A 72,089-nucleotide genomic window follows, 5' to 3' on the forward strand; every position below is an offset into this window, starting at 1 on the left:
CATCATGACATTTATTCACCAAGGTACTGGAGGTACTAGACAATGGTGTTAGACAAGAAAAAGAAATGAAAGATACAAGAATCGGAAAAGCAAGAAAATGCTTTTGATTATTTTTCTGACAATGTACATATACAGGAGAAACTGTCAAATAATTCAAGTAATGCCATTGTTGGATAAAAGATTGTTGTAGGTTGTGTTCCCTGGGAAGCTGACTCTAAGATGGAGATTAGCATGCAGAGCTTATTAGGTAGTGCTCTTAATATCAACACCTGTGAAAAGAAAGGGAACGAAGCAGAATCAGGCAGAGGGAGAAGTTGAGCTATAATGCAATTCTAAAGTAGGCCCTAGAAAACCCCATAGGGAGATCTGAAGCTGGCAAGTCGCTTCAGAATTGTCACAAGTTGGGGTGAGGTGGTCAGACCTTTGTATGCCCATGTTGACCAGTCATTGTGTGAGAATGCCTGGGGAAGGAATGTGATTTTGCGCTTGGCAGCTCTCTTCTGCTAAGATACTTCTTTCAGAGGGCTGACAGATGAGGTCTGACTGCTGGCACTACTTCATGCATGTAGAGGGATAAGTTTTTCAGTCCTAAAGTGGGACCTTAGAGCACTGGGATCTACTTATTCTGGGAGCCATTCTTTCAGGATTCCAGAGGGAGTCATGGGGGAAAGTTCTAAGAGGAAGATTAGTAGGGTGGACTAAAGCTTTCGTTGTTGTAGTTGGTCTTGGGGTCACAATGGATAGACATTAATATCCTTTGATACTCACAGATCCCTGCTCTACTATGCATTCTAGATCCTTCTAACCCTTAGCTAGCACCTCTGCTAGTCTCAGTGGCCTACCTGGTGAATGACCCAGATTCTCATGACTGAGAGGCCTGAGATCCTGGTCACTTGTGCCTTTCTCAGGCCAGGATTGCTATAATTTACCATCAAAATGAACAAGAAATTACCAAGAGGTACCCAAGTACATTACTAGGATGCCAATTATGTTTTTCCCTGTCTAGATTGTGGAACAGCAACCCTGTCTTCTCCGGATAATTGTCATTAATACTTCTGCCACTCCCAACTTGCTACTTATTATGAGAATTGCATACCCTGGGTTTTTAACACTTAAGTGCCACCATCTATTATTTCAGGGTCCTGGTATTCCCATTCCTATCAATGAGCCCAGTTCTGTTATGGCCTTTACTACCGTCATCCCTGGCCTGCAGAGGGGAGCCACCACTGAAATTAGGGAGGCTGGTACCCCTCTCACCAGCACATTCTTTATTGCTTTGGGCCCTCTTGTGGAGGATAATCATTCTGAGGATTTTTCAGTCTTACATGGTATGTCCACTCTTGTATGCCCACTTCTCTGAGTCTTTAAATAATTTCTTCTACCTTTTACCTTGGCAATCCAGGCATTTCTGCCTTCGCTTAGTGTGGGCCAGGGTTGTGTAAATTTTTTCTATAAAGGCCCAGATAGTAAATATTGTAGGCTTTGTCGGCCACAAACAGCCTTGTTTGCCTACCTTCTTTATCTTTTACAACCCTTTAAAAATGTTAAGCCCATGCTTAGCTTGTGGGGTGTATGAAAATAAGCCACAGGCTAGATTTGGCCAGTGAACTACAGTTTGTGAACCCCCGCTGGGCCATCACTTTTTCATGCTCTGGGAGCCATCCTAGCAGGGTGTTTGCACAATCTCCCAGGGTCCTAAACAGAACGTATGTTAAATCCTGTGTCCTGCCAGAGTGCTCCCAAATCAATAAATTTCTGCTTCTTCAACTTTGTATTCTGCCTCCCTTGAGCCAGCATCCTCAGAATCCAGTCCAATGCATACACTCTCCTGGGTTCTTGCTGGGACATGTTTGCTAGGTCCTGCAGCTCATTTTTGGCATTTTCTCTTTCCTTCTTGATCAGGCTCAGCATTGTACCTCCATGGGCTGTTTTGTGACTTAATCTTAGTTATTATACTAGTTGCCAGGAGATTAAGTAGAGGCAGATCTCAAGAGGGATGCATGCTGTACTGTAGAAGGGAGATGTCTTCCATCTTTCAAGTAAGAGAGAAAGAAGTAAACTTTAACAGGGAGAGTGGGCTACTTCTGCAAGCTCAGAGGGTTCAGAGGCATGGGGTGTGGCTTAAGAGTTTCAGTTACATTAACTCATATGTCTGCATCCTTGTGATAAGGTTCTTTCTTTCCCAAGAAGGGTTCTGAACTTACATAGGTGACCTGTGCAAGTTGAAAACTTAATCTTTGGAGTTCTGCTACTCTTACGGTTAAGTCCTGGGTCTGGTCTTCAGCATTCCTTCTTCACCTTTTCCTCAGATTCTAAGATGTAAGAGCCACTTTATATGATACCATGAAGATCCTTTGGCTTTCAATTTAGTTGTTAATTACCAATTAATTTCTATTAGCCTTTTGCTATCTTTTTGAAAGGATTAATCTTAGCTATAGCCACCCATTCCACTGTTTCTCTAGTTATTATTTGTCCAGCGTTTCTCAAATGCCTGATAAATCACATCCTTTTGTGCATTCTCTTTCATTAGGATACCCTCTTGGTTTACCACTGACGGAAGTTTTAGCAACTTTACCAGTACCTTGTGCCAGTAATGGGCCCTGGTTGTTGGTCAGGCGTAGAATGACCTGACTTTAAAATCTCCTCTTTAGCACCTGTTTTCATGCACTAATTGTGTCAGTTCCAAGGAACAGACTTTGACATAGAGATTCATGTGCTGGAAGTTTATTAAAGCATGTTCTTGAGGTTGATATTTGTGGACAAGACTGAAAAGAGCAGGACTGAATGGAGGAGAAGATGGGTTGAGATGTAGTCTCAATGAAGACCTTAGTAGGGGAGCTCTAGAACTAGGATGACCCTTCAGAGTTGGCCCAAGTTGGTGGAATGGGGCTGAATCTTTATTCCCTGTCAATCAGTCTTTATATATGGGATTTCCCAGGAAAAGTATGTGACCTTAGGTAAGGCACAATGGAAAAAGATAAAAAAAGATAAAATTATATTTCTGTCACATTCCATGTATAAAAATTCAATTTCGATTAGACTGGATATGTTTAAATTATAAAACATTAAACTTTACAATAATATATACAGAAATATCTTTATGACTTTGAGGTAGGGAAGGGTTCCTTAAGCAAGTCCTGAAAACCACATATCATAAAGGAAAATAGTGGTAACTTTGAGTCCATGAAAAGTTTTGTATGACAAAGACAACTTAAATAAACAAAATACTAGGACAAGTCACAGTATGAGAGAAAATATTTGTAATATGTATAACTGACAGAGGAATAATATCTGGAATACTTAAAGAATACACATAAAACATAAGAAAAAGACAAAAATAGGCAAGAGATAAGAACAGGCAATTCACAGAAGTTGAAACATGAATGACTAATAAGCATTTGAAAAGTTGTAAAACTTCAGTGATTATGGAAAAGTTAATTAAAATTACAGTAAAATAATTTTTCACATCCATCAGGTTTGTACAAATGCAGAAGTCTACCAATTTTAAGTGATTGTGGGGATTTGGGGCAAGGAAATGTCCATATTCATACTTTGCTGGTGGGAGTGTAAATTGGAGCCACCACTTTGGAAAACAATTTGGTAATATAAAATAAAATTTAAAATAAGGTTAATTTTCACTCCACTACTTCTCTACTACTCTAGTGTAATGTGTTCACATGTGGATGTGTTCAGTGTAGCATCATTTGTAATGGAGAGAAATTGGAAACAGCTTTAATTTCCATTTACTGAAGATTAGATAAGGTGAGGTCTCTTTATGCCAGGACATATTCTACTGAAGTTAACATGATCTCTAGAGCAACCTTGTCCAACCTGTGGCCCAGCATGGCTTTGAGCACGGCATAGCTTTGAATTTGTAAACTTTCTTAAAACATGAGATTTTTTTGTGTTTTTTTGTTTGTTTGTTATTTGTGTGTGTGTGTGTGTGTGTGTGTGTGTGTTTAGCTTGTCAACTATCATTAGTGTTTAGTGTATTTTATGTGTGGCCCAAGACAATTCTTATTTCAGTGTGGCCCAGGGAAGCCAAAAGCCCAGGGACACCCTTCTAGAACTCTATGTCTCAACATAAATGGATCTTAAAAGCAAAATCTTAAACCAAAAAAAAAAAAAAAAAAAAAAAAAAACCCAAGTTACAGTATAATGTTGTATTTGTGTGTGTGTGTATATACATATTTATTTATATATATCTCCATATATATATAATACACACACACACATATAAACACACAGCATTTAGAATCATGAGCTCCCACTCAGACTCTACAAGGGCTTTGAAAGGGGTTAAGTGAACACACATAAATTAAATGTATGGAGAGTGATCAGATATGATCTCTTTAGCCTTTCTTCTCTGGGCACCTTGCGGGTGGAATGGAGAAAAGAAAATTGGTTCAGGAAAAGCTCAGCTCAGGAACCTCAAAGATTCAACCCCACGTGCAGCACCCAGTCTAAGCTTGTCACCTCTCTATTTCTGCTCTCAGGATCAGGTTCCTACTGTTCTCACAACCCCTCCTCATCCAGGGGCTCTGTGGGGTTCATTAATATCTGTTCTAGGTTTCCTGGTCAAGGAGAATGAAGTTGTGGTCTTCCAGGTCCTCCTGGTACAGAAAGAGCGTGCAGGCAGCGCAGCTGGTAACACCCCCTTGTCTGTTCGGTGGAAAGGAAATATTGGGCTGGGGTGGGAGTGCTGAGGGTCAGAGCCATGTGAGGGAACTCTTGGGGAGTCAGAGTTGGGAGGGACCTGGAAAACTATTGAGTTAAACTTTCTTGTGTGCTTGTTCAAACTTTTTATTGAAAAGCAGTAGATAAAACAGGTGACCATGAAACTGCTGTGGTTAGAGCCAATGAGGGGACCACAAAGATTAGCTCTGTAAGCCCCTGTGTCCCCCTCTGCACCCCTCCCATCTCACTCATACCCCCGACAGCCCCTGAAGAGGTGCTAGGAAGCACATGTTGAAAACACTGGCTCCTGTCCAAGCTCTTCATCTGAGAGAAAAGGCTTTTGAGGTCCTGGGTGATGCTATGACCTGCACAAGGTCACACTGAGCTGGAGACAGCAGTGCTGTTTCCACCACACCCTTAAGCAGTTTCTTAAATTTCTTAGAATTGAGCTAATATGAGCAGGTTCTATTGCTTTTTCCCTTTTCCTTTGTTTGTTAATTTAGTCATTCTTTATATTCCAGATTTTAAAAAAGACAACTTTGAGAGTTTCTATATCAAGCCATGATATCATCATCATGCTCTGTTATAATTTTTTTTTTACTACACTGAGCTGCATGTGAAGGAATCAGAGTTAACTCTTGAGTGTTGTGGAGGGTGAGGGCTGCAGGCTAAGTTCATGAGAGAAAGGGAGGAGGCAGTGTTAAGAAGGTACCTGGAGAAGACGAGCCCACACCGCCTGCTGTGCCCCAGACAGCACTCTCCTAAACCCCACTTACTGAGTTAATACTTTCGTTTGTCAACCTGCACTTAAAAAAAATTCCAGCATCTTCTCTTCAGGTAAAACTCATTGATTGCTTGTACCACAAAGTGAGTATTAATAACATTTCTTGAGCAGTTTCTATATGGCAGGCCCTATGCTAAGTGCTTCACACACGTTATCCTATATAATGCACATAATAATGGTAATGGTAATAATGAGATAAATACAATTACTATTTTTAAATGCAAAACACTACAAAAGGATAAATGGAGGTTCGTAGAGGTTAAGTATTTCACCCAGAGGCACACAGCTAATGAATGACAGAGTGAAAATTTGAGTGCACGGTCTTATGAGCTATCCTGTCTTGCAATGTACAATCTCATATCCAACTTCTACCCAATTAGAGAATGGGTGTTATATTAGATGTGTGGAAGAAGGAGTAATTGATTACAGAGCAGGGGGATATGCCTGGGTGGGGCTTTCCATTTTACAACCTGGCTTAAGTTGCTTTTGTATAGGCTTTGATTATAAAATACATATATAAAAAGACTCATCTAAATATAACCAAATGACATGACCTAAAAACTGCACTTAAATTGTAAGATTTGCTTTCAGACACTCACATAAATGAGAGTATAACTTCTGAAGAAGCTCTATACTGTCAGCCCCGATTTCCTATGACTTGTAAACTTTTTCGTTCTTAAAAATCAGCTTTATAGCAAGAATGGACTGTTAAAGACATTCTAGAAATATAATTATTGATTATCCATTTCAAAGAAAGGTACGCTGGATATTTGAAATAGCTACTTTACAAAATCTGCTTGTGAAAATGGGGCAGTCTTCACATCATTTAAATTCATCTGCAAGAAACAAAATGTTAAATTCAAACTGGCTTAAACAACAAGGATATGTATTAGGTCTTATAACAGGCAATTCAGAGGTAGAGGAAGCTTTGTGTTTGATTCGATGAGTTAAAAAAACATCATCAAAGGGCCAGGTTCTCTCAGTTTCTACATTCTGTTGTCTTAATCTTTGGCTTCATTCTCAGGCTAGTTTCCTCGTGTTCATAAAATGGCTTCCAGCAGCTTTTGTGGGGTGCAGGCCTCCTAATTCCCATACAGCAAGGAAGAGAAAACCAGCTTCCTATTGCTCTCTCTCTCTCTCTCTCTCTGAAGAACCAAGATGAACATTCCCAGAAGCTTCTCTTTCTGTATCCCTGGACAGAATCAAGGATCACATGCCCAGTTTTTAAATCAGTCTCTGGAAAAGAGGTTGAGGTTCCCCATAACGGTCCAGGCCCATCTCTTTAACTGAGGGTCTTTCCTGTGATACCACTGCTTTTTCTCAGTAAGAGAGAAGTGGAATGTGTGTTACAGAGGCAACCACAATGCCCAGTGTAGAATTTACCCGCACCAGATGGATACAATGATTCATTGACACAGCCAAGAGACATGTATTAAATATCTGCCATCTGCTCAGAACCAGGAGATTCTAAAGAAAAGTTCCACACGAATCTGTTTTCCTAATAGGTGACAGAAATAACAAATTGTGGCTCAGGCCCCTTCTGCAGTCCCCTCCCCATCCTTTGGTATAAGCACTTGACAGAAACCCCAACACAGCCAGGGAGAGGACTAATGATGGAAACTGAGCCCAAATTGATGGCTCCAAAACAAGGAAACTGGCCAAATTCAGTCAACCATGTAGTTACTAACCAACTATTTTATTAAATCGAATCCTTCAAAAAGTCAATCTTTCTTTTTATATATACCGATCTCCCTTTATCAAGTGATATATTACACTGACTTAACCTTTAACTCTTGAGAGCACTGGGTATGTATCTCTGTCACCCACAAATCATCAGTTTGACAGTTGGCAACTTTACTCTTGGGCTTATTCTATTATACACCTACATCTTCTATAGGGTAGGAGAAGGGCCCAAAAAATCTTTCATGCAGACCTCAGAGTGCCAAAATATTTTCATTTGTAAGTGTGAAATACCTTCAGAAGCATTTTCCTTGAAAGTGATTGAGGTGTGGGAGCCGGGAACAAGTTAGGAATTGTTTTATTCTGTAGTTTTGCATGATTTGAAGCGGGTCAAATAAACAATTTTAACCCTCTCCTTTTACTTTTCGAACAGGCCAGCTGACTGAACCTACCTCTTTATTAATTGCAGAACTGTGAAAACCTAGCAACGTGAAATTAAATCTTTTTCTCCTTTGCCACCGGTCTGCTCGTGGAGAGTATTAAAGACGTGGAAGATTTAATGCTCAGGGAGAGGAAAAGGTGATTTGCTTCTGCCCCAGCAACAGAGCTATTCGAAGAGCTCTGATTGCTTCAGAGAGGCAGGGCCCAGGCATGGCCTCTCCTTCTGTCTTTTGCTGAGACTTTTAAATTCTTGTTGGTTTATTTGTTGAAGAGATTATAGCATAGTCTAGAGTTGTGATTTTTCCAAGTAAAGAGTGACTCCCAGGCTGATCACTTATAGCATTTATATTTATAAAGAGACAGTAATCTACATTTTGGTTTTTGACATCTTTTCATCATTTAATTATTAGTTCCTAAAAACCCAGTAAGCATCCTATGCTAGTGATTCTAGCAAATATTTTAGTGGTGGAAATGAATAGAGGTAAGAAAGGGAAGGGCATGGGGGCAGGTGACCTGAGGATCATTTTGCTGTGCCAAAATGGCGGCACGAGGGTTTGACTTGCCACTCTTCTAAATTTATAAAACTTTTCAGAACTCAGCTTTTTATCTCCAAATGATTCTTTATTTTATGACTTTTATTCCTCATGAAGATTAGACACCAGCCCCCCAAACAATTCTACACGGCTCCACATGTCTTTAAGTATGGATCCCACCTGTGTCAGAATCTTACGTACATAGAGTTGGAGACCCACTTCTCCAGAACCTCAAGAATACTCTGAAGAATTAAATTAGCGGCCACTTGGGAGAGCAAAACCTGAAGCTTTCCGGTTGTGTCTACCTCCATCCTGTCTACATGACAGATCCCTTTTAAACATCAAGAACTGTGTGTTTTGGTCAGTTGTAGACATGTTCTACCCACTTTCCCTCAACCCAGCAAATGAAATGTCACCCATCCTTTGTTTAGATTAGAAATACGAGAGCAATCCTGAATGTTTCTTTCTGTAACTCCTCACATCTAATTTATTTTGAAACCCTGTAATTCTCCCCAAAAAACACACAGAGAAAGTGTTAACTTTATCTCTGCAGACAACATCTAGCCCAAGGCACCATCATCTCTAATCTTCAAGAATTTTCTGTCTTTCCTCCTTGGCTCAATTTTTGCCCTTTGATAATTCATTCTTCACCTTGCAGATGAAATTTTCTTTTAAAAATACAAATCAGATTTTGCTAGTATCCTTCATGAAACTTTCTCTTGCACTCTGAATAAACTCTAGACTCCTAAATATGATCTTCAAAGCTTTGCTTGATTTAGCTTCTGTTAACTTCTTCCCTAAATTCTCTATTGCCGCCAATTACTAAGTCCAGAGTTGTTACTGTTGCATCTCCTGGACTGTTTCTTTGTCAGTCCTTCATGTGGTCTTAGCTTAAATGTCACCTTCCACAGAGGCATGCCCTGACTATCCTTCTCAAAGTGGTTTGGTAGCTACTATGGATTGGTTAGTCTAATATCCCTTTAAACTCCCTTATCCCGTGTCAAGAATGCAAAGCTAAAACCCGCATTTTCCAGACTGTCTTGAAGCTTGGGTACTAGAAATGATTTAGTTTCCCCCAACAAAATGCAAGACATCGATTTTGTGGCTCACAGGATCTCCATTTTGATGGGACCAAGTGTCATTGTGTTGGCATGGATTGTGGCAGAAGTGGTGTGAATCTGGAGCAAGTAGTCATTGCTGTGGCTGTGACTTGTAGCAGGAAGAGGCAGCTTCTTGATTCAGTGTCTGCTATTTTTACTGCACTGGGGGCTAATATGGTTCTGCAGTCAACAGGGGCATAGCACCTTGCCTAATACAACAGCTTCCCCCACCCCACCCCAGATACCAATAGAAGTCACCGTACAACAGTTTCTTATAACAGAATGTGCCTAGACGGGGGATTGTTCTTGAGAGGTCAGTTTAGAGCCTCCTCCTCTAGCCCTTATAACAATTTTATAATCACTAAATTCCCTGTATAGAATTCTTTCTGCTTAACCTAACTAGAGTGGATTCTGTTGTCTGCAATACAGTCTGGACCAATGTAAATCCTTTTGGTAAGTTACTCTTTAGCTCATCTTTTATTTTTTTCTCACTCTTTTAATATTTTAAATGATACCATTAATTTATTGTCACTCTCCACTACAATATAAGCCTCCCGAAGGTGTGGCCTTGTCTGTTTGGTTCAATGCTCTGTCCCTAGTACCTAGGACAGTTCTCAAAACACACGAGGTGTTTCATATCCATTTGTTGCATGAATGAATGGGCCCTAGGCATTTGCTGAGCTACTCCACACCACACCTCAGCAATCTTAGCAGCAGTGGGGCTTGCTCTGCGGCAAGTCTTTCTTTTGACTACTCGTTTGTATCTGGTCCAGCTCCAATTTCATTCTTCTGACTCAGCAATGGAAACATGCACTTAGGATGATGACAGAGCAAGTCCTTGAGTTCTCTAAAAGCTCTGCATCAGGAAGCTTCTGCTAAATGGAGTGCTTCACACCATTATCAGCAGAGCAGTGCTCAGCTGAATTTCTCTATCAGTGGTGTCAGGCAGTGAGGAAGAGACTGGACAAGGGAGGGCTAGCCTAGCTTTGCCATTACAGGTTCTTCTTGCTTGAAAGACAATTTCACAAACAATGGCATGTCTAGGCACTCTCCTGAAAGACTGTCCAAGATCATCCTGTCCATCCTGGTTGCTTGCATGTCTGTTTCCCATAACCCAACATGCTATTGCCCCTCAAAAAATTTCCACAAGTCCACAGCATGACTTAGCTAATGCAACACTGTTTGCTCTAAGAGCCCCGCCTTTCCCTTTGCCTGTTTTAAAATGAAGCAAAGGGTCATTTGAAATACTTTGTTTTTTAACAAACTGAGAAGTTGGGTTCCCGCCATAAAATGCTGAATAATAGATTATTTGCCTAAAATAATCTGTGTCTCATTCAATATTTTATTCCATGTACCAGGGTCTGGTACATAATGGGTGTTCCATAAGTGTTTGAAGAATGATTGAATGAGTGAATCATTCCAGTTTTATGCCTTTTTATTTTTTTTAAAGCTGGCAAAAGGTTAATGTATGCAGAGAAGACAGTATATGAGAAAAAAAATCCCACATATGACTTTGATTCTATTCAAATGTGTTCCTTCAGTTAGGCAGGATTTCATTAACATTTCCTCCACATCATGCCTGCTGAATATCATTGCAAGATTTAGTTGACAAGTGCCATTCACAAGCCAGATCTGTGGACCTAAGAGGGTATCCCGCCATGTGGGGCTTCCTTTTCTCAGTCCTGACACACATAAGACAGCAAATGTCAAATGTGCTTTTTTAGAACTCATATACTGAATGATGTGCTTCTCCAAGGTCAGGACAAGAACCCACTTTAGTTTGCATTCATGCGCAAGAATGCTAGCGACAGGTAACCTTCAAAGAGGGAAGCTGTCATTGGCAGGAAGGGTGAAGGCTGGGAATTGAATCTTCCTAAAAAAGTCACATCTGCCGACTGGCAGGAGAAGGAACTCATGTCAGGGCAGGAGACGAACTGGCAGTTAGAGATCACTGGTTACTGATTAAGCTGGGCAAGGCATTTTAAAGGCAAAAGAGCAGTCTCCAAGTTCAGATTAGGCAGGCTCTTGCAGGCTCTCACAGCTGGGAGGGGAGCTGGTGGGTGGAAAAGGGTAAGGTGAGGGAAAGGACAGGGAATGGGATGCCCTCAGCTTAGTGGGAGGGAGAAGTCTGCTGCCGGGGTGGCCAGGACCTCTGTTCTGTCTCTGGGAGTGGCCAGACAGGTAACGTCTATCTCTAGGGTAGAAATTCCTATCTCTGAGGTTAAGACATTTCAAGGTTTTGCCAGTTGTCTCAAAGGGCAATGTGAAATTCTCAAGTCCAAATTATTTTCCTAGTTTTGTGCCTTTTAATTTTTTTTTAATAATATGAGTATCACGTAGTTATCTTCAAAATTATCTTCAAGTACCTTTGGAAGGCCAAATATTCCCCCTCTCAAAATGTGTAGGAATAGTTGCTGTGGTTGCTACAATTTTCACTTGTTTACTGTGTAACAAGCTTTGAGTTACATGGTTTGCACATATTACATAATATTAAATTGAATTCTCACAATCTGATGAGATAGGTGTATTTGTCCTCATTTTATAAATAAAGCACCTGAGGCTCAGAGAGACCAAACAGTTTGTCTCATCTCACAGAGCTGGACAGTGGCAGTGCTGACTTCCCAGAACAAAAGCAATTTTGCCCCTGTCTAAGGGAATGAGTCCCTAAAGAAAGATTTCTTCCCAACTGTGGGAGATTTTGTAGGATATTTGGCCCAAAGAAACGCTATTTTTCATAATTGGGCACTACCTTTTCATTACTGCTCTTGTATCCTCTGAACAGTTTATTTTATTAACTATAGATCAACCTAGGCTTTTTGCAGATGCAAGTGAATGAAGCAAAATGTGGTCTGGCCATAGGATGGGCTGCAACCTCAGGGGGAGTGGGCAGCTGGTTTAGAAAATGTGAGTGGAGAAGAACCCAAAGCGCAGCCTCTCCCCTTTCTGCCTCTCCCCTTTCTTCCTCTCCCCAACTCCAGCCTGCCCTGATGCTTGAAATTCCCTAGAACAGAGACTCTCATTTAGATTAATGTTCTGAGAGTCCCTAGTAATGTCAGTTTATTAACTGTGAGGACTAATGTACTGATAGAAATAATATTAAAACTTCACCTGTGTGTATTGATTTCTCTCATTTGATTCTCTCTACGAGAGAGACAAACAGTTGCTTGTCTAAGCAACTGTTTCCTCTTGGCATGGATTGATTTAGCAGAATAGATGGCACTGAACAAAGCCCTCAGGGAATGGACCAGAGAACAGGTAAGTGTTGGTGATAAGAGCTTGTCAAGAAAGGGCAGGATTATCCATCCCTGTCCCTTGTAGGTGGATCCTGATATAAACTAAAGCAGCCAGAGATCGGCACAAAGGTTTGGGCATCCCAGAAAGTAGGGTGAGACCATGGGAAATTGTGAAGCTAAAATTGGAGAAGTGTTTGGATGTAGAGGAAAACTCACTGACATCTTTTCATATTTAATTTAAACATCTTTTTTGAGGTAAGGTGTATTAATAGATTACTAAATAACTACATTTTATCAAAGAAGTAAACCATATCTCTTCACAGTCCTAGAAGGCACCAAGGAGGAGATGGGGGAGAGAGACGAGCAGCAGGACGGGTTGGTGAAATTGATGAACATATTTCTCATGTCTGAGTCAGGACGGGTCCATCTGATGTTGCCAGTTCTTGGTCACATGCTTCTTTCCCTAGGAGATCAGAGATCCCAGATGGTCTTAGAGCACTTACAGATGCTCGGCCACAGCTTGAACTGTGGAGGCACACCTGCCTCCCCAGGAGATGGGCCTAGGCATAGTTACACAATGGGAAACTCCAAGACCTTTGCCCTACTCCACTTCTCCCAGCCTGGAGAAATTCTGACGTTTCCTACGTTTTTCTCCTGCTCCTGCTCTGCTCCTGACACTCCCAGTCTCATGACTCTTTGAGGCCTTATCATTCCTTGAGGAGTGGTGCCAATGAGGTTAGGGTATCAAAGACATTACCCTAAAAACAGCCAGATCACCCTTTCCACTGGTCTCTCCTCCCCTGGGAAGCAGTGCTGGCCTCAGGCAGTTTTGTAAATTCAGTCAAGTCTGGTTTTCATTTCCTCTGTTCCTTTTGCTCTATTTCAAAGCCAGCCAAGTGTCTGCTACTCTAATTCCCTTTCTCTCACCCCCATTGCTATTCCCTTTACTGTTTCATGTATTTCGGTCCTAGATAACCTCATACTTTGGATTGTTTTCCTCTTCCTTTTCAGCCTACTTATCCAAACTTACTTGTCCTGCATCCCATTGTTCCAGACCTGTTCTCTTTGTCGGTGACAACAGGTTTTCCACATAAAGAAACATGTATCAGTCTACCACCTAAAACTTACATTACTTTACCCTGTTGGGCAAAACCTCAAAGCAGGATTCTCAAACCCTGGGCCGCAGACTGCTACCGGTCCGTGGCCTGCTAGGAACTGGGCTGCACAGCAGGAGGTGAGTGGCTGTTGAGCAAGAATTACCACCTGAGCTCCTCCTCCTGTCGGACCAGCGGCACCATTAGATCCTCATAGGAGCGTGAACCCTATTGCGAACTGTGCATGTGAGGGATATAGGTTGCACACTCATGAGAATCTAATGCCTGATGTTCTGAGGTGGAACAGTTTCATCCCAAGCCATTTCCCCATCCCCAACTCCCTCCCCAGTCCATGGAAAAATTGTCTTCCATGAAACTGGTCCCTAGTGCCAAAAATGTTGGGGACTGCCGCCTTAAAGCATTTCAATATAGGCTTTGTCTGTATAGGAAGGACTCCCAAGGAGTAACACTGACGGGAAACTCAAGAACTATCACAGGTCAAAAGGAGAGATAGTACTGTCACTGCTCACCTTGCCGGTGGAGTCAGCTGTCCGTTCTGTGTTTGTGTGGGACAAGCTCTGGGGTGTAGATCTAAAAGTCTACATTTGCACTTCATTTCTGACTTCAGAAAGATCCTGGCAACTAGCTATAAACCTCCCTAGGGCCTCGAGGGTCTTTTTCTGCAAAGTAAGTGTTAATAGTGAGAGGACAACTATCTTTGTTTAGATTGTGACTTGGGGGAAGGGTACTGGATTACTGAATTATTGGAAAGTACTTTGCAAACTCTGAACATTTGAGAAGGGCTTATAAAAGATTTGGATGGAATTTCTCTAGAAATTGAATGGGATGTTGAGATGGGATACTTGGCAGAGTCCAGCGCTGGAGAGTGAACGTCTTGCAATGCATTAGGAAAAAGAAGTATTCATGGCCATGAGCTGCTTTCTGCCCTAAAAACCCCCCAAGTCTGGCAAGTTTGGGAAACAATTGCTGCCAGTCATTGTCTAATTTTGTGATGCTATCTTAAGGGATTTTAGAGACATATTGCACCATGAAGGTTTTTAGGCTGGTAGAGGAGGGGTGGGTGGAGTAAAGTCCTGGGGCACAGCGTCCCTTTTTTTAGAGTTAACTGTGTGGAACATGTATGCTTCCAGATGTTGATCTGAATAAATCCTGATTATTTGCCTTGTTTCAGAAGAAGCCACCTAGAATTGGATTTGGTAATATTTGCAGGCAGGGCCGAGTATTCTGGTTCAATGATACCAAAGTTTTCATGAGGTCATTTTGACTTTTGTTTTCTCAGAGCTTGAGATATGAGTCCTTCATAGCTGGTGGCCACTTGCTTTGGTTTCTATGGAAATATACCTTTTTGAGGACCTGAAATTCCACCTCTGCAGCATCTTCACTTCGGACCCACAGCTGGTTCTGTATACCCCAGAGAAGAATCAGGGCCCATTTTAGGCAACCGAGCTCCAAAGTCTTGGCCAGGGCAGGTCTTGGGTTGAGACAGAAACCATAAAATCTGAAGAAAATAGAACCTGAAGTGTTATGCTTGGTATAAGCAGCAGAACTCATTTCTTTTTATGTTTCTATTGATATCTCATGTCTATATGTTTGTGGCAAGACAGAACAAGAGAATACGAGTCATTTGACTGTTTGTCTCTCCTCTCCTTCCCACTGCCTCTCTTGATTGTGCTACTCTGATGAATCTTGCTGAGGGCATTTTGTGTGTCTGCATAAAATGCACAGCAAGAAGTTAAGGCAAGGCCAGATGGCTAGGCATTTTCTATATACTTGCTTGTGGTCATTTTTCCTTAAGCAACTCTTTTCAGGGAGACCATTAATGCAAAATTCCCTAAGGAAATGGAAATGAATCAGTACCTTTCATCAGTTATGGGACAGCCTTCCCATGTCAGATAGATCAGCTGTAGGAAGCTCTATACATAGAAAATACACTAGGCTTTGTTTTCAACATCAATAATTCTGACAGTTGATGCTTTTATCTTTTTTATTTTTCTGGAGCTCTTTTGATTCTACAAGTTTCTTTAGGGAAGGAATCTTTTTAGGGTGCTTACATATCTTTAACATCTTCTGGTCTTCTTTTCAAGAAGCGAGATGCCTCACTCAGGGTAGTGTTGCAAAAACAAGAGAAGCAACTACTCAAAGAAGAGGAGGATATTGCAACTGAAGCTTGGATGATTAAACTCAATTTCTTTTTTTTTTTTTTTTTTGAGACGGAGTCTTGCTCTGTCGCCCAGACTGGAGTGCAGTGGCCGGATCTCAGCTCACTGCAAGCTCCGCCTCCTGGGTTTACGCCATTCTCCTGCCTCAGCCTCCCGAGTAGCTGGGACTGCAGGTGCCTGTCACTGCACCCAGCTAGTTTTTTTGTATTTTTTAGTAGAGACGGGGTTTCACCTTGTTAGCCAGGATGGTCTCGATCTCCTGACCTCGTGATCCACCCATCTCGGCCTCCCAAAGTGCTGGGATTACAGGCTTGAGCCACCGCGGCCGGCTAAACTCAATTTCAAAAAAGGCCATTGATAGGTTAAGGCAGAGTGACTATTTAAACACTAAAGCTCTGAATCTGTGAATCAGGATGGTGTTCTTGAGTATTTTCTTAGTGACGACACCACCCTAGTGCTGATGTCTTAGTCTGTTGGGGCTGCTGTAACAAAATGCCGTAGACTGGGTGGCTTACACACAACAGAAAATTATTTCTCACGGTTCTGGAGGCTGAGAAGTCCAAGATCAAGATGCTACAGATTTGATGTCTGGTGAGGGCCTACTTCCTGGTTCCTAGACGGCTGTCTTCTCACTGTGTCCTCACATGGCAGAAGGGGTGAGAGACCTCTCTAGGGTCTCTTTTATAAAGGAACTAATCTCATTCATGAGGACTCCACCTTCATAACCTAATCACCCCCAAAGGCCCTACTTCCAAATACTATCACACTGGTAATTAAGTTTCGACATATAAATTCTGGGGGGACACAAACATTTAGTCCATAGTAGTTGGTTATAACATAGGCCCTTGATAGAAAGTGGTTGACTCACTGCTAACTTATCTGTTCTACACTGAGCTAAAACCCAAATTTCTGTTCCTATTTTTGTTTCTTATTATTTTATTTGTGTTTATGCTCAAAAAGCTTTAGAAACATTGGAGACGGGACTTACAGTTACACTATCATTTGCAGATCTTTTGGAAATAATGATCGTCAGGAGGTCAAGGGTACTAAACTCCCATCTCCTCATTCCTAGAGCTTTATAGTGGTAATAATTAGTGGAGATCATTGCTGTGTGTAGGGGAAGAGGCTATGCAGGCAAGAGGAATGGACATTCTAGTTTCTTTTATGGAGAGTTGACAGCACAGACAGGGAGAAGGAGACATCTCAAATTTTGTCCCACAGAGACCAGGCTTTGCCAGCCTGATGAATACCAGACATGCTGGTCTGGGATGGATGGGAGGATGGAAGAAAGGCTTTAGCCATAAAGTCACAGACTTATCTGCTTCCCTACCAACCCCCCTACAACCCTTGGTTTCCCAACCTCGCTTCTGCCCACAGAGAGAAATAGGCTTACAGCAAAAACCTTGACAGAAATCAATGTTCAACTGCATGGGTTTATCTTCCTTAATGCATAAGGTGTTGGTTTTGTTCTTTTTGGTGGTTTTTTAATTTCAAAGGAAATTTAACACTGACATTAAAAAATATTTTGGGTTCATATCCAGGTACCCTCTCCAAAAATATTTTTTAAAACTGGAAATATTATTGGTGGTGACTTCTATATCCTTTTTAGTGCTTTTATGTATTTTTAAAAATGTTTGTAACTAATATGTATTACTTCAGAAAAATAAGGTCAGATTAAAACTGTAAAAATAAATCACTTATAACTCCTCCAGGCTACAACATTTATTTCCATTTTGAAGCATCCTCTCTTTTGGTGTTCGTCAATTTTGTGTGCATAGTTTTGACATACTTTAAAAAAATTATTGAGATCAAATTTGTATAACATAAAACCAACCATTTTAAAGTGAACGATTTAGTGGCATTTAGTACATTCACAGTGTTTTGCGACCACTACCTCTCTCTAGTTTCAAAACATTTTCATCACTCCAAAGTAAAACTTCTTACCCATTAAACAGTTTCTCTGCACTTCTATGCATTTTCCCCTTCCCCCAGGACCTACAGCCATCAATCTGCATTCCATCTCTATGGATTTATTGATTCTAGATATTTAATATAAGTGGAATTATACAGTATGTGAGTTTTTGCTTAGCATACTGTTTTTGGAGGTTCATCTAGGCTGTGGTATGTATCAGTACTTCCTTCCTTTTTATAGCTGAATAATATTCTGAATAATGTTCCATTGTATGGATATACCACATTTTGTTTATCCATTCATCTGTTGATGGACCTTTGGGCTGTTTCCACATTTTGGCTATTGTGAATAGTGTTGCTAAGAATGTTCATGTACATGTTCTTATTTGAGTATCTGTTTTCAGATCTTTGGAGTATAGACCTAGGAGGTGAATTGCTGGTTTGTAGAGAGGTTCTATTTTTAGCTTTTTGAGAAACCAACAAAATGTTTTTCATGGTGGCAGAACCAATTTTCACTCCAACAGTATAGGACAGTTCCAATTTCTCCACATCTTAGCCAACACTTGTAATTTCCATTTGACATACTTTTAACCATTGTGCACATCATTTTATGCAATTGATTAAATATTAGGTTTTAAATTTGATATTAACCTCTAACGTTTGTATGTTCTGGAGCATTCGACATTATCTGGCTTGCCACTTTGGAATAATTTTGTTCTATTACTCTGCTTTTTCTCAGATCCTGTAACTCATTCCTGTAATGTTACATTTTGATAATTTTTGAACACTATGTTTATTGGTGGAATTCTCTTTTGCCTTAGAGTGATCTTTGCATTAGACACAGGGTTGTACATGTTGGCCCCTGACCTATTTTTGGGGGCTACATAAACTTTTTAAAAATCGTAATGTTTGAAATAGAGCACTGTCTGGAAATCCAAGTAGTGGTGCTCACATTCGGTTCCCGTCGAAGGTTCTTTGGAAAATAGGAATACATAGATGACAGAGAAGAGTGAACAAATGGGGAAGGGTGTCTTGAGTGTGCAGTTTCCTTCAGCCTTACTCATGTTCCCGCATTTTCATCTCAGACCTGGCAAAGGGATGAGGAGGAATGAGAGAGATAAGACAGTAGAGTTTAGGGGAGTGAGGGAGAAGCAGGAGTGACCTTGCACTCATAGGAATAACAGGCTAAAGGGCAAGAATAATTACCTTAGGCTGATCTGTTGCTATAACTCAACTGGTAGATTATGCCATCAGAGAAAAATAACAGATGGCAAAATCCAGAGTTTCTTAAGCTTGGCACTATTGCCATTTTGTGCCAGATCATTTCTTGTGGGAGGACTGTGCTTTGCCTTGTAGGATGTGCAGAGCCTCCCTGGTGTCTATCCACTAGATGCCAGTAGCACTCCCACCACCCCGAGACATTGCCTGGGGGACAGAATCATTCCCAGTTGAGAACCACTGGGCAAAGTAAATAATAATAGTCAGAATTTTTTTTCATTTAACAATTGGCATTGTCAGTGGGTTGTTATTTAAAAGCTAGTATTCATTGAGGCCCACTATGTGCCAGGCACTATGCTCAGCATTTTCACTGATTTAGTCCTCAGCAAATATTTGAGTATCTGTTCTACTAGGAACAGAGTCTATAACGTGGGCTAAACACTGGCAAACTCCTGCCCTCATACAGCCTTTGTTCTGGTGGAGAGAGGTGTATTAGAACAATCACGCAAACGTAACATTGCAAGTGTGCTAGGTGCTGGGGAAGGGAGATCTTTTGGAGGACTACAAAAGGAGTTTTCCAATGCTTCCTTTGAACTGGACTCACTTCTGAGACCATAGCCTGCATTAACTCATGTGGCCCTTATGGCAAACTCATGATGTAAGTACTAGTAATCAACCTTGTTTTGCAGAGAAGGAAGCTGAATCTTACATGGGCAAAAGTCATACAGAGAATAAGTGGTGGAGTTTGAGTTTTGAACACAACATGTTGTCTTCAGGGCCTGAGCTTTTAATTACTACCTTAGACAGCTAGCAGTGGGATCTAAAAAGAATGAAGAGATGTCAACTGGGTGAAGAGGGGAGGGATAAATGTTCCAAGGCAGAGGGAAAGAAATGAATAGGCCTTGAAAGCAGAAGAGACAATAAAGGACTGAAAGAAGAAAAAGGCCAGTGGGCCTGGGGTGGAGAAAATGCTGGGGAAAAGAACACAAGAGAGGCAGGTGAAGTGAGTGGGCGTCACCCCATTTCAGGGCCTTATAGGCCGTGCTAAAGAGATTGATTTTTACCCAAAAAGCAATGATGAGCCACAGAGGGGTTTTCAGTAGGGAAAGGACACTCTGAGGCCACCCTCATTACCATAGTTAATATTTGCAACTACCCAATGAGGAAGGACTGAAAGCTATTTTACTGAAGAAACAGAGGGCTCTGAGAGAGCTGCATGCTTTGCTGAGGTCACAAAACTGAGAAGTGGTGGAGCTGGGAATGAAACTCAGTTTTCTCATTCTGAAGTCCATTCTCTGAACCAGGACACTCTGTGGCGTCCTCCCGTTCTTTCGAGCACACCCAGGTCAGGAGCACACCTTCCCTTCACGGAAGCGGTTGAGTTGGCTTTGAGGTCTGGGAATTCTGTCCCCATACGTTCTGATCTCGTTGTGGGAACACAGACACATTTCCTTGCATCTCGACAATCACTCTTTAACTTTGGAGTTTTCTAGTCTCTGTTTATTGTCTTTTACGCCAGCTCCAATTCACCCTTTCACCCTGCACACCCCTCAGCCCTGCAATTCTGCTGTGGGACACTGTACATGTGGCCTCTGATAAGAATCGCTCCATTCAGAGTCGCTGGCAGGTAGGTGTCCTATTTGCTCAAACATGCGTGAAGGTCTCCACTCCTCAGATTTCACTGCTGTGGAACCTGGAACTGTTTGGTTGGCCTTCTTCTGTTCTTTTGGAGATAGTGTGTTTCACCCTCCAGGTAAACTTCAAACTAGTGTTCATTTAAATATTAATTTGCAATTGCACAATCCCTCCTGTGATATTACCACATTCTGTGGGAATTAGGCTGAGCGAGCCTTCTTGCTCGCTTTAATCACACATTTCAGCAGTGCTGAGACTTGCAGCAGAGTCGGATTCATTCTTTGACACCATCCAAAACGCTCTGCAGAGCTAACCAAATTGAAATGAGCCCTTCATCTTAACGCACGGATAATTAAACTTCAAACACTGTTTATCTCAGTCCCCAAATCCTCAGAATGCAGAAGCAAATTAATTTTAAATCTATATCTGCTTTAAATAGTAATTGTTTAATCAACAGGCTTGATGTATAATTATATTCTTTGTTCGTACTCCTTGCAGGCTTGAATAGACCACATAATTCCTGGGTTGCTTTCATTTCTGTAATTAGATCATGTGACAGATCCTTACTATATTACAGTCGACTATAGTTGCTTCTCTCCCACCCCCTTCTAAATTTGAAAATGGTTTCTCATGAATTCTCAGATTATAACAGCCCCAGTTTAACAAGGAGCTGTAAGTATTTAGCTTTAATCCTTTACTTTTCTTTCACCTAATAATTTACTTGGGAGCAAGTGATTTTTACTGGTGGCTGTGTCCTTTCAGAGTTGAGAGTTCTTGTTCTCCTTTTGAACTTCTGTTTTCCCAAAAGGAAACCCTTCTTGACCACATAGAAATACATTGGCTGAACCCCTAGAAGTCAATATTATCCTTATATAAGCGATAGTTGAGGTTCAAACTGAGCAAAGGGTATTGTTTTCTGATCATCTGGAGTTTCACGGAGAAGTAATTTTCTTTGTTAGAAAGAGTAGATTTATCTCCAAGAATTTATTTTACTTGCCTGGATTCATTCCGTAAAAATGAGAGCTGGACATTAGATAATTAGGTCAACACTGAAATCTATTCTTTAATTGGAATTTGTTTCTCCCACACAATATGCCTAATACTCTGTGGTTCTGTCTGTGCTAGAAATATGATTACTCAGCTAATGTGGCTCTTTTTACTTCCTGTATCAGTCATGCCCTCCAGCCCATTATCTTTCAGATTTGATTTCCCCAGATTCTTGCAATTCTTACTATTTTTCTCATTTTTGTTATTGAGGTATGCAAAATTGGCTAAGGTATGGTAGGTATGGCCTAATGAATACTGTATACATTGGGGGGCATTAATGGAGGTTGGAGAGAGAAAGAACATCATTCAGAACAAAAATAACAACATAAAGTGTCTATGCTTAAAACTCAAAATAACCAGGCTCTTTCCATCATATTTCCAAATTAGATCTAAGTTGGCACTGTCTCTCCTCAGTCTTCTTCCCTATATTCATTTCTTGTTTTCTTTCCTTCCTGTGGAGTATCTGTGTTTTTGATTACTTTCTCTTACCTATCCAACTATTTATTTTTTCAGGCATCATCTCATTTTGCTATTTGATCCAGCTATGCATTTTTATGAATTCCACGACTGTATCCTGCACATACTTCTGTAACTGCCAGTTTGGGTTTTAAAACATTATTTCCTTCTCCTTTTGGGTATTTGCAATACTTCCCAATAATTTCTGCTTTTGTTATTCACCCTTCCAGATCACCAGTGCAAATGCTGAATTAAATGACATGCCTATGGACATCACTACATTCACAGATTAGTGATTACCCTCCATTAATGGATCTACTAGAGTTTTTTGGTTGGAGAATTCTAAGCCCAATTCCTCTCCTCCTCTTCACTGGCAGATAAATCATTATGAGGCTTCTATTTTTTATATCTTCCAAGATTTAGAAACCCACATAGTCATACAGAAATAATCTGAAATATATTTTGATTTAGATATTGTCATTTAAGGTCTAGTCAGGGAATATAAGCCACTTTTGGTCTTTCAGTAGGGGAAATATAATACAGGAAACTGGTTACTCAGGTGATGCTAAAACTGAGAAGCCAAAGAGGAGATGGTGAAGTGCCCCAGAGGTTGGCAATGGCTGGAAGCTCCTTCCACTCTAGCATGGTTGAAGCACAAGAGGGGGAATTGTTCCACAGCCCAGCAAGGGTTACCAGGCAGAGCTGGGAACTGGGAGAACAGAGGAGTGGATTGCCTGTTGGAGTTGAAGGTCTCAAGAGAACCAGCACTGCCTAAGATGCTACCCAGGCAGGGAGAGGAAAAGATGCAAATCTTAGCCTCTCCCCTCTTCCACTGATGAGATGGTGAGCCTCCCACTGGCTGATCTTACCTGGAAACCACTTGACAAGAAATCCAGTTCCTAAAAGTACAGATTAGAGCAGGGGAAGTGAGGACAGTGGAACTGAGAGCAAAGGGACAAATGGCCAACACAGTTGCAGTCAGGTGTGCCTCAAAGACCTGGCCCAAAGTCCTTTACATGGTTGTCTTTTCAGTGAGCTTGCCAATTCACTGCTAACCATCATCTGCCTCTCTCTTCTATTCTGAATACCACTGCTATGCTGGTCTTCGTGAAATACTGTTTTTGTCTTTGCACATGACTCCTGCTTCCTGCTTCATCAAGCCTAAACTCTTCAGGACTTTATGAATCTGGATTGCACTTGCTGACTTAGGTCCAAGTTTAGTTAACATTTGTCTGGGGCCAACTCTATGCCAGAGGGGAGAGAGGAGAAAAGGTAGATTGATACTGGTTGACTGCCTACTATGCTACAGACACAGACACTATACTGGGAACTTCGTATACCTTCTCTTACTTAATCCTCAGGTATTATTTTAATGTTTCAGTAGGATAATGAGGCTCAGCAAGGGAAAGTAACTATTTCAAGATGACACAGTCTGGCTGAGTTAGAGCCAGATCCATCTGACACCAAACCCTGTTGTTTCCATGACACCCATCACCATCACCCTCCTGGTTTTATTAATGCTCAGAGAAAATACATGATAATAATGATTTATTAAAGTGAAATGAAAATAATAACATAATTTGTTAAAGTTTTAGTAAGTGCTACCAGAGCTTTCCATTTCTGGTAAGTGCTACCTGACAGCTATCTGTTTTAGATTTAGAAATTTCCCATGTAGTGATTGTCACAAGATCTTACCCACTTATCTTTGGTTCAGTTTCTATTTTCTCCATGATATTCCCCCCTACCTGGCAATCCCACATCAGGCTCTCCTTTCTTTGAGCTTCTCTGATGCTTGACCATGTATATGCATGGTCTCATTGAGTCTAAGTGCTTCATATAAGGGACAAAAATTCTGGTAAGCGGTAAATAGTAACAACAATTCTCCCTTATATTTTCCCTCTATCTCTTTATAAAATCCGACTCTAGTGACAGAGTTAATCTTTAGTGACTTACTGCCAACCCGTTTTCAGGGATGTGATAAGTGTCTTGCAATTTAGTCAGAACTCCCTTTAATGTGCATTAGTATCACCTAGGGAATACTATTAAAATACAGATTTTGATTCAGCAGGTCTGGAGTGGGGCCTGGGATTCTATTTCTCCAGCGAACTCTCAGATGATGCTGACGTTGTTAATCCAGGAACCAAGCTTTGAGTGGTGGGTCTAGAACACAGAGTTACACATCAAAGGCAGCTGACAGCTACCCAGCACATTCATCACAATGGACGTGATGAAGATATAGTTACAATGCCCTCAAAACTAGGGAGCTGACACATTGGCAGATCACATAAAGGGGAAGAGGAGAAAAGGATTTATTTTATGTTATATTAGTAAGAGTAAGTTGGTGGAGATGGGGCTGGCATTAAATATTGTATGGTAAAGATTTGTTTTCCTTTAAAGCAAAGTTCTCCTGGTCTCCTGACGGTTTAACATCTTACTTGAGGGAAGGGTGAATGTACGAATATGGGGGCAATGGCCTCTGAAAAGTTCTGGAAAGGGAGAAAGAGAAGTCTGTTCTTAGACTCAGCTCTGACTTAGGGATCTCCAAAGATGACCAGGCAGAAATTCCAGATCTTGGTTTGGGAGCTATATTGGAAGATGCCCCTGATGAGCTATGATGGCTAGAGTTTCTTGCTCTCTTTTGCCAACTTCTGGCTGCAATAAAGGGCAGGAGAAATCAATCCTAAAAGAAAGGAGGATAGCTGATGATGTGAACATTGCACATGTGTGCACACACATATGTGTGCACATGCATGCACACACCCACAACTATAGTGTGCTTTTGGTGGCTGGGATACTGACGTGTGGCATTTAGCAGGAGTTTCTCACTCAGCTATCTCCCCTAACCATATGTTGGAGCCTGGAGAATGTTGGAGATTTCACTCGGGAGCAAGTGTGCTGGTCCTTCAGCCTCATGAGGTGGGAGTGCTCTGGGCACATTGTTGACTGGCCCTTAGGTATTCTTGAGGAAAAATGGGAAGATGGACACTTCTTTTCCCACCACCTGCCCTGGGTGTCAAGAAAGTCTGCTGAGGTGACTCTGTGATTGTTAGAATCCAACTGAATATTTTAATAGAGATCGAAGTTTACCTGAAGTACCAGACAGAATCAATCTTACTTTCATTTTCAAAAATCAGTACTGTATTTCCTATAACTCAGTCTCCTCGTCTCTGTCCCAAATCCTTGTTGCTGATAAGAAATAATCATTACTGCCTTTGTCAGACATTTAACTATCTATGATCCATACCATCTGCTGCAGAGTTTTCAGTTTTATTTTAGGATTTTAATGAAGTTTTTTATTTGCTCATTTTATATATCTTAGACTAACCATTACTTCAAAGACTCAGCTCAGATTTCCTCAAACCATCTGGAAGAGGACTGGATCAATCTCACGTACATCTTTGATTTTGGAACAGAGTCAGACTTTTTTTTTTTTGAAGATTTATTCAATTTTCCCTCATTGATCATGTTCCAGAATGTCCTAGCCCATTGCTTAAATCTTATTCATAATGTGATATTCCTAGCTACTAAAAACTGGTAATTTTTATTGATCTTGCCATTTTTGTGTGGTCATCTTTGAAAAACATTGGGATGATGCAGTTGGGGAGAAATAGATTAACTCTGATAGACATAAATATTAAGCATAAGAGATTACTACTGTCTTCTCTAACCTCCTATTAACCTTTAGAAATTTCTGATTTTGAATTTGGCTAAGTTTATTGCATCTCTACTCTCTCCTAGAAAAGACTAAATTCCCCAAGTGTCAGGATCTGCAGGATCTGGTATTTTCATTGGTGCCTCTTGTACTTGACATATAAATGCTCAATAAATCCAGGTAATCGCTGAATGACTTTATCTCACTGACCTGTACTAAGGTCCAGCAATAGGAGCCCTTTTGAATTCTGCAAATCCTACTGGGTAGGAGATGCAGGCAAATCTTTTCCTTTTTGAAGGAAGGTCAGTTTCCCTAAAATTAGTATCTTTGATCCTTTCTAGTTTGTTCCTTTTGTTCCTCCCTATATATACGCAAGCATAGATACTCGATTTCTGTATGGAGAGATTCTATATAGAAACCCAACTTTGATTTATAATTTCTGTTTCTGGTGAAACATCTCACCCCTGGAGGTGGCGGGAACTACAGAGACAGATGGAACCACACATGGAGTTAGGCAGAAGTGGGTTTGAGTGCTGGCCTTACCTCTTTCCAGTGATGGAACCTTGAGCATGTCACTAATGCTCAAGTTCATAAAATAAGGGTGTTAATGAAGAAGAGGAGATAACATGTATCTTAATCAGGCCTCCAATGCCTTGTCTGACCCAGTCCTAATCCACCCTAGCATTCTCCCCTTGCTCTCTGATTTTCACCCACACTGCTGCCTTTTAGCTCTTCAAAAGCTTCAAGCTCCCGTACGCCCATCACAGGACCTTTGCCTATGTAGTTCCCACTGCCTTCCCCATTCTTGTCTAGTTGACTCACAGTCATATTAGAGCTCAGCCAGAGCACCACTTCCTCAAGGAAGCCTTCCCTGATCTTCTCCAGTTAAGTGAGAATTCCTCAGAAGGTGCATTTTGAACTCGATAAGACTTCCCACAATTGCCATTAAATAATAATTGTGTAATGAGTTGTTCAATTCCCCCTACTGTTTCCACCATACAAATATAAGCTCCATGTGGACAGAAATTTTCTTTATCTTTGTATGTGCAGTGTTCAGCAAAGTGCTTGGCACATGGTAGTAGCTTAATGAATGATGTTATATGAATGAATACACAAATGAAAAGTAATGAATAAAATTCAAACACAAACTAGATGCACAAAAATGTTTATTATCAATCTGTCCTCCCAGTTGCCTTCTTTTCTGAAGTTTTGCCTGGGACAGTAAGGAAAATTAAAATAAATCATGATTTGAATGGATGCATCCTAGCCCCCTTCAGTTGTCTGAAAATAACTCCCTCAGCCATTCATCAAAGTCCATGACTCTCAACCTTCACCTTGCTCTAGAATCATCTGGGTAGCTTTTTAAAACTGCAGATAAAATTTCAATCATGGTCTGGTGGCACTGGCATTTTTAAATGCTAGAAAAGGTGATTCTAATACGTAGCCAGATCGAGAACCACTGCTTTAGGTTATTTTGAAAAGACATGTTAAAATTCAGGACTCTTACACAGCATTGTATGTCTGTTGGAATAGGTTAATACGTCTTAGCATCTGATCTGCATTTTTGCAGAGTGTTCAGATTGGTCCTGTGAGAAAGGGATGAAGGGGCATCATCACAAGGCTGGTAAAGGCCCCACATGTGTGCAAGCCCAGGGTGGGCACAGTCGGGTGGAGTCCTGCAGAGACAAACCTCACCTTCTCTCCAGCATTGCCCAGGCCAGTCTTTGCCCAAACACAGCAGAGTTCTTGTTATTATTTCCATGGAGTGAATCACACTGGGCTAGTCTTGGATGTGCCCTTTCCTAGATGAAAAGTGCTGGAATGGGTTTCTAGTGTGGGAACAGCTTCAAGGACATTGCCCCTGGAAGGTATGATAGAGGGGATGGTTTGAATGTGCTATGGAAGGGGATTTCAAAAGCCAGTTGGAAAGGGCAAGCAAGCTTTGGCTTCAAAGAATGAATTTTTAGAGTCTTTGTTTTTATAAACAAGGAAAATAGGAAAACTATAGAATCATAATTTGGGGCATAAAGCTCTCTGGGGCAGCAGAAATGCTAAATCTTAGAACTCTGTTCAAGCAGGGGTTGGTAAACTCTGGCCTGTAGGCCAAGTCCTGCCCACCACTTGTTACTGCTCAACTTGTGAGCTGAGAATGGTTTTTACATTTTCAGATGACTGAAAAATAATCAAAAGAAAAGTAATATTTCATGATCCATGAAAGTGATATGAAATTCAGATTTCAGTGCTCATAAATAAAATGTTATTGAAACACAGTCATGCTTATTCATTTACGCATTGCTGGCCGATGGCTACTTTAGTTCTTCAGTGACAGAGCTGAGCAATTGCGACAGAGGCTGTGTAGCTCACAAAGCCTAAATTATTTACTATCTAGTCCTTTATAGAAAAAAGTGTGCTGACTCCTGTGTTAAAGAATCAGAGGAGGAGCTGACTAGAAGGATTAACCATTGGTTGAAAAAGGCGAGTGAGAGATCAGAGAAAGGAGAATAATAGTATCATTGTAATCGTTACTTGCCAAATGCCAGGTATTTTATGTGCAATACCACTTTTAATCCTCTCAATGATCCTTGAGGTTGAGTCAGGGTCCCAGCCAAGCACAGATGCCCACTCCAATTAGGATAACTGGAAGGGGGTTTAGTAACTGGAGTGTTTGTAGAATAAAACCAGCGGTAGGGATCCATAAGAGATAGTGCAGTGGCCCAGGCTAGCGACAAAGGAGCGGTTACCACCTCCAGGCCTGAAGCGTTGAGGGAAGAGAGGAGGTTCCAGAATCCAGAAGGAAAGAGGTATGCAGATGGAGCTGCCTTGAGAGCAGCAGTGACCTTCAGTTGGAGGACACAGGCAGTCAGATAGGACCTCACAAGGAGCCGAGGCCATCAACAGCCTGCACTCACTCTTCTCTCCCTTCAGTCTCTTTCTGAGGCAGGATTCTGTTGGATACAACCAGGGCAGGCTGTTGGACTCAAAGAGGGAGGCTGCTGAGGAGTTTCATCCAGGTCAGTCTCCCTGGGGCAGAAAGGATAGTGAAGGGTGTAAGGGGTCTGTCGGGCAAACCAGCACAGGTGGGTACCACTGTCATCAGCATTCTCCTCCCAACCCCAGCTGGCCTACTGTTTTACAAATGGTCAAAGCTAGGTTTAGTAAGGTTAAACAGTGTCCCTCAGTACACACTGAGCTGGGACACTCTGATTCCAAGACCCTTTGTTTTAACTATTATGTTATCCTGCACTGAGATGGAAGAGACCTTAAGGGGATCCAGGTTTCCTCCCTCTCCGCTTAGGAATAGCTTTTGCAGCATATTTTCACATGATCCTTTGGCTAATACTTGAATATCTGCCTTCATGGGTATCAGTGACTGTCTTGTGGTCGTTTTTGTCTCCACTGAGGGGATTACTCTTATGGCTGGGAAGCTTTCTCTTAGATTGGACAAACCCAGGGGGTAATGTTTACTAATTTAAAAAATCAAATGTATTTTTAATTGATACATAGAAATCTGAAGCTCTGTTTTCTTCTTCACTCATTTTCTCAGATTTTACTCTTCAGAATTAGTAGGGAGATTCCTCTGTTACTATTTTTCTGTCTTTGAGCCCCGGATGTCCTTTTTGTATTCAGTTTTTTTTCTTTTTTTCTTTTTTTTTTTTTTTTGAGACAGATTTTCAGTCATCACCCAGGACAGAGTGCAGTGGCACAATCATGGCTCACTGTAGCCTTGACCTCCCAAGCTCAAGTGATCCTCCCATCTCTGCCTCCCAAGTGGACTACAGGCACATACTACCACACCCAGCTAATTTTTATACTTTTTGTAGAGATGGGGTTTTGCCACGTTGTCCAGGTTGGTCTTGAACTCCTGGCCTCAACTGATATGCCTGCCTTGGTCTCCCAAAGTGCTGGGATTACAGGCATTGAGCCACCACACCTGGCCCAGTTGTATGATTTTTTAATGGCTACTCCCTTCTCTAGCCAGATGGTCTCTTCCCATAGTCTTTATCTTTCAAAGTCACAGCATAAACATCAGAAGGAATAAAGGAACCACTGGGCTACAAATTTTTCTTCTACTCTTTTTAAAAGTTTGAGCTCTTAAAAGGCAGGGAAGCCTGCCCTGTCCCATGTAAATCAGCAGAGGCGGGTAGTAGCTGGGGAGAGTGGTCAGTGATACATCCTGTAGGCTGTGCATACATACCAGGAAGAAGGCTCACCTCGTGACTGGCCACATCAGGCCATATGTCTTCCTTTCTCATGCTGCAATGGAAAGGCATGCGGGACACCCTTTCCTGGCCGTGGTAACAGGATACCTCAAACCCACTGGTGCTTAGGAATCCTTTTTGTTCCATGGAACATAGGATGTGGTTTCTTTTTCAGAATAAGTCTAGGACCGGATAAAACTTTGTGAACTCTGATGATGGTAGCAGTGATAACAACGACCGTTTATTGAGTGCTTAATCCTTGGTATACCAAGAATAGTTCTCACCATTTACCACTTGTGTCCAGTGGATCTTTTTTTGTGTTTTTATATTTTTGAGTCATTTTATGAGTAATTTACAGAAGACCAGAGATATTATGAAAAACAACTTTATTACAAATTTTAATAAAAATTTAAACATAGCAAACTCCAGTTTTTCTTACCATATTTTCCCGGTGTAGAAGGTACTGATGCCTACAATTTTGAGGCAACTTCCTTTGAATGCCATTAACTGGTGATCAATTGTCATGCATAATTCTGGAACATGTCAGTCTTATAAATATAGCATTGATTCCAGACTTCAAGTCCATCTCTAAAAGTTTAGCTTATCGTTTCTTCTAATTATATTTTCTTACAGTTATATCATCAAAAGAAAATATTTTTAAAAACTGTGGCTCATAATTTGCTTAAAAGAGGACTCACATCTTCTTTATTCTATAATTGAAAAACATTTTCATGTTTCATCAATTAGAATGATTAATTCAACTGATTGTTTTGGTTTCCACATTATTTATTTTCTTCCATTCCCCTTTCAGTACACACCCACCTAGTCCACTTATGACCCATATCCAGAAAATTTTGGTGCGCAATCACATAAGAGGCAAAAGAATGTCGTTACTTTTCTTTTTTTTTTTTTTTTCCAAAACAGATGGTCTAAGTTCTGATCACAAAACACTGCATGATGAAGTTCTTCCTGTTGAGTTATTAACTCATTGAGAACTCTATATTTCATTTTTGACCTTAAAAATATAGTGTCCATTTATTGATTCTAGACTTTGGAAAAATTCATTTAGGATATTGTCATCTGAAAACTCACAGTCTAAACTTTTGCTTATATGAAATCTCTTTGCATTAATCTTATGATTTGTTTAATAAAATGAAACATCTTCCTCTGAAAATTTGCTTATCTTTGCCATTGTGGTTGGAAAATAAAAATTATGGATGCTCAATTGTGTATAAAAGATGAAAAGAAACTACAAAGATGGTGTCTTTACTGTTCTCCTAAACCTTCTTGAATGATTCTACAATACTTGGGGCAGGACAGCAGGAAAACTGAAAGGTGATGTAATAGCCATAGTTTAGTTCATTATTGCATCAGCCTTTTATGAAATTATATCATTTTTCTATTTCACATTATTTCAGTGTTTTTAAACATAGTTGGGAATAATTGGTGAGTAATGATCAAATAATGACTAGAATGATGAATAGCAAAATGTTTCAAGATATAGGAAAAAGAAAATCACTAAGATTCCATAATATGGCTTGGATTTATAAAAATTGCAACATTGACTTTTATTCTATTTTTTAAAGGGTAAATTTTCTCTTGTTATTTGTAAGACTCCTAAGAAAAAGTAAAAGCAATGAAATATCAATCCCTACACATAAATTGGTCAAAAATAGAATCCAAAAGCTAAAATGGGATCCTGTGTTTCCTGATGTTATACTTACAGTTAACGTGTTAGATACCATATTAAGAAATTTAGAAATGTGACTAAATCCAGCTAATGGATTGAAAAAACTAACAAAGTTTCAGTTGGAGATGATGAAAATGTTCTGGAGATGGAGGGTAGTGACGGTTGCACAGCAATGTGAATGTACTCAATGCCACTGAACCATACCCTTAAAAATGGTCAAAATGGTAAATTTTGTTATGTCTATTTTACCACAACAAAAAAGGAGGCATGTTTATTGAATGCTTATTTTGTGTCAAATACCTGATGTCATCAGCGCTGCTATCATCACAGTGACGTGGGTTAAAACTGTCTCTCCTCAAGTAGATGGGGAAGGCTGACAGAGACTAAGTACATTTTCCAGAATCACAACCGGTCATGGCAGAGCAGGAGGAGGATTCTAGCAGAAAGCCCCCAGATCCTCGTACATAACCGCTACTGTGCTTCTGAGGTGGGCCAGGCTGGGGTGCACAGGCGTCATTTCCCTGGGTGTGCCATACCCTCTTTCTTCTTTCCAAACTCTTAGGGTGATCTGGGATTCCTTAGTTACCTCCTCAGAATCTCTTCTGATTTCTTTCAAGGCTCTGTGGGGAAAAAAAGAAAAAAAAAAAAAAAAAAAAAAGCTTTGCAGGTAAGACCACATGAACTCTCAGCCAAAGCAGCTGCTGATATCCTCAGAAGTGAAGACAAGCATGCCCGTGTCTCAAGGGCTGGAAGAAAACAGTCCCCCAGCACCCCTCCCAAACCAGCCATCATGTGTCTCCACTGGACTTGGTTCTATGTGGCCGCCTCCACCAGACTCTGCGTATAAATGGCCGGGACACCTTCCACCACGTCTATTAGCCACTCTTCTGCCAGGTGGTGGTAATTCTCACTAATTTTACCAGCTTCATAGTTGTCAAGCCCAAGTGCATTTGATTATGCTTTTCAGGAAAGAAATATTGATTAGCTGGATGTCAGTGAAATTATTTTCTACAAGTTGGGTGATGGAAAGAGAATTCTAAGTATGCCTACTATGTAAAACACCTCTACAAATGAAATATCCAAACATTTAAATAAAAATTACATTGGTGTGAATAAACAGAGTATGAGTAGGCAGCATAATAATGTCTATTTTTTTAAGTGCAAAAAATACTGTTATTCACAGTTCAAAGATAAATTTGTTTTAAGGCAAGAATGTAATTGGGGTAAAGAGCAGGGAGTGTGTCTTAGAGCTGTAGTTCCTGTCTGGGCCAGCTGAGGGCAGTGGTTCTGGTGAGAGCACTTGTCAGCTTAGAGGCCTAGAGTGTACTAAGGATGTCTGGTGAATGGTCATTCTGAGTAATTAGGGGAAAGAGTATCTCTAGCATTAACAGGGCCCAGTTGGGGTGAAGGGTGATAGGAAGTGCCCAGACTGCCTACCTACTGGGTTTCTTAAAGAGGTCCTGGCAGTCCCTGAGGTATACGCTGGAAATGCAGATCCTAGTGCCCTACCCCTAGATTACTGAGTCAGAAATCTCTCAGGTGATTCTTTTTCACAGTCAAGCCTGAAAATCACTGCTGTGTTAGCTTCTCTTCGAGTGGAAGCATGGAGTTGAAGACAATAGAAGGAACTAAACCAAGATTAAATGCTGGGTTTTATGGGATTGTTATAGAGTCACGTAGGATCTAATGTAAGATACGCGAAGCAGAAATGCAAGAAGAGAGTCAAAATAGAGATCTCCTAGGAGACTGTTAATTTGCTAGCCTGGTAGGAAATACAATGCATGGGAGGTGAGGCAGACAGAGCCATCCAATTGCAGGGTCAGAACTTGGAAGGCCTGAGGCATGAAAGGCACAGGGTCGGGGTGCAGTCCTCACCACAGTGCAGGACCCAGAGGCTGGGGCTAAAGGAGCTACTGCATCCCAAGTTTTGTCCTGGAACAGTAATAAGCCTTCCTGCTCCTGTCCTTGGCTCCAAAGCTAAACTGGAAAGCCCAGTTTCTCATCATGCCTTTCCAAGCAGCTGCAGGCACAGGAGGTCCTGTTATAAACCCAACTCCCAAGTTTCAGACATGGGAAACTGCAAAGTAAGATACATCTTTAGAGCTCAACAAATGGACTTGCCTCGAGGGGCTGGTGAAGGTGACACCCATCTACCCAACTTCCTCGCCCTTTATGGGAAGAGCAGTTCAAATGTTGGGCTCAGTGTGAGCAAAGCACACAGCACAGGGTGAGAAAAGAAGTGAATTTTTGGGACTCAGGAGCCCATGTGTGTGTGCATGTGTGTGCGCCAAGTGGAGAGGGCAGCCTACTGTGGGCTTTACAAGTTTGGAATTTATCCTGAGGACAATAGGAAGCCATGGAAGGGTATTAAGCTACAGGGCAAAGTGGTCAGAATTATGCTGAGTCTAGGAAGTGCTATTTCTGGGCTGGTTAATTTGATCATATCAACGAGAGAATCAGTATGGGGTCAAATTGGTTGCTTTTTTATTTGTTACTGAGACCAAAAAATACAGATTTTGAGGAATTTGATAGTGATTAGTCCCCTAAATCCAGTGACTAGGTTGGCCTCTATCATCCTCCCTTAAACAAAAAATCTTCCCTTAACGCTAAGCAGGAAATGAAAATGTATGTTCTTGGGGTGACTTCATCTTTTGGAATTTTCTCATGTATTTTTCCAAAATTCCAAAGCAATTGTTACAAAAAGGACACAAATATTAATGGCTTAAAAAGTTGTCTGTGAATCTGCTTATTTTTCTTAAAAAAAAAAAAAAAAGAAAGAAACAGAAGGAAATTAAGCTAGAAATGAATGAAATTTGTTATCTCCAGGGATCAGTGAGAACCAAATGCAACCTGTAGGGAACAAGACGGAACTTCTCTGGTGATCCCTTTTGATTTGGTTTTGTGTTTCAAAGTGTGTTAAAGGTTTACATTTCCAAAAAATAAAATTAAGAAATGGGAAAAAGATGAAAATTGAATTCAAACAGAAAAAAATCAAAATTATATGAAATAGATAAAAATCACACATTAGAAAAATTACTCAAGTCACTTTTGAACAAAGTGTGCTGATTGCACAACCCAACATAACATTTTCTAAGAATAAAAATGAAACTGTATGGAAATCTTGAACTCCACTTAATAAATTGTTGATAGTGTGTACTGCAGGACCCGGCAAATGGGTAAATGTAATAAGGTTGTTGGGAACCTGTATTCTCACTGTGGAAAAAGAAAGATACAAATGCGGACTGGGACATAACGGCCCCTGCCTGAATTAATTATCACTATGATGGTTACAAAATGACAATTTGCTATTTCTAAATTTCCTACTTATTTATTAGTTGGTATTCTTTTGTAAAGAGGAGTGTTTCATTCTTCTTCCCACCTTGATTTTTCAAAATATCAGAATATATATTTGTTTCCTCTAATATGTTATAACCACTTCTGTCATTTGTCATTTTGATGTTTAAATTATCCCAGTTTTCCTAGTGAGAATCCTTTCAGGATGAATCCTATGTCTTCTTGACATATCTCCATCTTCCTAAGAAATAAATTTTTGAAATACAAATAAGTTTATATTGATACTGCTGGGACCAATTCAACACCACAACACAAAATAAACAAATGAAAAAGCAAACATGTCAGCTAAATGCAATGTGAGATCTTTGATTAAACCCTGGAGGCGTGTGTGTGTGCGTGTGCAGGTGTGTGTGGGTGTGTGTGTTTATGTATGTACTTAAATCAGCTGCATAAAACTGTGTAGGGACAATTGAACTTTAAAAAGACCATATTAGAGAAGAGTATTATATCAATGTGAAATTTCTGGAGTATGATATGAAATGAGGAAAATTTTCTGTTGAGATACTTACCTAAGTATGTAGGAGGGAAGTGTCCTGAAGCATGGGAAGCTAACACAATGAATTCTCAAATGATTAAACAAAAAAAAAGTGTGTGCATATATATAGAGAGAGATAAAGCATATCTGGGACAATAAACAGTGAATGTAGGTGAACAATATATGGGTGTTCATTTTACTGTTCTTGCAATTTTCTCCAAGTTACAGTATTTGGAAAAGAAGTTGGAGGAGGGATGCTGGGTTGCATGAGAAAGACTGTGGAAGACAGGGCTGGGGCTGCACTATACACTTTTAACATCTGCAGGGCATCCTAGCGGGTTCAGAAGGACATGCCACATGGGAAGGTGGCTGGAGGAAAATAGCAGAAAACAGAGCATCTGGGGCAGCAGCTCACTCACAGTGATTTAGGGTCGGCAAGCCTTGGGATTTTAACAATGCGGTTATTTGTTTTAAACACACATGTAACATCATTTCATTTTATATCCATACTTTACACATGCAACATTAGGGCCATATTCCAGCTCCATCCCAGTCCCAAGCAGTTGATGACAGGGACATTTATTGACTTATCCGGCAGATGGGTTTTAGTCCAAAGCTTCTCTTCGTGAGTAATTTCAATTCTTGCTCGTTAATCTTGCTGTGAAATCACAGTTAAAGGATTGTGGGAGAGCACATCTAAGGTATCCAGTGATCAGCAATACAGCTTATTTTCTGTCAAGTATGACTTTGTCATTTTTATCTGATACTTACCACACAGCCTCATGCAAAAACAGGTTTGCTTCACCACCACCCCTCCTTCCTGCTGCTCCTTTCCCAGGCCCAGTTACAGATTTGTATTCCTGGCATCCTGCTCTTGTTTGATGAGTTTTAGGAGGCTCCAATTCTTGTTTTGTCCCCAGGAGTAAAGCAGCAACTGCTTTAAACTGATAACGACATGATTTTGCTGCCCTATAGACAGTCATTTAAACTCTGTGATATGTGGCCACTGCCTCAAAATTCAAGCAATGGAAATGACATCATTATCAGCCAACTCTTTATGATGAAAAATGACCCACATTAGGAAACAATCTGAACCCAAGGAAACTTCAGTGATCAATCATCACAATTATAATGTGCTGGCCTTTTATGTAAATCCAACCCACAGTGAAGCAGGATTTGGATGGGAGAGTTGGGGGAGGAGAAATCTAGTGGAAAAAACATTAGTACAATGTAATTAAGCAAAAGGGAAAGCTTCAGATAATATATGTTTCTCAGGGGACCCTGACAGACCTAAGCTGAAAGGGTTGCATCATCGTCATTAAAAGCATTTGTTAAATGCCCAGAGCTACAGAGAGATGGGCTGGACTTTGTGCTGCGTGAAGTTAGTTGAAACAGGCCAAGCCCCTTCCACCAGGAACTTGAGCCCTCCAGGAGCTACCTGGTTGATGAGTAGTGGGCAGGGACATTCCTTCACTGCAGGGGAGCAATTATAACTGCCAGAGGGTGATGTTGCAGCTTTGGAGTGCCTGACTTTCCCCATTCTATTTTAGTACCTTGGGGTCATTTGTCCTTTTCAAGGCTGCATGGCCAGCCACATGCTCAAGGTGGCCTCAGTATGAGGTAGAAAGGAGTGGGACTGTCACCATCCATCTGCAAGAAGGCAGAGTGTTTTCAGAGAGCAAAGGAGGTGGGGACTTTGGTGATAAATCATGCCTTACTTGAGGGCATGTATGATTGCACCTGGCCAGCTTCACATGTCTGCATTTGATTCTTAGAGTTTGTGTGTTGTCTATTACCTTTTTCTCAGACCTGGAAATGGTTGTGTGTGTGTGTGTGTGTGTGTGTATGTGAATGTGTATGAAGAGATGCAAGGAAGGTGAGGAAGGACAAAGGGATAATAGATGTGGCTGTGTTGGTCCCAGAAAATTGTAGAGAACAAGGCATCTCCTGGTTGCCTACACCTTAGGAAATGTAAGAAGCACAGGAAAGTGAACACTCAGCTCAACTCAGCCATCCCTTACCAAGGACTCCAGAGGCTGCAGGTCCATCCCATGGCAAGGTGGCTCTAGGCTAGTGAGTGCTCCAAGCAGGATCTCCACATGGCAACACTTGTTCCCCTTCAATCCTATTTTTTCTTAAAAACTTTCTCCTATTCTTGCTCTCGACTCTACCTATGAAACCTCTTATATATGCACTTCTTATCCTGAAATCAATGTCCAGGTTATGAGGCCTTAGCCTACTTCCTCCCCTCCTTTTCAATACTCTCCTACGTGATGCAAATAACCCTTTTCTACTTGCAGACCAATAAAACTGGAAATTTCCTTCTAGGAGTTTGCTCCTTGTAGCTAAAGTTCCACCCTCTTATTGAATACAAATGCTCCTGAGAACAACACATTAAGCTTTGTGTGGACTGGTGATTTGGCCTCTTTCAGAGTAAAGAGAGGAGCATCCCAGAGAACAAGGCACTACCCCACTAGAGCAGACAGGATGGGTCTCCAGGGTAAGGGAAAGATGGAGGACCCTAAATGAAAAATAATATGAAACATGACTTCATGTTGACTCACTATTCTAACTCTTTGCACCAATCATGTCTTTTAATCCTTACAACAATGTTACAGGACCAAATAGGAGCTTTATTATTCCCTTTTGCAGAGGAGGAACCTGAGATTCAGAGAGGTTGACTTTCTCATGATTACATAGTTGGTGGGCAGAGCTGGGACTCAAACCTTGGTAGTTCAACTTCCAATACTTGTCTTTCATCATTACACTACTCCAGAGAGGAGAAGCACCTGTGGGGCAGAACTTTGTCAAGCATCCTGGGAAGTAGGTTCTGATACTGCAATTACCCCTGCCCTGCCTCCAGCCCAGGGTACCTTGGTTGTCTCTGGTTGTATTATAGATGTGTGTCCTGGTGGTGGCAGGAGGCCACACCTGTCTAGATGGAATGATGGGCCTGCTGGCAGAGGCCTCACTTTGTTCTGGTGGAGTCAGCTCAAGCAGCTGTGGGATCTTACCCTTAGCAGAAGCCAAGAACCCTCCTCGGGTCACCTTTGGACTTACAGCGCTAGCAACTTTCTAATCTGACCCATCATGGCATTTTAAACACTGCCAGCAAATGCCCAACTGATTTATCCACAGCAGTTAATGAAATCATATCTTGGGATCTGCAGATGTCACTGGGCATGCTCCGGTTGACCCCAGTTGTAGTCTAGTGGCCACTTACGGAGAGCACCATCGGTTCAGTTAGCTCAGTGAGTATGTGGTGCTGAGCCTTCTCTCACTGTGTTAAGGGGCCAGAGGAGGTTGCACTTTCCGCATAGGAAACACCCTACTTCACTCTGGGCTAAAGAGGAGGGGAAACAAATTTTTGGAACATTTCCTAAAAAATAGGCAATCTCCTGTGTTCCCCAAAGTAGCTGATGTCCAATCAGCTCTGCCTGTGCTCCCCACAGTCAAGAAGTTGGGTTCTTTGGATGTTTTGTGTGGCAGCCCTGGTTCATCCCAAACACCCACCTCCGTCCCCATAGCTTCAGGCCTGGCTGAGGAAGGGCTCTGTGGGACACGAAATAATCGTTTCATAGCTATGGTTTAAATCATGCTTTATCTCATGAATAATCCATATGTGGTTACCAGGAGTCGTTAATAGTTGTCAGTCTTCATTTTCCAGGTGGTGGGAAGTGGGGAGGGTGAAAGAAATATCACTAGGTCCGTTGTCCTCTCCTCACCAGCACTGCTCCTGTGACCAGATCAGGTCTTTCTTCCCCACCTAGCAAAGAGAGGGGCCATGGGGGTTCTCAGGAAATGTTGGGTTGGAAGGGACAGAAATAAATCACTGTAGCCGGGAGCATAGAGTCTGTGTAGAGGAACTGATCTGCCTCTGTTCATAAAATCCCCATTCATTTGTACCTTTGGTGAGAATACTACTTTCTCCCTGAGGTCTACGGGATGTATCATCATTCAAAGTATCATGATATTTAACTGGCTCACAAAGGACATCACCCATCAGGTCCAGTTTGCTTCTTAAAGCTAGAAGAGTGAAGAGTCCCCCTGAAATTCTTGGACTCTGTTTCTTTCCATTAAGTTCTTTTGTATATGGTGCATATTCATGATCATAGCTTAAATCAGATTTTTTTCATGCCTCGTTTAACTTGTGTCCCTTTTTGGAGCCTATACATTGGTCAGGTTTCTAATCAGAGCCAGAGAGGACAGGTGAGTGTTGGGATGTGAGGGTAGTAGGGGTTTTCACGAACAGTCCTCAGAGGGTAGAAAAAGGTGAACAGTGCAGTGCTGGGAATGCTGGGGTCAGAAAATCTGGAATCAAGAAATAACTCAAACAGGTATTAGCTGAGTGACCTTGGATTTGACTTAAAACTTTCTGAACATCAGCTTCTTATCTGTAAAGTGGAGATAATACTTACCTTGAAAGTTGCTGGGAAGGCTCAAATAAGATAAGGTATGGGGAAAGGCTTTGGGAACTATACAGTCTTACATTTGTGAAAATTATGGCTTCTAATCTTAAGCTTGATCAAATAGTTCTTGAAAGAAAATGGTCTAAGTATGGGGCTTTGTTAAACAGATATTTCTTACTGATTTTTCTCCTAACAGGATTTAATCTGTACTCTGTGGTTTTGTGTCTATTTTTTCAAGATGTAGGCAAGTTAATAAAGCCTGTGCTTGGCATTGTGTTTGGCAAGGCCCTGCACCTTGCCATGCCAACGTAGATATGGGTTGGAGACCAAGCACAGGCAGTGTAACCCAATAAGTGGGGGTGTGTCCTGGGAAGGTGGTTCCTGCCTGATTGCCATGCTGGACCTCTGACCTGTCCCTATTGTCCACCCCCACCAAGCTTTTGAGCCACCTCATCTCTCTGACCAGGTCTGTAGAGGTTTGAGGCTAGGGTCACATCTGTGGCCAGAGTCTGCAGGTCTGTCAGAAAGAAAGGTGGTTTGACATTAGAGGAATTGTTCTGCTGTCTACCATGTAGTAAGTGTTGCTATATGCCAGGTGCTGACCCAAGCACTTTATGTGCATTACCCCATTAAATCTTCACAACAGTACTGCAAAGTAGGAGCTATTATCTTCTCCATCTTACAGATAAGGAAACTGAGCTCAGAGAGTTTAAGTCAATTGCTGAAGGTCGACAGTTAATAGAGTGCAGATCAGGAGTCCCATGTGGGTCTGTGTGATCCCAAAGGTTGCTCTTATCCCAGAATGCTGCTCCAGTGTCTTGCCTAGCTGGGACTTGACAGCAGCCAAAGCCTCAGATCAAACAGTGAGACGAAATGTGGCACTAGGGAGTATCCTCCTCTTGCTAAAGGGAAAAGAGGCAGAGGACTGGAACTGCATGTGACTTCCATCTTGTGGCACTGAGGTACAAGACCCGACATCAGTCGTAAATGAAACATGTCACAGGCCAACTCAACAGGGCTTAAATCATGTGGCTGTACATAGTGCATGTGTACGATGGGTACTTGTGCTTCAAAATCTCTTCTTTAAAGTTGTAACTGGCCATTTAAAACATTTCTTTTCCAAGTAGCTATCCCCACATTTTTAGGGTGGTTTAAAGTGGGAGTGGGGTGAGCTGAATATCATTACAACTCTTTCTTTTGACCTCTTTGATTCTAATTTTGTATTGTTCATTCATAACTTATAAGTTACTGTCTAAAAGGAAAGGAAAGGGACGAGAAAGAAAGGAAAGAAAGAAAGAGAAAGAAAGAGAGAGAAAGAAAGAGAAAGAAAGACAGAAAAAAAGTCAGTTTTTTTTTTTTTTTTTTCAAGCAAGACGAGAAAAAGGAGAAAAAGAATGGGGAAAAGCCAAATGTGATCCAGGGTTGAGTAAAGTAGCATGAAACTGAGGACTTTAATGTCTGTTACACCCACCCAGTACTATCACATAAATCTCTACATTACATTCCGCTAAACATGTCAGAAATGCAACTGTGCCTGCAAATAATTGCTGCCATTGAATGAATCCGCCCTGGCACATCCATTTGGGCTCAAAATAACCCCTGTAACCTAAGAGTAAATCAGTGACTGGACACCCAGTGCCAAGCATAATCTCAAGCAACATTTAACTAGGTTCAATATTTATTTCCCTGCCTTGAGTCACTTTGAAATGATCTGGACTCAGTTCAGACAGGACCAGCCCTAATTTTATGGTGCTCTTGGAATCCTTCCAGCAACATGAGGGCTCAGATGTCAGGGAGTTCCAGAAAAATGAGATCCCTCACAGAAGATTTCACAATTTAAGGCACCCTCCTTCCAACATTTTGCAACATGTGGGCTTTTTACTGAAGATGTAACTTTTTCAGAGGCTTTGAGCATCCTTAAGAAGTATGCCTCACCCACACTCTAACCCCTCGGGATGGGGTGGGCAACATTAACCTGGTTAACAGCTTGCATAAATAAAATATCTTAATATCTGTAAATACGAAAAGAGAGGCCCTCAATTTACCCCCATTTTTCAAACAAATGACATTACCCAAACAATTATGGAAGACAGATTTGGGAAGCTTCAAGCCACATTAAAACAGCAGATAACTCTCCTACAAGTTTGACACACACAGGAACACATCAAATAAATAGCAGCGAACTCTCAAGCTTTTGTATCTCAAATGCTCAATCAATAGAAAAACAACCAATTTTATTGTACACCAGAGATAAATCTTAAGATGGCAGGATTGACTTATAGCTCCCTGTTAAAGGGATATTGAGCTGACATTGAGTGACCTCACCCTCAGCCATAACATTTATCATAAAAGTCTGACATGGTTAAGTGAAGTGATTGATATTGGCCCATCTTGTTCTAAAATGTAGGCTTTCATCTGTTTTAGTTGGGAAAAGAGTAAAGGACCTCACTCATGCAATTAAACACTTTCCTTTTCTTTATTTTTCCTTAATCTATCGATGGTTATCCTTAATTCAGCATAATGGCAGGAATTCTAGAGTCTGTGAGACCTAGGTTCATATCCTAGGAGCATCATTTGTCAGCTGTTGAGCAAAATTTTAAGCTTCTCTAAGGGAAAGTTTCCTTATCTATAGAATTAGGAGAACTGAGTGAGATAATGTAGTTAAAGCAATCATTAAAGTACCCGGATACATATTTAAGAAATTTTACTCATATTATTATGATAATAATCATCATTATTATAATTTATTTTGACTCCTGACTTCATTATTCTGTCAACCATTATGCTATTAGCACAGTAATAATACCAATAACAAAAATACCTATTATAGATACCTTTTGTTGATACCCACTAGGTATCAGACACTGTACTCAATGCTTTGAATATGTTTTCTCATTTAATTACCACAAAACCTCTGAAGTTGGTGCCATTATTATACCAGTTGTTAGAAATAAGAAAAATGAGGCTCAGAGAAAGAAAATTGCTTAAGATCGCACAGTTGGCCAAGATCCAAACACACTACATTACACTGATCTCCCAACCCCAAGTCACATAGATTATCACTTTTTGTCCTGTTCCACCCTGAGAGGAACAGAAAACTCTAAAATTTGGGGAAAGTCACTCTATCTCTCTGCACCTCGGTCTTTTCATCTGCAAATTGAAAAAGTTGGAGTGGATTACATAAGACATTTTAGGACTCCAGGATTGTAGTGGAATTAGTAGTTCTCAAGAAAGTTTAGAACTGTGTAAATAGGATTTTATACATGTTTGAAATGGAGATAGTGTACAGGTATGGCTTGTTCTGCATGGCCACTTTGCTCATGCAGGCTGGAAGGAGGAAGTTGCTGCACTTTTTATAATGGCTTAATTCTTTCTTCCCAAGCCATCATAACTCTGCTATGGAGGAAGCAGTCCACTTACCCCAACATGCTTGTTTTTAGTATATATGGTTGTAATAAATTAGCACAATCTTTAATTTGGATAATCTTCACTTCCTGCTCCCAAATCTTGATTCTTCTCAGATACTTAACAATAACTCCTTCTTCCCAAATCCTAAAATTAAATTCTCCTGCCATTCTGGAAATAATGTTGTGATTAAAAATCTATTTACATTTGGTCCTCACACTTCGGTGTTGACATAAAATAAAACACACTGATCACTGTTGTTGTAGCATTAGGATGTTTAAAATATTTCACATCCTGTCCACAAGGTAAGCAGTTTCCAGATATAGTCTGTTTTGAGGCTTGGCTTCTGGGGTGGAGATGGTGGGCAAAGGTAGGAAGAAGTGGCTGGTGAATGGAAGGGTCTAGAGGGGATAGAAGGGATTCTGAACCTCTCCTTTTGGTAGGAACCAAGCCCAGGTCATTTCCTGACCCCCTGCTGCTGGGGTCTAGTGGCAAGATATAGACACAGTGCCCTGACTCTGTGCTCTCATTTCCACCTCTTGAGCACAGCCCTCTGCTGGGTTCTGGTCCTGGCTTCCTGACCTGCTATTTATCTTGGTCATGTGACATGCGGAAATATTATGTCTGCTGGGTTGGCTCTTCCAAAGTGACCAAGACATTGCCACATTTTGACCTTCCATTCTATTTGGGTTGAGGCTAAAGAAAAAGTGAGAGAAAAAATTGTCTGCCTTCAGTTTCTAGGACTAGTAGCTTTATGTTGTGCTTATACAGACATTAACCTGTCAGTATTATTGATTCATATCAATAATTTCAATAAACTGTAAATTATTAAGGAAAATTACTATTAGTTAACCAAATTGACTTTAAGGATACTAATCAATTATATGGCTGAATTAGAAAAAAAAAAAAAATTAAGGCCGGGCACAGTGGCTCCCGCCTGTAATCCCAGAACTTTGGGAGGCCAAGGAGGGTGGATCACCTAAGGTCAGGAGTTCGAGACCAGCCTGACCAACATGGCAAAACCTCGTCTCTACTAAAAATATAAAAATTAGTTGGGCGTGGTGGCACATGCCTATAATCCCAACTACTAGGGAGGCTGAGGCAGGAGAATTGCTTGAACCCAGTAAGTGGAGGTTGCAGTGAGCCAAAATTGTACCATGGCACTCCCGCCTGGGAGACAAAGTGAAACGCCATCTCAAAAAAAAAAAAAAAAAAAAAAAAAGAAAGTAAAAATTTAAATATGTTTGCTCTAATTAGCTTACACGTGTAGACATAGATCAAGTCAGGGCTTAGCAGATGCACAGGGAGTGCAGTGACCTTCTCATGTCTTCTGCTTACTTGAGAACTATAAGTAGAAACTCTGACTGGATGAGGCATTTTAGGGATGGGAGAGAGGTGGGAGTTGGTGGTATGTTTTATGGACTATTCTTTCAACATCACTTATCAGAAACCAAGAAAACTCATAGTTTTCTGAAAGTCATTAGCCTTAGCTTTGATGATTTGCACCCAACCATTAAAAGTCAGTAGAAGTCATTCATTGCCGGCTTTTTCCATGGAGTGTTGTTAAGCAAGATTTGTTGTCCTTTAAATATTATTTACCAAAATGTGACACAGCTTTTCAGTGAAAACGTACAGAGGACATTAAACTGTCTTTTTTTTTTCTGAGGCCTCCTTAAACTTCGCAGTTCAAGCCCTGTCAGAGATATTACCAAACCTGTTTTTCAGGGATTTGAAATCTGCTCATAAAAATTAACTTCAGGCTTTTATGCAAGTTAAAAACAGAATTCATGTGGTTCTTTTAAAATCTTGTAAGTCTTTGAAAGAAGGACTAATAAAAATATACCTTCCTAGATGGCTTTTCCTGTGGCTGCACAGCCTGTTTGTTTAAGAACACGTTGCAGCTTGGCAGCTCACATTACTCCACCTCCCAATCCCAAAAGCACAAAGTATTTCTGGTTTTATTCAGAACCTTCAATGGAAAATGCCAGCTGTTCCTTTTTTGTTTTTTTCCCCCTCTCCTGAAAATTGAATTAGTTGCCCAGGAAAGGTATAAGAGAGCTCCACTGTACAGGGCTTGAATTCTTGTGCTGGTGTCTAGGGCATGGACATGTCACTATGTGTTCAAGTAACAACTCACACAGTTCTCTGGGCCACAGCATGGAGCACCAACCTCATCCTTCCAGGCTTTGGAGGGCAGACCTGCCACAAGGCCAAGTCCTGTTTCTTTTAGGCCCCGGCCACAATGAAACCATGTGTTTCCAAGGTCATGTATCACCTACCTATCCAGGGTCAGTCTTTCCCCCACGGGAAGCTGCGAAAATACCCATGTGGCTGTGGGCTTCTTCACTCATCCTCAAGACAAGAAGAAACGTGTCACACCCTGCTTGAGGACAGCTTGTTTTGCCTCTGCTAAGTACAACCTATTCTTGTGCTTTTATCTTATCTTAGAGTGATGTCACAAAGCCCTACCCTGGCCTCATGATGGGAAGGTACCAAGATGAATGCTTTGGTGGAAGGAGAACTGTATTATAGAAGATACAAAGATTCATGTACTCATTCATTCGAACATATAGTGAACATGTACTATGCACAAGGCACACATAAGGGTGCTAAAGTTATGAGCCAAAAGATGCAGGCCTTGTCCTACTGGACCTGGAGCCTACAGATGAAGAAAAGCATACAATTATAGTACAGTGTGTGTGTGTGTAAGTTGGTCAGAAGTGTGACAGGGTGTTGTGCGTCAGAGGAGAGGCATCTAGTACAAGGTGGGAAGGAGTGTATGGAAGCCTTCCTGAAGGGAGTAACTCATGGGTGAAGTTGAGAAACAGATACCAATGAGGGTCCTCGTAGGGTAAGTACAATGAACAATTTGCTTCTAAGATAAAGGTTCTGATGACTGTAATTTAGTCCCAGAGGGTAGAGTCTTTCAGGATATAGCTTGGGATGCTTCCTTTCTAGCTGTTTCTTTGAGAAAGGTGCCATTTTATTCCCTAACACCCATTGTGGTCTCTGTAGGACTTTGTCCCATTTATGTTCAAAGTCCAAAAGATTGGATTACAACTTTGCCAAGCTCAAATGCCCATCCCCACCTCCTATTATTTCTTATATAGGACTGACCTGGTAAATGCTGCTTGGCTGGCTCACAGATGGCTGATATGATGAAAGATCTTAGTGGAGATGTCACTCAGGAAAGTGACCCTATTCATTACCTGTTCCCACTATCGTGCTTTGACTACACTATGGTTACAGTTTTTGTGGAATAAGAATTAACTGGTGTGTCATATCAGAGGGACTCCTTCTCCCAAAGTCAAGAGCCCAAATGATGCTGCTTTCTAAATCCAGATAGGCTTCTTTACTCTGAAAGAGAGACCTCTACCACTGTCTGTGACAGACAAGGACTTTGCAGCTAGCGGATGTCACACTTGTGTGCTTCTCTCAGGGAGGCAGCTCAGGTCTTCTCTAGTTATGTAGCTTTATTTCTGATTTTAACAGGCTTTGGCCTCTTGTTTCTGAGCCCCTTAACAGGTAGATGCAACAAGCAAAGAAAGGGGAAAGGATGAGGGTGTTGGCTTTTAGAGGTGGCCAGGAAAGATAGCAGATAGTGTGACAAGAGGAAAAGAGGAAGAGGAGACCCGTGAGAGATAGAGACATAAGAATTTACAAAGGAAACTCTGGCCAAGCGGGCTGGGGATGGAGATTCTGTGAGAACCTTGGGTTTTTTCCCTCTACAATGAGTCTTGGACTCTGTTCCCCTGGCATCTGTACAGTTAAGAAAAGGTGTTAATATTTTCCTAATTTTGAATTGACATGGGAATTATGGTAATTTTGAATTTACATGGAAATTGTGATAAGAAAGTATTTTTCTCAAGTCACTTGAGAAGTCATTACAAAGGTGTTGCTCTCCTTGATGAGAATAGAGGTAGAACCTTATTCTTTTAAGTGCTCTCTTCTTAAAGGAAAGTAGCATGGCTCCATGGATAAGCAGCAGATTGCATATCTGGAACCTGTTTCTGTATGTTTCTTGCCCTATTTTCTGTGACCCTGGACATGATTCTTCCCTCCTTTTCTTTTTTCTTTAAAATGGGGCTCTTTACCTTGACAGAACTTGCTGAGTGATATACTTTTGTCATAGAGGTGTGTATAGAGAGAACTTTTTAGAAACATATGGTGTGTATTTACATGAGGTTTGGGGAAGGAAGCTTATGCCGTCATGTGAACCTCAGATGATGTCTGGCATGTAATTTGAGAATCAGTGAATTCGCAGTCTTTGTTATGCAGCTGAGAAGACTGAGGCACAGTAAGATGAAGTAACATGGCTGAGGTTATATGAAGGGCAAAGCTGAAACAGATGTGAACCCCCTTGGATCCTGAGATGCTGTTTTTTCCATTAGACTGTGACACTCACATTAAATTTGTATGCCATTTGAACCAGTTGACCCACCCTTTAATTTTTACACATCTTCTAACTTTTATTTATTACATATTGGAACTCTTCTCTTGACACTGCATTTGAAATTATTTTATGGCTAAAGTTTGATGGTTTATAATGCAGTGGCCTCCTAATAGCAGGTCAATCAGAAAGACTTTCATTTGGCACTGGTTCTCAATGATGTAACTAAGCTATTTAAAGCTTGGCAAGGAAGCCCAGAAAAACCCTGAAGTTCTTTCTATCCTGGAGCTGATTGGCTGAAGTGATCTTGGATCCTCAGAGAAGCTTCAGGAACAATGATTGCCACAGCCACACTGCTTTTGTGGCAGGGGTGCTGCATCTCTTGGGATTTCTCTGATACTCTATCTGTACCAGGCTTCACATGGCCTTGACTATTACTGAGAGGTTAAGGGGATCACAGTGAACCTGAGTAAGATGGTTTATTGGCTATTCAGGTACCCTTTTCACATGCGACCACTACACTGCTCCCCTCCTCCATGCACCATCGTCTGGTGTGATTGTTCTTATAAAGCCCGTTGAGAGCTTCGAAGAATGATGCATGTCTATTCATGCTATATCCAGTCACAAATATTAGGCACCTACTAAATGCTTGATCCCATGCTTGACAAAATGGACAGTAAACACACATCTAATAAGTAACCCCATTCATCAGAGGCATAAATTCTGTTGTGAAGATGAGGCACAAGCACATGGAATGGAATATAAAATATATAAAAAGGATGCAGTGCAAGTATATTGTGAGGTAGCCCAAAAAATGAAATATGGACCACGGGGAAGGACACAGGCTTTACCAGTGATGGACCTGGGTTCAAATCCCATGCTGCCACTTACTAGCTACATAACCATGGTTTTCTCAAATGTAACATGGGTTGGGATAGCTGTGAAAATTAAATAAAAGATAATGTAAACTACTTAGCATAGGACCTGACATTTAGTGAGTACTTGATAAATAACTAAAATATTGTTGTTGTTATAATTATGGAGATTATAAGTGCTACAAGAATTCAGAGAAAGGAGAGTGCAGTGTGGGCTGAAATTAGAGAAAATGGCCTATAAACCGGGAAGAGGTGGGTCCTTGAAAAATGAGTTCAAATCAGACTAGGATGGGTTTAGAATAAGGGCTCCCAGGTAGTCCCAGACAAACAGGAGAGCAAAGGCCTGGAGGCAGCAATGAAAATGGGCTTCCAGGAGAATGTCATTGTAGGGGCTTGTACGGGGAGCATGGGAGAAGAGGTGCAACCCGATTTTGGCCAGTGGCAGAGCCTTCATCCACTTCCTCTTCCGGATGTCCTTCACTGGTACTGGTCCCTTGTCTCCCCATTCATAGCCCAGCAGGAGGAGAGCTGTGCTGTGGATTTTTGAAACTTTTGCACAATCAAAGGTTCCAAACTTCTGCCATAGTTTAGCAGGTGAGAGCCTGAAGAGAACTTCCTGGTCCACAGTGGGTAATTCCATGACTCATATTGAGAATCTTTTAAAAATTTATTTTATTGTCGTCGTTGTTGGGGGAAGGGGAACATCAGTTGTGTTACTGAGAAGAAAGAACTGGCAAGTAAAAAAGGACCATGGAAATAAAACATCACCTGTCATTTTCTCGTGGGATTGCCCACTCTCCTTCCAAAGGCCTTTGTAAAGTCCCACTCATTTACTACCTTGGCAATCTTATGACATTCTTAACACCAGAAAATTACCCCCCTTTCCCCACCCCCAAAGGAGCTCAATGAATGTTGCTTAGACTACTTGTTAGAGTATTTTCAGTGTGACTTCTATAACAATTGTCTTTTTCTTGTAGTTCTTACTAATTACATATGATGGTAAGATTCCCCATGCCCACAGCAAAACCAAAAGGCATTAGCTGTCTCCATTACCATTCACACACTTGCTTAGCTGAATGGGAAGAAGGCTGCTACAGCCAAATTGCTATTTTGAAAGAATGATTATGTGTCCCATGGGAATTTTTTGAAGTGTGTTTCTTGATAGCCTCGCTAAGAAGAGAAGCAATAGTACATTTCCCACCCAAAGAGGTATGGAAAGCTCATTGCAAATGACTTTCTGAAGTTGGGAGTTAGTAGTAGCTGGTACATGGGCCTTCTAGCTAGCGAATTACTTAAAATAGGGTAATGGAAATAGCTTAGTTCCTAACATCCACTCTCAGCAGACCCTCCTTCTTTTATTTTAAAAAGGATTTTTTTTTTTTTTTTTTTGAGACAGAGTCTCGCTCTGTTGCCCAGGCTGGAGTGCAGTGGCTGGATCTCAGCTCGCTGCAAGCTCCGCCTCCCGGGTTTACGCCATTCTTCCGCCTCAGCCTCCCGAGTAGCTGGGACTACAGGCGCCCACCACCACGCCCGGCTAGTTTTTTGTATTTTTTTTTAGTAGAGACGGGGTTTCACTGTATTAGCCAGGATGGTCTCGATCTCCTGACCTCGTGATCCGCCTGTCTTGGCCTCCCAAAGTGCTGGGATTACAGGCTTGAGCCACCGCGCCCGGCCAAAAGGAATTAATGTAGCCTTTGGAATTGTCATTATGGTTCCTTAAGTTACAAAGATCCATGGATCACAAACTTATTATAAACTAACTACAAACTGGAGAGTCCAAGTTATTTGGTGCAAAAATATTGTTTCACCCCTCTCCCCAACTCCTCCCAAACACCCACCCTCTCACCTGATGATCCATGTGTGCATACAGAGGTAACAAAACGTTGTTTACCTACTGATCTCTTAGGCTGAGGCAGAGCTGACCAAGAAGAGAGTGTAGCGGGGGTTGTTTTGATTTTAAATTTGTTTGTAAATTGGTATTATTTAATTTATCTTTCCTATTTTTAAAATGGTTGTTTCCTTTGCAGCATTGCCTTCAGGCATAACAAAGAATATTTTCTAAAAAGTAAGATGTTAAATAGCAACAGTGATTCAGCTTATTATTGTTCTAAATAAATAAACGGGGTCCTCAATTTTTCCCATGAAGAGAGGGTAATGAAAATAAATGACTCCTAAACTTGAGGTGTATTTGAGAGGTGTGGAGATTCTATATTAATATTAAAAAGACCAGTGCCTTAATCTAATATGTCTCTTAGTGACTCATTCCAAACCAATCCCAAACAAGTCAGCAGAACTGTGATTGGAAAAGAGGCTGCTCCTCTGTTATGAATGAGTTAATATTGATTGTGCTGTGGAGGGGGTGGGGGAGTGTGAATGTGGGGACTCTTCTTAGAGCAAAAACAATAGGAAAACCTCTAAGAGGGACTCCAAGAGGAAACACTGCAGTCCTGAATCACTACATTCCCCGAGAAGTAAACAGAAGAATCTTTCCTCTCATGTGTGAGGTAGAGGTCACTTCAAGTCTCTCGGGGTAGCATCTGCTGTAGCAGACAGGGATCCCATCTATGAAAGAATTTACGGTGAAAGAAATCCTAAAGCTAGGCCTATGAGAGAGTAAAAAAACAAAACACAAAAAGTTTAGAATTCAACTGTCTCTTGCATAAAATAAGTTAGGCTTTTGATTTTAATTTTCCCCTTTTTATCTCCCTGTCTTTGAATCACTAGTACCTGAGAAAACAAATACTCGCTAGTGCCATAGGTCTCTTTGGGTAAATATGAAGAATGATTCCCAGGTTTAAGTCTACCCTGTGAGCTCTATTTTTCTCAAAATCTTATGTTAAGAATATTGGTCAGCTCCCCAGTTCGTCACATCCTGTTGTTGATTAACCACATCTCTGTGGTCTTCACTCTCCCCTTCCCCCTTTTTTGTTTATGTTTTGCTTTATGCCCCCTCTAACTGTTTTTCTCTTGATTTTTATTTTCTGTTACTGTTACAGCAAGCCTCAAGTTATTTCTCCCATTTTGTCTCTAGTTTTTATCAATTTCTTACTCATCAGAGCATATCAACACCTAAGATTAACATTTAAGTCACACATCTCTAGGTTAATGTGTTTCTAGCAAAATATACAGGTATGACATCCTGCTATAATTAGGTAAGGTGGCTATGCTTTGCAATTACAAAAGGAGAGTGGATCTCCTCAATGACCTATTGAAAGCTCATCATGAGTATTAACTGGTGCAACACTTTGCAAAACAATTAGACAATATTTATCACATTGGAAAATATATGTATCAGTTGACTAAGCAATTCCAACGTTAGGAATTTATCTTATTGATATAATCCTGCAATATATAAAGATATACACAGATATTTTATTGAGCATTGTTTGAATAAGAATAAAAATTAAAACAACTTAAGGATCTTATAAAATAGCACTAAATAAGTAAAATATGAGATAGCCATATAATGTAATATTATATACCAGTTAAAGTGGAATAGATCTACTTAGGGTGATATAGAAATGTACATTACAGATTACGTGAATCAAAAAGGTTCAGAATGAAAATGAAAACAAAATCAAAATTTGTGGGATGTAGCAAAAGTGATGCTTAGAGGGAAATTTGTAGCATAAATGCATATATTATAATAGAAGGAAAGATCTAAAATCAATCATCTAAGCTTTCACTATAGGAAACTAGAAAAAGAAGACCAAATTAAATCCAAAGTAGAAAAAAAGAATAAAAAATTTGTGCAGAAATTAACTACATTAAAAGTGGGAAATCAATAGAATCAGCAAAACCAAAAGCTGATTATTTGAAAAGATTAATAAAATTATTAAGCCTCTAGTCAAACTAATTACAAAAAAGAGAACACAAAATATTAATATCAGAAATAAAAAGGGGACATCACCACAGATCCCATGAACGTTAAAAAGATTATAAAGGCCTAATATGAACAACTCTATGCCCACAAATTTAATAACCTAGATGAAATGAATGAATCCCTTGGAAAACCTTATCTGCCAAACCCACACGAGAAGAAGTAGACACTCTGAATAGGCCTATATCTCTTAAAGAAATTGAAGCAATAATTAATAACTTTCCAAAACAGAAAATGCCAGGCCCAGATAGGTTCACTGGTAAATTCTACCAATATTTAAGGAAGAAATTATACTAGTTACCTATAAGTTCTTTCGAAATATAAGATGAGAGGGAATATTTTCTAGCTCATTCTTTGGGGCCAGCATTACCCTAATACCAAAACCAAACAAAGACAAGAAAAGAAAACTACAGACCGGTATCTGTCATGAACATAGATCAAAAATCCTCAACAAAATTTTAGCAAATTGAATCCAACAATGTATAAAAAGAATTATACACCACAATGAAGCAGAATTTATCCCAGGTGTGCAAGGCTAGTTCAACATTTGAGAATCAATTAATGTAATCCATCACATCAACAGGCTAAAGAAGAAAAATCACATGATTATATCAATATGGACAGAAAAAGCATCTGACAAAATCCAACACGTATTCATAATGAAAAACTCAGTAAACTAGAATAGAGGGGGAACTTCCTCAACTTGATTTAAAAATGTCTACAAAAGCCCTACAGCTAACATCATACTTCAAGTTTCTTCAAGTTGGAAACTTGAAACTTTCTTACCAAGATCAGGAACAAGACAAAGACGTCCCCTCTCAGCACTGCTTTTCAACATTGTGCTGAAAGTCCTGGCTAATATAAGACAAGAAAGGAAATAAAAGGTGCACAAATGGAGAAGGGGGGGGGAAAAAAACACACCTGTCTTTGTTCTCAGATAACATGATTGTATAGAAAATCTAAGAGAATTGACCAAAAACAAACAAACAAACAAACAAAAAACCAAACCAACCTCCTGGTACTTGCAGGATACAAGGTTAATACACAAAAGTCAGTTACTTTTCTATATATCAACAATAAATATAATTTGAAAATAAAAACATAATACCATTTACATTAGCATACCTCAAAATGAAACACTTAGGTATATATATAACAAAATATGTACAAGATCTATATGAGGGAAATGATGAAACTCTGATGAAATAAACCAAAGGGCAACTAAATAAATGGAGAGATATTCTGTGTTCATGGATAGGATGGCTCAATTGATCTATAGATTCAGTGTGATCTCAATAAAAATCCCAGCAAGTTATTTGTGTGGATATTGACAAACTTATCTTAAAGTTTATATGGAGACACAAAAGATCCAGAATAGTCAGCACAATATTGAAGGAGAAGAACAAAGCTGGAGGATAGTCATTACTTGACTTCATGTCATACTATAAAGCTACAGTCAATAATCAACACAGAAATGGTGCTGGAACAACTGGAGGTCCAAATGCAAAAAAGTAAATAAATCTAGACACAGACTTTATACCCTTTATGAAAATTAACTAAAAATGGATACAGACCTATGCGTAAACCTATAAAACGTTTAGAAGATAGTATAGGAAAAAATCTAGACAATCTTGGGTTTGGAGTAATTTTTTAGTTGCAACACCAAAGGTACAGTTCATGAAAGGAAGAATAAATAAGCTAACATCATTAAAATAGAAAATTTCTGCTACATGAAAGATACTGTCAAGACACTAAGAAACTAGCTAAAGATTGGGAGAAATTATTTGTGGAAGACATTATCTGATAAAGAACTGTTATCCAAAATATACAAAGATCCCTTAAAACTCAACAATAAGAAAACAAACAACCTCATTTTTAAAAAAATGGGCCAAAGACTTTGACACTTCACCAATGGAGATATAAAGATGGAAAATAAGCATATGAAAAAATGCTCCACATCATATGTCATCATCAAAATGCCTATTAAAATGACAATGAGCTACCACTACAGATTTATTAGAATAGTCAAAATCTGGAACATTGACAAAAACAAATGCTGGAGAGGATGTAGAGCAACAGGAACACTTGCTCTTTGCTGATGGGAATGCAAAAATCCAATTTAGAAGACAGTTTGTCAATTTCTTACACAACTAAATATACTCTTACCATAAAATCCACAGCTTTTGCTGCTAAGTATTTACGCAAAGGAGTTGAAAACTTATGTCCACACAAAAACTTGCACACAAATAATTATAGCACCTTTATTCATAATTACCAAAACGTGGAAGCAAATCAAGATGTCCTTCAGTAGGTGACTGGATAAACTGTAGTGCATCCAGACACTGGAATATTATTCTGTGCTAAAAAGAAATGAGTTATCAAACCACAAAAGAACATGGAAGAGACTTAAATGTGTGTTACTAAGTGAAAGAAGTAAATCTGAAAAGGCTACACACCTTATGATTTCAATTATATGACATCCTGAAAAAGAAAACTATGGAGATGGTTAAAAGATCAGTAGTTGCCAGGGACTAGAGGTAAGGGAGAACTGAATAGGTGCAGCACAGAGGATTTTTAGGGTAAAGTACTCTAAGATATTATGATAGTGGATTCATGGACAAATTATTCATTTGTCCCAAGCCATAGAATGTACAATGCCAAGAGCATAATGTAAATTATGGACTCTGGATATAATGATATGTCATTACCGTATAATGATGTGTCAATATCAGAAGGTACATAACTTTGTCTATTACCCATCTGTAGGGATTGTTGGTTATGGACAAAGCTATGTACCTTCTGTTCTGTTTTACTGTGAACCTAAAACTGCTCCAAAACTTAAAGTCTCTTAAAAAAAAATTCTATGCACAGAAAATGATTTCACTTGAATTTAAAAGAAATGGCATGGTGTTATACTATAACTCAAAAGACAAAATAAATATATATGAGTTCATACTGATATAAATAAATGGTTGAAAATGGAGGAAAAAAGAAATTAAAATATTTTTCCCTTTAGAAGAATTTCAAATAATTTATGTAGATGCTACCCTCTCCAGGAGGTGGAACCTAATTAATTTCCTCCACCATGAGTGTGGGCTAGAGTTAGTGACCTACTTCTAAAGAATGGAGAATGGAAAAAGAAAAACTCGTAACTCTAATGTAATTGTGAGAAAAACACCATACAAACCCAAAATGAGAGTCATTCTACAAAATACCTAACCAATATTCCTCAAAACTCAATCAGAGCCCACATTTCCTACCCCCTCTCAAAATGCAAGTAAGAATGTAATGTTCAAATAAAAAATTTGATGATGTCTCACTTACATGTGGAATAATTCTTTATATGTTAATGGAGATAAAGTTGAATATAGAAAATGATCTTGCTCTCTGGCTAAAATCAGTAAATTGTGTACTTGGTTCTGAAGCATAAGGTTTGAAAAGTCATAGAGGCTATTTTCTCAAGCATAGACTTTTGTGGAGATTTGTCAAGTTTTTTCCATAAATTTGCTTTTTGTTTTGTTTTTGTGTTATAGCTTGGACTGCTTATATGCTTCTTGGCTTCCTTATAGGATTTAAAGTGCATTTCTGGTAACTGGGTCTTGTCTTTTTTTTTTTTTTTATTAATTCTGACAATTTCTGTTAGGTCTATAAACAATTAATAAAATTACTGATATGGTTGGATTTAGGTCTACTGTTTTATTATTTTTTTTTTTGTTATTTTTCTGCTTTTCCTTTTTTTCCTCTAGGATTGCTTTCTAAAAATGACTATTGTAGGCTATGTGTGGTGGCTCACACCTGTAATCCCAGCACTTTGGGAGGCCAAGGCAGGAGGATTCTTGAGGCCAGGAGTTGAGACCAGCCTGGGCAACAAAGTGAAATCCTGCCTCCACAGAAAATAAAATAATTAGCCTGGCATGGTGGTGCATGCCTGTAGTCCTAGCTACTCATGAGGCTGAGGCAGGAGAGTTACTTGAGCCCAGTGAGCTATGATCATTGCCACTGCACTGAAACCTGGGTGACAGAGCAAGACCCCGTTTCTCAAAAACAAACAAACAAACAAACAAAAACAAACCAAAAATGCCTATTGTATTTTTAGATACACCTTTGTGCATTATTTTTAAAGGTTATTCTAGGGGTTTCAGCTGTACGAGTCCATGCTACCTCTGTCCTTTGTGCTATAGTTATTACATGTAGTATGCTAACATACATTGTGAATTCCATGAGGCAATGTTATGCTTTTTTGTAAATAGCCTTATGAATTTAAAAGAAATAAAGATGAAAAGGTCTTTTATGTTTACCAAGATATTTACCATTTTTGATGTTTTACATTCTTTTCTATAAATTTGTTTCTATTTGGTATTGTTTCCTTCCAGCCTGCAGAATTTCCTTTAGCTTTTCTTGTAGTGCAGACAACTAATCATAAATTCTTTTAGTTTTATTTTATATGAAAATGGTCTTATTTTGCCTCATTCTTGAAAGAGCTTTTCACTGCATATTGAATTCAGGTGTAACAGATTTTTATTTATTCTGTTTTCAGTTATTTAAAAGATATTGTTCCACTGTCTTCTGGCTTCCAAAATTTTAAATGAGAAGTTAGTATTTTTAAACCATTGTTCTACTGTGTGTAATGTGTGGTTTTATCTGACTGCTTTCAAGACTTTTTTCCTTATCTTTGTTTTTTAGCAGTTTAACTATGATGAAACTACATACAGTTTTCCTGTTTGAAGTTCATTAAGCTTCTTGGATCTGTAAATTTAAGTCTTTTAACAAATCTGGAAAGTTTTCAGTCATTATACCTTTACATATTTTTTAATGCTCACTCTCAACTCTCCTCTCCTCTCTCCTCCTGAGACTCCTATGACACATATGTTAGATCTTTAGTTATTCCTTCATAGGTCCATGAGCTCAAGAGGATATATTCTATTTTCCTCAATCTATTTCCCTCTGTCTTTCAGAGTGATCATTTCCATTTATCTGTCTTCAAGCTTACTGACTCTTCTGTATTTTCCATTCTATGAAGCACATTGAGTGAATTTTAACTTTTAGATATGGTGATTTTCAGTGGTAAAATTTCAATTTAATTCTTTTTTTTAATAGTTTCTGTTTCTCAATAGAGATTTATTATCTTTGAATTCTTTGTAAGAATATATTCTTTATTTTACTGGGGATTGTTTCTTCATATGGTAATAAATTTCATATTATACTCTGGACATTGTGAATGATTGATTGTAGGTATTCTGATTTGTATTACTTCCTTCTGAAGACTATTGATGTTTTATTTCAACAGGCAATTACCTTTGTAGCTCAAACTGTATAGCATACTCTCTCTTTGTTGTTGTTGTTGTTGTTGTTGTTGTTATTGTTAAAATAGAGACAGAGTCTCACTATACTGCTCAGGCTGATCTCAAACCCCTGAGCTCAAGTGATCCTCCTGCCTCAGCCTCCCAAAGTACTGAGATAACAGGTATGAGCCACTGCACCTGACCGGTTTAGCCTTTCTTGTTGTTTCTTTCTTTCTTCTTTGCTGAGGTGCATTGAGTCTACCAAATACATATGTGATTCAGGGGTGATTCAGATACTTAGAAAAAATGTATGTAGAAAATCTGGGGCTCCTTCTCACTAGTTCACTTTTTCGGGGATTTTCCTGCCTATTTTCCAGTAGCTGTGGTTGCCCCAAATTATGACCTTTGATTCTTTAGTCTAGAAAGACTTGGTTTTTCTATTAGAATTTTAGTTACTCTGTGTGGCACTGACTTTGACCTGCCTTTCAGCAGAAGACATAAATACTCTTAACTCACCTGCACCAATCCCTTCTATCAAATCTCAGTTTCCTTTCAGAATTTTCCTACTTGAGTTTACTCTCTAGTACCTTTGGATATTTCATTTTTCTTTGTATAATTTGTCCATGCTTTGTAATTGTTATCTGTTGGATGCTAGAGTCTGGTAGAAACTTTCCTGATTATACTAGAAGTGAAAAAATGGTTTAAAATATAATCAGTTTCTTCTCTTCTGAAATGGAAAAAGTGTGATCTGACCATTTCCCATGGGAGTTAAATAATTGGGGGCTAAGAATATATTTGGAAAAAATACAAACTCAATTAAGTGCCACATTGGGTTTTACTTGTAAATATTATCACTATGTAAACAGGCTAAACAAAAACATAAAATATATTTTTATAAACCCCTTCAGATATAATTCTACTTCAAATTCATTCACAATATAGGAGGGGCCTCGTCTTAATTCTGTGATGTAACATTTAAGAATAGGAGACAAAACATTTGTCCAAGGCTCCTGAAAATAGATACTAACCCCAGAGATGTTCTCTAAGGCTTTAAGTGGGTCTTCCAGAAACCCTAAATCCCCAAAGCATATTTTAGATGAAGTTTTCAAGTACTGGTCATAGATTGAGAAGAGGGAAAGTAATATTAATGTACGCAACGTCCAACGTTGGCAGTGGGAAATGGTTATGTATGGAGATATGTCCCAAATAAGTATTTATGGAAAGAATATTAGAGCCACTGGTGTAAACCTCTATATGAAGAGAAACTATGAGAGGAAAAGTTATTATATATAATTAAGAAGTTCTGTGTGGGGTTAGTTCTGCATGCATGCCTTCTGAATCAGACGTAGGAGGAGGAACATTTTTAAGAGGATTGAAAGCTGAGTTTCTTGATCTTTTCTGAAATGTGGAAACTTCAGGGCCCACTTTCTGTCTCCTATCTGTTTTTATGACTGGTTGCCCCATAGGACAGGCATCTGAGAAACTGAAAGGAAGGGAAACTGCACAGAGACGAGGGTCAGGTCCAGACCTGGACCCACAGCTCAAATGTAATTCATTAATCTTTGACAAGTATGAAACTTAGTGGCTTGTGATGTGTGCAACTAAGTTATTGCAGCTTGAATGTCTTTAGAGCCAGTGATCTGGGAGAAGGAAAATTAGATGTGGTTGCATTCATGAGCTAGACCAAGCTGGTTTCCTGGTTTAAGCATCTCTGCTGATGGTGTACCTGGTGCTGGTGGGCATATAGCAATCTGTGAAAATGTCTTTCAAAGACTCCAGGAGAACTCTGTGCTCTGTTCCTAGAGAAGTCCCCAGCCAAGCAAACTTGGGGGATCCGAAGTTTTATTGGGAAGCAGGGACTTGCCATGGCTCAAAGAAGCTTTTGCACCTGCTCATTATGGAGGCTTCCCTTGAAAGGTCTCCATATTTTTATTCAGTTTCATGTTTTAATTGGCCTGGGGTCACTTTGGCTAGAGAGTTTCTGCCTTTTCTTTAGATTGTTTTCTGGAGAACAAAGTCACCCTTTAAGCTCTCTTTAAAGAAGTCCCAGGCAGGCCCCTGGCTGTAGTGGGCCCTGGAAGCCTCTGTAACCCTTCCAAAATTCTCCTTTGTCTTTTGTGGAGAAGATGGCCAGAATGGCCAAAGATTTACTTACTACCCTTGTGAGGCTATTTATCTGAACCAGTGGTGATTTGCATTAAAAGGAGCTAGTAGAAATCCCCCTAACAGGGCACTCTCTAAATTATCTCCCTTCCATCTTTTTATAATTTCTATCCCCTCAGACTTTACCCATCAACCAACACTGTGCCACCATGTGAGGTTGTGACAGCTAGATGACAGGTCACTGTAGAGAAGTGAATGCTGATTGGGATGCAGGTGTTATGCTGGCAGAGACAGAGATATCACCAAACACCAAAGACATCCAAGAGCTCTCTTTTATTGGTGATCATCCTTTTATGCTTCATTCTGTTTCAATCTGAACTAGTGGGCTTCCATAACCTCACTAGATTCTAACCTTGAAAATTCTCATCTTAACTCTGGAATTTCGAATTCCCTGTGTTTTTTCCCATTGCTGTATTTACTTTGCCCCAGAACATATCCTGTTTGTTTTTTACCCTAAACTTCAGAACTGATTTCCAATTTTGATCTGCCCAGATAGAAGACTTCAACAGAAAGTCCTTTCTCTTGACATAAACAAGCTTTGATGAGATAAATTATTCACAACTATTCCAGGAAAACATTTTCTTCAAAAATTATTGTTATACTGTCAATTCTGGGATATATGTGCAGAACATGCAGGTTTGTTACATAGGTATACATGTGCCATGGTGATTTGCTGCATCCATCAACCCATCATCTAGGTTTTAAGTCTCACATGCATTAGGTGTTTGTCCTAAAGCTATCCCTTCCCTTCCGCGCCCCCCTCCCCACCCCAGAACAGGCCCTATTCTGGGGAAACTGTTGTCTTAAATGGCAAGCATGAAAAAATGGCATTTTTTTCTAGAACATCATGTGTTAAATAGAAAATATAAGCAGTTTCTTGCATTTGGAGTGCAGTAAAAACAATATGACAAGGACTACTATGGGAATGTAGATAGGTACAAGTTTTGTGAAGGGCAATATGAAAAAACATTTGAGGGATCTTAAAAAAAAATATGCTTATCTACAAATTCTCCTTGTAGAAATAAGTGCAAAGGTACTAAATATTTATTGATAATGATTGCATTGTAATCAATATAACCCAAGTGCTCCAAATGAGAATTAGGTAAATACTGAGTAAAATCATTTAAAACTGCTGATATAAAATTATTGAATCATATAAAATGTTGATTTACAAAGCAGCATTTTTATATGGTTCAACATAATATATCATGGGATGTTCATGTGATAGACTTCTATGCAAGTATTGACAATCATTTTTAAAGAATATATAAAGCCGATAAATAAAATGTGTAAAAAAAGGTAGGATATAAAGGTAAGTATACATCATGAGATCTCAATTTTATTTCATTAAAATACATGTTTGTGTATATATGTACCTACATGAAGTGAAAAATGACTGGATGAAAACATTCTGTTAATAATAGTTCCCTGGGTGATTGAATTGTTAATTTTTGTTTACTTTTGTCTTTATACTTTTCTGTCTTTCCCAAAATTATGTGATTATAATGTATTCATATTCTGTATTTTCTCGTAAAGTCATATAGTAAGCATTTTCCATGTTGTTGCATACTCTTCAAAATTATTTTAATGGAGTCACAATAAACTAGTCACTAGAATTACATTAATTTCTTAAATATCTGTAAATGGTAGGTTTTTAGACTAATCCTTCCTTTTTTCCTTCCTTCCTTCCCTCCTTTCTTCCTTCCCTCTCTCCCTCCTTTCTTTTTTACTTCCTCCCTCCCTTCCTTTCTTCCTAATATAAACAATGGAAGATCCTCCCTGTATTTTGGATTTTCCCATGAAATATATTCCTAGAAGGAAGTCACTGTTAGGCATGAAGAGGGCAGGGTGAGAACGACCTGGAAGCTAATGTTGCCAGTGTGGTTCCCAAGAGTCTCATCCCTGGACCCTGTCCTGCTTTTGAAGTACTAGAAAGATACTGTTCTAACACTCTTTCTTGTTGTTAATGGAAGCATTATTATTTCCTGCAGTTCTGATTCCAAAGCAGCAGAATCTTAAAAGCTCAGCTCAGGTGGAACAGCTCAGCATTTGCAATTCCTGCTAAACCTCAGAGAAAAACTCACTGAATCAGACAAAAACATCGCCAGTCTGTCAACACACATAACTTCACAGTTTTTGTTCTTCCTCTTTGTTCTAGTAACATTTCTATAACTTGGGCTGCCCAGGGCTTGCTTGGTGTAAACCCACCTGGAAGCTCATGGGTAGAGGGGTTCAGAGTAAGAAAATGTGACTGCTGGGTTGCCCAGAGCCCTTTCATGTGTGAGAAAGTTCTGCTTTCAGGGTGGCAAGGATCAGGATCAGTGTGTGTTTTCTATCCACTGGTAAAACGTGGATTGGAGAAATATTGCCTTTTCCTTCAGAATGCTTTGGTGTCTGGATGCACGACAAGCCTCAGAAGCTTTGATCTGACTTTAAACTGGTCTCCCATCTTGTTTTTATTTGAACAGAGTTTGAGGCAGTCAGAGGATACATAAGAGTGGCATCCTTTGACCTCCCTGATGTTTGCAAGGTAAACCACCTCCATCGCTCAGACCAGGAATGTAGTCATGTGAATTGGTATCTACAGAGTACCTGATGCAGCTGGGGGGCTAGGCCAAGCCAGCTGCAAAAGAACTTGAAGTGTGGGAAAGTTTCTTAGGGCATAGTAATAACTGTATGGGAAAGCCCAGGATGAAGTTGCTACCGTCTGCTTGTTCATTCACAAGTACTTATTGAGCTTCTGCTATGTATTGGGTGATAGGCTGGGCCTGCAAATAGCATAAAACTATTAACTATAGAGTAAAACAGCCTTCCTGCTTTCAAGGAGCTCATAAGAATGAATGAGACAGGTAAGTAAATGGATCACTTAGAACTCTAGAGAGATGGTGATACAAGAGCAAGGAAGAGAACATTGCAGGGACATAGAGGAAAAGCGCCAGGATTGAGGAAGCTTCCAGAAGAGGTGAGGCTGAGTTGGGAGTAAAAGGATAAGTGGTGTGTTGCTGCCAGGCGGTGGAAGGAAGGGAAGAACATGCCTTTCCATGGAGGGGCAGCCAGCACTGCAGGTCTGGGGTTGGGGGCGGCTTCTCTCTGAATGTGAGCCAAAAACTGTTGACTGTCCCCAGACTGTGTCAGTGTCAGGTGTCTTTTCAGCCACTGACAGTCAAGTGTGGCTGCCTTGTTTGTAGCCTTTAATAGAAGAGTAAGAGGCTATGTTCAAGAAATAAACTAAAAATATCTGAATTCAGTGGCTAGTAGGTACTTTCTGTTACATCCAGATCTTTTGTTTCTTCGTAATCTTTTAAAAGAACAATAACACAATTATTTCTAATTATGAAGCCAACTCATGGTTATCATTAACATTTCAAGCAACACATAAAAATAGAAAGAAGAAAGCATCCCCCAAGCCCTTCAACTTAGAGGTCACCACTGTTAACATTTGGTGAGCATTCTTCCGTATACCCACAGAGAAACACTTCTATAGAAATGGCATGCAGGGCGGTTTAACAGGTGTATTGTGCTAGGGCTGTGCAAAGCACTTGGCAGATAGCAGTGAACACAAAAGATAGGGGCCCTGATTAGTGAAGTTTCACATTCAGGCTTAACTTAGGGCAGACTCCCGCAAAGGTAAAGCTGATTGCAAAACCCCATGTGGAGCTGGAGCCCTTCCCATTATAGGGCGTTTGCACAAGCTGGTTTCTCTGCCTGGATAGCTACCTATTCCCAATAGGTATAATTCTATGATATATATAATTAATGAAAGTACGTTTTCTGCTGTATAGATAAGGCATTGATTAATTATTGTTTTTAGTCAATGACATATTGTTAGATTTTTAGCTTGTTTTACTTTTTTCTATTATAAGCAATTCTGTAGCAAATACCCTTTTATATATATTTATCTTAGGATGAATTCCTAAAAATGGAATTATGAGATCAAATGATGTGCACATTAAGTTTTTGGTACATGTTACCAGATATATGCTGCCCTTCTGAAAATTTCTATCAACAGTATACAAAATACCATTTTCCATGTCCTTTCAAACACCAAAAATCCTCCGTTTATAAAACCTTTGACCATCTGATGAAACTTTATTTTTATTTGTTTACTAGCTAAGTTGACCATTTTTCCTTTGTTTATTCATCCTTTGTATGTCTTCTTTTGTGAATGTCCTCTTTATCTCCTTTGCCTATTTTTTTTTCTAATGAGACACTGGTCCTTTTCATATTAATGATTTGCAAATGCTCTTTGTATATGGTATTAAGAGCATTAATGCTTAGACTACCATACATGTCATAATTTTTTTCATGTATCATTTGACATTTTATTTTTATATTGTCTTTTTGCCTTGGAGATGCTAAAATAAACAAACAAAATTAATGTAGTCACATCTAACCACTTTTTCTTTTATGGTTTTGTATTTTTACGTCATCTTGTTCATCCAGTTCTTTTCGTAGGGGCAAATGGAAAACTTCCCCCTTGCCGTCTGAAGGTTTGCTAAAAATCAACTGACAAAAGACAGATTAATAGAAGAAAGGGCACACAAAGCTATTAATGTGTGTGGGAGTCATACAAAATAGAACTTAAAAAAATGGCAGGTGGTTGATGCTTTTATGCCATCTTGAAGTTCCAGAAAGAATAGGGGTTTGGTGAGTGGCAAAACACGGATGGGACCAGGAGAAGAGGAATCCTTGCTAGCAAAGGTGGTCTTGTTATGTAGATGAAACGTCACAGGTAGAAGCTCTCAGAGAGGATAGATGGTGAATGTTTCTTTCAGATCTTGAAAGATGTCAGACTCTCAGTTCATCTTTCCTAGGTCTGGAGGAGAGAAGGCTCTCAGAGAAAGCCTGGCTTCCTCAATGCAGATTTTCTCTACAGATGCAAATCTCCCCCTAAAAAAGACAGCTTTGCAGGGCTAATTCTGTTTGCTGGCTCTCTGAACAGCCATCTCAAAATATGTCCAAGAATTTTATTTTGGGGTAAAATATTTGTTTTCTTTCATTATCATATTGTCTTATTGTGCCTGACTGAATTTTAGGCTTCGATGGAAGCCAGATGGCTAAGAATACATTCTAATAAGACAGGGACTGTTTGGTATAAATGGGAAAACATCTACAGAATATGTCTGGGATCATCTTTATTCACTTATTAAAAGGCATGATTTTATCTTTTTCCCCATGGTTTGTAGGGTCTCCATGCTCTGGTTCTGGGACAATCTGAGGACAGGCATATGTAAGAGGGCCTTCCCACAAACACAAAATGAAGAAAACCATCTCTTCTTTAAGAAGAGAGTTCCCTGCCAGTGCCAGTGTGGACAGGACAGTAGTAAGGACTGAACTGAGCCCAAGTAACAGGCAAAGGCAAATTGATGTGAAAGTTAAAATCCGTTCTAAAGAGCTAACATAGAATAGCCATCATTTCTTAAATATCTGCTCTGTGTTCTCTGAAGCCTTGAATGATAGATAATCTTGTCTCGTTTTATATATCTCAAAAAACCAACCAATAAACAAGACTTATAGAGGTGAAATGATTGGACCAAGTACATATAGTTAGTACGTAGGAGAACTGGGATTTAAATTCTAATCTGAGCTGAGCCAAAAGCTACTAATGCAACAAAAAGCTACTATTGTTGAGTACACACCTTGACAGGCTTGTGCTGAGTGCTTTACATATATTATTAATAACTCCATATATACATATATATATATATATTTGCTTTTTGTTTTGTTTTGTTTTGAGACGGAGTCTTGCTCTCTTGCCTGGGCTGGAGTGCAGTGGCACAATCTCAGCTCACTGCAAGCTTCGCCTCCCAGGTTCATGCCATTCTTCTGCCTCAGCCTCCCGAGTAGCTGGGACTACAGGTGCCCGCCACCGTGCCCGGCTAATTTTTTGTATTTTCAGTAGAGGCGGGGTTTCACCGAGTTAGCCAGGATGGTCTTGATCTCCTGACTTCGTGATCCGCCCGCCTTGGCCTCCCAAAGAGTTGGGATTACAGGCATGAGCCATAGCACCTGGCCCAGCTCCTGTAATATTATACCAACCATTGGAGGTACACATTTCTCTTTTAAAGATAAGAACACTGAAGCCCAGAGCAGCTAAGTAGCATGTCCAAGCATTACCAGAAAGGGGTCTCGATTCAGACCCTCAAGAGAGGCTTCTTGAGTCTCATGCAAGAAAGAATTTGGGGCATAAAGTAGAGTGAAAGCAAGTTTATTAGGAAAGTTAAAGAATGGCTACTCCACAGCCAGAGCAGCCCCAAGGGTTGCTGGTTGCCCATTTCTGTGGTTATTTCTTGATTATATGCTAAACAAGGGGTGGGTTATTCATGAATTTTCCGGGAAAAGGGTAGACAATTCCTGGAGCTGAGGGTTCCTCCCCTTTTTAGACCATATGGGGTAACTTCTGAATGTTGCCATGCCATCTGTAAACTGTCATGGCACTGGTGAGTGTGTCTTTTAGCATGCTAATGCATTAAAGTTAACATATAATGAGGCTTGAAGATGACCAGAGGTCACTCTCATCACCATCTTGATTTTGGTGGGTTTTGGCTGGCTTCTTTTCTGCAACCTGTTTTGTCAGCAAGGTCTTTATGACCTGTATCTTGTAACTACCTACTATCTCGTTCTGTGACTGAGAATGCCTGCCCTCCTGGGCATGCAGTCCAATGGGTCTCAGTCTTATTTTACCCAGCTTCTATTCAAGATGGAGTTGCTCTGGTTCAAACACCTCTGACACAAGGTCACACAAGTAATAAGTTGTAGAATCAGGAATTGAACCAGGACATTCTGACTTTGATCCCTGTGCTTTTTCCTTCATCCAGATTTTTTCCTTCCTTTTTATTTTAATTTTAAATGACAGCACCTTTGTTATTCTAATATGAAATGCTCATGCTTATTATTAAAATTTCAAACAATCCAGGAAACAAATCACTGTTGTTTCTACCATTTCACGCCGCTTGCTCCAAACATGTTTTCTGAATTAGCAATTCTTCTTTAGGAGAATTTGTCACCTTATTTCTATTCCCCCAAACCCCACTTTGAAGGTTATGTCTCTGCCTATTATATATTCTTTATGAAAATATATTTTTTGGGTAGCTACTAAACCAGGAATAGGAATAATTTATATAATTACCAGGCAATCTTGGTATTGTCAAGCGTGACCAAAGTACCTAGAAAAGTTAATAAGTGAGTGATTGTTTAATTACTTAACTACTAATGATTTTCCAGGAATTGAATGATTTGGTTTTGCACCTGAACCTTTTGTATTAAGTCAGTTGGAAATAACCTGTGAGGCAGAAGAGTTTGGACTTCAAAGGTCATTGCATTAGGGTCACCATTATTGATTCACCGTGGGGTTATGCTGAAACATCGATCAGGATATTGACTAGCTAGTTATTTTAATACATCTTCTTTTTAGTAGGCCTGGGTAGCGCAGTGAGTGACAATAAATAAACAAATAAATAAGTAAATACATTTGTGCTTTCCAAATCCTGCCCCCAAAGTATAACGTTTTCTGTGATCTGCTTACATTTTATTTTAATTGCAACCTTACTAGAAAAACCTTACTAGAAAAGCTTGGCCACAAATTAACTTTAAGTAATAAATGATGAAAAACAGATTTTGGCAAATCTTTTGATGCATAGAGATCATTTGTGTTTGGGCATTCTCCCCACTTCTTTTCCCAGCACACACACACACGTACGCAGGCACGCATACCCCAACCACCCCCACAATGTCTCCTTTCACTCAACTAATTGGTTTAGAGATATTCAGCAAGAACTGGGACATGAATAATTCAAGGAGAGTTATTAGAAGCAACAGTAAGAAAATATTTTTTTCCTGAACACATAGAAAAAGTTTCTCATTATGAGAGCAGGACCTCTGAGCAGTGTCAGAATCACCTGGAGAGCTTATTAAAACACGGATTGCTGGGCTTTACCGCTAGAGATTTTGGTTTGGTGGGTCTAGGTGGACTCTATGAATTTGCATTTCTCACACATTCCCATGTGCTGCAGATTGTGGTGGTTTTAAACTATGGCCACAAATTCTTCAGTACTTCTTTGAGCTACTCTGTCCTTATGCCTCTGCTTCTGTACCCCTCCCATATTCAATTACCAATAAGACCTGCAGATTTTATCCTGTAAATGTTTCCCATGCCTACTGACTTCTTTGCACCACCACCATTGGCCAAATCCCTTCATCTCTCACCTGAACCATTGTTAATTGTGTCTGTTTTCTTCCATGCCTCTAATACTGCCCCTGCCTTAAATCCATCTACCACTCTGCAGACAGTGTGATCACCTAATACTAAAATCAATGGCCTCTTGCCCTTCTTTCCTGTGAAATTCTCATTCATCTTTTAAAACTCACTTGAGAAATTACCTCCTCAAGGAAGCATTCCTTGAACCCCCAGCTTGACTAGATGGCTTCCTTCTGTCCTACATATTCCCTGTGCATACTTTTAAATTAATTTCCCATTTATTGAAATTGTGTGCAGTGTTTTTTTCCCATTAACATGTAAGTTCCTTCAGGCAGAAACCATAGCTTACTCATCTTCCTAGCACAAACTCCTAAGGGAGTAACATAATAGATGCTTAATAAATGTCAGACTGTTCTAAGCAGTAATGCTGGATTAGGCAATGAGGACATGTTGGGCATTCATTCATTCAACAAATGTTTATTGGGCACTTTTATGGGCAGAATTGTGCACTCCCCCCTCCCATTCAATGTTTTGAAGTCCTAAATCCCAATGCTTCAGAATGTATATTTGGAGATAGGGTCTTTAAAGAGGTAATGAAATTAAAATGTGACCATTGCAGTGAGAACTAATCCAACATTACTGGTGTCTTTATAAGAAGAGAAAATTAAGACACAAACACAAGGAAAGAATGCCATCTATAAGCCAAGGAGACAGGTCCCAGAAGAAACCAACCTTACTGATACCTTGATCTCAGGCTTCTAGCCTCTTGAACTATGAGAAAATAAATTTCTGTTGTTTAAGTCCCCCATCTTTGGTACTTTTAATGGCAGCCCTAGCAAACTAATACCAGCACCTATTATGTATCAGGTATTATTCCAGGTCATGGGGAGATATAGATGAATCCTGCATATAAGGTTCCTGCCTATTTGGAAATTACAATCTGCTGAGTGTCTCTTATATGTGAATGACTATTTCATTAAACACAATAAACAGGCTTCCCCATGTCCAGCCACGGATGACACAACCAAATACCTGCTCTCAAGAAATTTGTAGATGGCCGAATAGGAACAGCTCCAGTCTCCAACTCCCAGCGCGAGCGACACAGAAGACCGGCGATTTCTGCATTTTCAACTGAGGTACTGGGTTCATCTCACTGGGGAGTGCCAGACGATCGGTACTGGTCAGCTGCTGCAGCCCGACCAGCGAGAGCTGAAGCAGGGCGAGGCATTGCCTCACCTGGAAAGCGCAAGGGGGAAGGGAATCCCTTTTCCTAGCCAGGGGAACTGAGACACACAACACCTGGAAAATCGGGTAACTCCCACCCCAATACTGTGCTTTAAGCAGACAGGCACACCAGGAGATCATATCCCACACCTGGCCGGGAGTGTCCCACACCCACGGAGCCTCCCTCATTGCTAGCACAGCAGTCTGTGATCTACCGGCAAGGCAGCAGCGAGGCTGGGGGAGGGGCGCCCGCCATTGCTGAGGCTTAAGTAGGTAAACAAAGCTGCTGGGAAGCTCGAACTGGGTGGAGCTCACAGCAGCTCAAGGAAACCTGCCTGTCTCTGTAGACTCCACCTCTGGGGACAGGGCACAATAAATAATAACAAACGCAGCAGCTCTGCAGACGCAAACGACTCTGTCTGACAGCTTTGAAGAGAGCAGTGGATCTCCCAACACGGAGGTTGAGATCTGAGAAGGGACAGACTCCCTGCTCAAGTGGGTCCCTGACCCCTGAGTAGCCTAACTGGGAGACATCCCGCACTAGGGGCAGTCTGACACCCCACACCTCACAGGGTGGAGTACACCCCTGAGAGGAAGCTTCCAAAGCAAGAATCAGACAGGTACACTCGCTGTTCAGAAATATTCTATCTTCTGCAGCCTCTGCTGCTGATACCCAGGCAAACAGGGTCTGGAGTGGACCTCAAGCAATCTCCTACAGCTACAACCTACAGCTGAGGATCCTGACTGTTAGAAGGAAAGCTATCAAACAGGAAGGACACCTACACCAAAACCCCATCAGTACATCACCATCATCAAAGACCAGAGGCAGATAAAACCACAAAGATGGGGAAAAAGCAGGGCAGAAAAGCTGGAAATTCAAAAAATAAGAGCGCATCTCCCCCGGCAAAGGAGCGCAGCTCATCGCCAGCAACGGATCAAAGCTGGACGGAGAATGACTTCGACGAGATGAGAGAAGAAGGCTTCAGTCCATCAAATTTCTCAGAGCTAAAGGAGGAATTACGTACCCAGCGCAAAGAAACTAAAAATCTTGAAAAAAAAGTGGAAGAATTGATGGCTAGAGTAATTAATGCAGAGAAGCTCACAAACGAAGTGAAAGAGACGAAAACCATGGCACGAGAAATACGTGACAAATGCACAAGCTTCAGTAACCGTCTCGATCAACTGGAAGAAAGAATGTCAGCGATGGAGGATCAAATGAATGAAATGAAGCGAGAAGAGAAACCAAAAGAAAAAAGAAGAAAAAGAAATGAACAAAGCCTGCAAGAAGTATGGGATTATGTAAAAAGACCAAATCTACGTCTGATTGGGGTGCCTGAAAGTGAGGGGGAAAATGGAACCAAGTTGGAAAACACTCTTCAGGATATCATCCAGGAGAACTTCCCCAACCTAGTAGGGCAGGCCAACATTCAAATCCAGGAAATACAGAGAACGCCACAAAGATACTCCTCGAGAAGAGCAACTCCAAGACACATAATTGCCAGATTCACCAAAGTTGAAATGAAGGAAAAAATCTCAAGGGCAGCCAGAGAGAAAGGTCGGGTTACCCACAAAGGGAAGCCCATCAGACTAACAGCAGATCTCTCGGCAGAAACTCTTCAAGCCAGAAGAGAGTGGGGGCCTATATTCAACATTCTTAAAGAAAAGAATTTTAAACCCAGAATTTTATATCCAGCCAAACTAAGTTTCATAAGTGAAGGAGAAATAAAATCCTTTACAGATAAGCAAATGCTTAGAGATTTTGTCACCACTAGGCCTGCCTTACAAGAGACCCTGAAGGAAGCACTAAACATGGAAAGGAACAACCGGTACCAGCCATTGCAAAAACATGCCAAAATGTAAAGACCATCAAGGCTAGGAAGAAACTGCATCAACTAACGAGCAAAATAACCAGTTAATATCATAATGGCAGGATCAAGTTCACACATAACAATCTTAACCTTAAATGTAAATGGACTAAATGCTCCAATTAAAAGACACAGACTGGCAAACTGGATAAAGAGTCAAGACCCATCAGTCTGCTGTATTCAGGAGACCCATCTCACACGCAGAGACATACATAGGCTCAAAATAAAGGGATGGAGGAAGATTTACCAAGCAAATGGAGAACAAAAAAAAGCAGGGGTTGCAATACTAGTCTCTGATAAAACAGACTTTAAACCATCAAAGATCAAAAGAGACAAAGAAGGCCATTACATAATGGTAAAGGGATCAGTTCAACAGGAAGAGCTAACTATCCTAAATATATATGCACCCAATACAGGAGCACCCAGATTCATAAAGCAAGTCCTTAGAGACTTACAAAGAGACTTAGACTCCCATACAATAATAATGGGAGACTTCAACACTCCACTGTCAACATTAGACAGATCAACGAGACAGAAAGTTAACAAGGATATCCAGGAATTGAACTCATCTCTGCAGCAAGCAGACCTAATAGACATCTATAGAACTCTCCACCCCAAATCAACAGAATATACATTCTTCTCAGCACCACATCGTACTTACTCCAAAATTGACCACGTAATTGGAAGTAAAGCACTCCCCAGCAAATGTACAAGAACAGAAATTATAACAAACTGTCTCTCAGACCACAGTGCAATCAAATTAGAACTCAGGACTAAGAAACTCAATCAAAACCGCTCAACTACATGGAAACTGAACAACCTGCTCCTGAATGACTACTGGGTACATAACGAAATGAAGGCAGAAATAAAGATGTTCTTTGAAACCAATGAGAACAAAGATACAACATACCAGAATCTCTGGGACACATTTAAAGCAGTGTGTAGAGGGAAATTTATAGCACTAAATGCCCACAAGAGAAAGCAGGAAAGATCTAAAATTGACACTCTAACATCGCAATTAAAAGAACTAGAGAAGCAAG

Source organism: Chlorocebus sabaeus, chromosome 4 (assembly GCF_047675955.1).
Source record: "Chlorocebus sabaeus isolate Y175 chromosome 4, mChlSab1.0.hap1, whole genome shotgun sequence".
In the NCBI taxonomy this organism is placed as follows: domain Eukaryota; kingdom Metazoa; phylum Chordata; class Mammalia; order Primates; family Cercopithecidae; genus Chlorocebus; species Chlorocebus sabaeus.